The sequence below is a fragment of the Microplitis demolitor genome, chromosome 2 (genome assembly GCF_026212275.2).
Source record: "Microplitis demolitor isolate Queensland-Clemson2020A chromosome 2, iyMicDemo2.1a, whole genome shotgun sequence".
In the NCBI taxonomy this organism is placed as follows: domain Eukaryota; kingdom Metazoa; phylum Arthropoda; class Insecta; order Hymenoptera; family Braconidae; genus Microplitis; species Microplitis demolitor.
In genome coordinates, this window is record NC_068546.1 from 7,320,266 (window position 1) to 7,392,354 (window position 72,089).

At 33.0% G+C, this 72,089-nt stretch overlaps 3 protein-coding genes across 11 annotated transcripts; 1 reads left to right on the forward strand and 2 right to left on the reverse strand.

Moving 5' to 3' along the window:
* Nucleotides 1-1,244: 1,244 nt before the first annotated feature.
* Lef-8 (viral RNA polymerase subunit) lies at nt 1,245-26,275 on the reverse strand. Of its 3 annotated transcripts, none has more exons than XM_053736943.1 (2): nt 26,255-26,275; nt 1,245-3,763 (listed from the first exon to the last, which is right to left on the reverse strand). In XM_053736943.1, exon 2 carries the CDS (start codon nt 3,708-3,710, stop codon nt 2,238-2,240), a length of 1,473 nt encoding a protein of 490 aa, XP_053592918.1. In that variant the 5' UTR covers nt 3,711-3,763; nt 26,255-26,275; the 3' UTR covers nt 1,245-2,237. The 3 variants fall into 3 exon arrangements, with proteins under 3 accessions (XP_053592918.1, XP_008548020.2, XP_008548019.2); XM_008549798.3 differs by lacking the exon at nt 26,255-26,275 and adding an exon at nt 25,738-25,834; XM_008549797.3 differs by lacking the exon at nt 26,255-26,275 and adding an exon at nt 24,594-24,684.
* Nucleotides 11,328-12,836, reverse strand: LOC103571592 (E3 SUMO-protein ligase ZBED1). The gene is made up of 2 exons (XM_008549803.2): nt 12,065-12,836; nt 11,328-11,983 (listed from the first exon to the last, which is right to left on the reverse strand). The coding sequence occupies exons 1-2, from the start codon at nt 12,834-12,836 to the stop codon at nt 11,328-11,330; spliced, it is 1,428 nt and encodes a 475-aa protein (XP_008548025.2).
* Nucleotides 25,020-47,138, forward strand: LOC106693068 (uncharacterized). 7 transcript variants are annotated; one of them, XM_053742771.1, is made up of 4 exons: nt 25,025-25,114; nt 33,216-33,368; nt 40,447-40,608; nt 42,314-47,138. In XM_053742771.1, exon 4 carries the CDS (start codon nt 42,326-42,328, stop codon nt 45,719-45,721), a length of 3,396 nt encoding a protein of 1,131 aa, XP_053598746.1. In that variant the 5' UTR covers nt 25,025-25,114; nt 33,216-33,368; nt 40,447-40,608; nt 42,314-42,325; the 3' UTR covers nt 45,722-47,138. The 7 variants fall into 7 exon arrangements, with proteins under 7 accessions (XP_008548021.1, XP_053598745.1, XP_008548024.1 ...); XM_053742772.1 differs by having other exon boundaries at nt 25,026-25,110; nt 33,216-33,389; NM_001414821.1 differs by having other exon boundaries at nt 25,028-25,114; nt 33,216-33,389; nt 42,314-45,837.
* Nucleotides 47,139-72,089: the final 24,951 nt, after the last annotated feature.

Sequence of the window (72,089 nt, forward strand, 5' to 3'; positions counted from 1 at the left end):
GTGCATATTTTTTGTTTGAACAAAATCAATAATCATTTAAATACAAGTCATTGATTTTATCGTTTTATCAAACTATATTGGTTGATTGTGTGGCAAGAGATGACAAAGTTAGAACTGTCATTGAGGGAGATAACATCAATAGCCTGAAATCATTTTTGAACTAAACCCAAGAATCAAAGTTCAAATCACTAATTCCTAAACTTGAAGCTTTGATGCTGGTATCATGAAAAATAGTTTTATAATTTTTGTTGTCAGAGCTTTACTGCATATACATACTAGAAAACATATCCTCACACCGCAAGATTTATGCATCCAGGCTATTCAAAATTTTACCGGCGTTAATTTCACTTTTATAACCAACTCTTATTGAAAGAAACGATTTAAAACGATTGGAAAAAAATTTTTAATACTTTTTAATGCTTTTGAATACTTTGAATACTTTTTAATCACCCTTCTTATGAGCATTTAACATTACAAATCGTTTCGAATCGTTTCTTTTAATCAAGGAATAATGACTTTTTATAGAAAATAAATGTTTTAGACGTACGATACTTAGAGTCAAATACGGTGAAAGAAACACAAGCAGTACACCTTTTCTTACCTATTGTTAATAGCCGAGGATATATTTGTATTAAAAATGTATCAAGATCCTCAAAAAACCTAAGAATTAAAGTTTTTTAATCATTGGGAGTTTATATTTCATTTAATTTTGTTCAAATAAAAAATATGCACCTATTTTGTCGGAAAAGGTCTCAGCTTTCAGAAAAAAGTATCAAATTAGATGTATCAAGCGCCGCACAGTCATAAAAATCGTTTTTCCTATTTTAAACGACTTTTAAAGGGTCTTCTGTAACTTAAAATAAAAAATGGATATTTTCGTTGGAAAGCTGAGAATTTTTCCTATGAAAAACTATTATGTGATCATTTTTTTTTAAATTGTTTCCTTCAAAAAAAGTAATGAAAAAGTTGAAAACAACAATTTTTAAAAAATTCAAAAAATCTTAACCTTGAAACTGCTGCATATTAAAGGCTCAAATTTTCATAGAATTTTTTTTTAAATACATGGAAAAACTCCACAAAGTTTGAATCAAATCGTCGAGGGTCGCCCCGTAAAAGTAACTTTATTTGGTGGAATCACCCACATATATATATATATATATATATATATATATATATATATATTTATATATTTATATATATATATATATATATATATATAGATATAAATTTATACAATTGTTAAAACGAACATTTTCTCAATAACCTTAACACAACCATTTACTTGAACAATCCGGTTCTCTCTTCTGTTGTTCTCAGCAACAAGTCGATAGCATAGAGGCGTCTATGACTACTACATTTTATTTTTTTAAGGCCAAAATAAAAAAATAAAAAAAATATATTTATACCAGTGATTTCACTCGAGGGAATACCTATAATATTTATCATCAGGTTTTACTAATTATTTATATTTTTTGAATATTTTAATAATTGAATAAATATATAGTCAGCTGTCTTTTCTTTTACTACTAGCCTTTTTGGAGAGCAAAAATATGGTATTTATCAGTAATCAACAGTTTACAAAACATTTTATTAATACCGAAGAAAAAGTATACGCATTGATGATAATAATTAATGTTGAATATTATCTACTTCTTATAGCATTTAATATCATGAAAGAATAATTAAAATATCATCTTAATTATGATAAAATCATAATAGAATATTTAGTAAAATAATAAGTATAAATGTTTTTATACATGGCGCGTAGGTACGCTATCTTTAGGCGGGTGGTTGTAGTCATCACGGTGAGATAAGAGTGTGCACGTATTGGTGAAAATTCAAAATATAAAATTAGTTAAAACTACATAATTCATTGAAAAATGATTTAATAATTTATATCAATCTGCTACGTGAAAAATGTTTTCTTAACGACTTATGCTCAATAAAGTTACAAAGGCAAGAAGGAAAACTGTAGCGAAAAAATCATATTTTTTTCAATAGTTTTATGTACTGATAATTACTACCGATAGTTTTACATAATTTTATATAATCAAAGTACAAAGATCAATTATTAAGAGAAACAAGATGAATTGACTGAATCTTCTAACTATGAAATATCAATTTTGTTTGCTGATCATAGAAATATCATGAAAGGCTATGCAAAAATCAAAATAGAAATTAATTCTGTAACTTTTGATAAATTCGATAATCAAACATGATGATTGTTACATCAATCTTTATAATTGATCAATAATAGCGAATTTATTTTTTTTTATTTGTGATGTTGATGAAAGCATTGGTTTGATTGATGAATTTTGAAGCTTAGAAGATGAGTTATAACGTGGTAGTTCAGAAATGATGGATGTCCGTCGCCCTTTTCGTTCATATTTATGAAAATTTTCAAAAAATGTTCCTAGTCCAAATCCACATGTTTTAACGTAAATAAACGTGGGTCGTTTGATTAAAGAATCCAATTCTGACTCATGAATTTCGTTTACGGTAATAATATTTTCACATCGCTCTTTCAGAAATGGCTTATATAGTGTCAAGCGTTCAGCCCAACTTTTTTCTTCTAAATTCTCTCCAGGTAGTTCCAAAACATCAAATATAAATACGCACATTCCCCTTACAAAAACTATCATTGAAGCATTATCTCCCTTCTTCGACATTAGTTGAACAGCGTCTTCAGATTCATAATAATAAATATTCTTGGTGTTTCTTTTATACATATGATACTTAAGGATATGCAACGACTTTAAATTATTATTTAAATTAAATGGTAGAGGATACTTTCTGTAAATTACCCGCTCGATATCAATTTTAAGAATGTCAAAAAGCTGCATATAATCTTTATCAGTGATCATTTGTCGTAATCGCATTTCATAAACTAATTGTTCATGTCGCAAACGACTAAATTTAGTTATGTAAGGTATCAAATAGTCTCGTAATATCGAACAACATGATTTTGCATACTCATCATTTTGTATATACATGAATAATACAGAAACTAATGCACATGGAGAAATTTCGAAAATAAGTTTAAACAAAAAATTCATGGCTACTGTAGAATGACTCATGACTGAACGCATCTCTTTCGAAACTCTTTTTCTACGATTAATGAAAAAAAATTTATTGCCAAATGCATGGTATAAATTGAACAACTGATTAATCAAAGGAACCGATATCTTATTCAGCAATAAGTAATCAATATTTCCATTTTTCATGATGGTTTCAGAATCTTCGTAAGCCACATTTGGTGATCGATAAATGTAACTGACAAGTCTTAATGTACCAATAATTAGTTGCTTATAAGTGATCGTATTGGCCATAAGAAGTGAAGTATCATTACTGTTTTCATCTGTGACAATATCTCTATCATATATATCCGCAACATTAAAATTCGATGACGCTTTAGCACTGTCATCGTCTTTCTTGTTAATTTCGAGAAAAAAATTATTATTTTCAGAGTTGATGAAACTATCAAAATTAGTTTCAAATGTATTCTCTGTAGTTGTATTCTTCGGAATCATTTTTTTAAGCTCATTTGTACCAGAACTAACTATTTTTTCGGAATTATTTTTTCGTTTTCTTTTTCCTTTTTTCAATCGCTGAGCTACGATTTTAAGCTTTATTGCCAATGTATCTATTGATTTATGAATAGTTGGTAGTATATGTGAATTGAAACGCTCTTGATCAAAAAATTCATCCATGTTCACTTAACAGTAAAGCATTTACAGCAGCAGTCACTACTTCGAATGATAGTCTGCAAAAATATCAACGATTTCGGAATTAGTAAATGAAAGAAGTACGATTCAATAAATAAAAAAAAAACTAGAAAGCAGTTAGTCCTGAAGGTCAGACCCAAAAGTTTTTACTGTTATTATTATTATTAATTTTTTTATGCTTAGAGGAGTTTATCCCCAAATGTTTTGTTGTTGATGAATTTTTTTTTATTGAAAGATTGAAATATATATCTATATATTTAAAATAATTTATGGAAAAATCAAAATATAAAATTTAATTTTCTCAAATTTGAAATACCAATCTTTTGAAATAACCGGTTTAGCTTATTCTCAAACTTGACCAAATCATTGAACAAAAAAATTTGCGTATCAAATTTCATTCAGATCCGTCCAGAATTATTAGCACTATCGCAAGCACAAGGCTCAATGATGTATCGTCTTTAGGAAGTTTAATATGAAAATTAAGAACTTTTCTTAGTCCAATGTTTTTTTTTTTTCAGTTATTTTCGAAAATTTGAATACAATTGATGGAATTTTATATTCTGGGGTCTCTGATGAAGAAAATTGATTTTAAATGATTTAAAACAATTTGACTCGACTAATGTATAAATAGACAGTTAACATGGATTAAATCATTTTTCTTAATTAAAGCTATTACCCCGGAATGATGAAATATATTAATAAATTCTAATTATTAAATTCAATATTCAGGTTTGACATTCTTACGGCGTCTATAAATCCCAAGCGTTTCCGTCGTCGATTATTAGAGATTAAGAATTTCCTAGTATTTGATTAGGGTTATATTATAATTGGTACACCAAATTTGATAAATTTAGGTATGTTTCAAATTATAAAATTACGGATTAAGTCAGTCAGTCACCGGACCAAGGTCCGGTAACTTAGATGTTCGTCGGCTTACTGCCGTCTCCTGACTCTGGATTTCTCATGCAATACGACTTAAAAATACAAAGAAAAATTATAAAATTAAATCCTACAACGTTGCATCTCAGGTTCCAGATGAGAACGTCGAGGCAGTCCAACTCCCATACACGTAGACAATTATCATGTTTACACGTATGAACTGCGTCGACGTTCTTAAAATGCTTATCAGCAATATCTTCGTTGCAAACGGATTGAAATTTGATTTGTTTGAATAATAATTAAATGAGTTTTATTTATTTAATTAATAACTATTACAGGAACGTCACAGAAGATAACTTTGAATAATTTTTATCTATTTTTTTTCAAGAGCATATTTAAAAACAAAAATTTTGAAAAGAAAAGTCTGGATAGGTAAATTTTTGAAAGTCATAGTTTTTTTCAAAAAAAAAAAAAAAAAAAAAACCCTAACTTCTCGCTCAGAAAATTGAACATTTTCAAAAATTCGGAAGATAAATGATTTGGGTCCAATTTTCGAAAACCGAGTTTTCATTAGATATCGACATTTTGAGGTCCTAGAAAATACCGCATGAAAAAAGTGTATAGGTGAAAAGTATACCTCAAATTATATTTGTATCATATAAAATTATACTTCAATATTTAATCCTCAATATGTTACAACGAGTAGTCTGCTGGTATGATTGTCTCTATTGAAACGAATTTTTACTATGAGAAATAGTTGGTGTCCCGAAAAAGACCGATTTAGGCTTTAAAAAGAGTTTTGCGTTAGAGAGTTATAACGTTCTCCTCTATTTTACACGTCCCACGGCGGAGTGTGGTTGGTGCTTAATAGCCGTTATGGCTCTCCGTTGGTGAAAAATAAACTGAAAATAAAATAATAACAACCAAAAGTCCCACCTGGAGATATCCCGAATCTCCCTGGACCCGCAGCTCTGCTCAGGCTGGGTTAGGAAATCCTAGTTGGGCAATAACAAATTTAAAAAAAAATACTGCGGAGAAAATGCAAATAAAAATAACGATAAATGACAGGGTAGCAGTTTCAGATTTTAGGAGAAGGGAAGCAAGAAAAAGATAGCAGTACTTTAAATAAATAAATCTAAATAACAACCGGGTTGATGACCATTTGTTTTAAATATATTTTAAATTATAAATTAATTAATGGTATCGGATAACCAAATAAACAATATCAAAGATAAAATAATAATAGTTCAGTTACAAAAATAACACGGTATGCGTATACAAACTAAGAAAATAATAATACTAAATAAAGAATAAATATATTATCCACAAAATCGTTTATCGTATGTAAATAATATTATCACTCGCCCGTGATATTCAAAAACTAATACTATAATCTTAAGATAATCTTTAAATATTTTAAGTAAATATTTCGTACAATTAGACCACTGGTGAATGCTATACACTATTCACAAAATAATAATCGCAAAATAATAATATAATAATAATACTTAAAATTAGGAATAATTACGTAAAATAATATCTAGAAACTCTTGTATCACTCACACGTGATAATAAAAAAAATAATAACGCAGAAAGTAATAATTATAGCTGTAATATTTTACGTTAATACTAAATGATAATGAAAAATAACCAAATATTTATTACAATCAATATTTGGTAATGATAAAATAATACTGAATATATTTACTGATTGTATTAGTATTTACTGGGCACAATAGTCACGCATTCCATCATATGCTTATGACAAATTATTAATACTCAGAATTCACTACCTCTCTTACTCTTATGCTATAGACAAATGATCACCAACTTGGAAACCAAATTACACGCCAATGTATTAGCCAAAAAAGTACTTACAGTTTACGTATTATTCAACTCCCTTGGTTGCACGCTAATACGGTAAGTGTTTTTTCCTTTATGCGGTTTACCAAAATACTCAAATAATGCCAATGGGTATATATTATCTACTCAAAATACCAAATGGCAACAAATTTATAATTATCTAAATGTAATAGAGCATACACGCTACTCTTACAGAGACTTTCCCACGTCTGCCCATGGCAGCACGTGAATCTCACGCCGGCACCTAGGCCGACGCCATTTTGTCGTATATCTCACTTTGAACAATGGAGGTATACAACTGTCGCATGTTATTTCTTTACAGTACCACCAACGTAATACATAACTTTGGCCGAGTAATTTATCAAGTTTCCGACGCTAAACGACCAGTTGCCTCGTTCATAATTACTTATTAATATAATTTAAAGATAAATCAATCGATGATTTATTCACCAAACTAGTAGATTTATTTATAATAAATAAATTAACTGATGCCAACTATTGCATTGACGCGCATGCGCCAACCAATCAAAATAATCATAAGCACATAGTCGAAATGCGCAACTCTTTCTCCCAGCGCTATAAAAATCCAAATATATGCTCAAATTAATCAGTGAAATCTCCTGATTCAAATACAATTTATACCTAACAAATCAATAAAGTATTATTAACGCCATAATTAAAACAAAATCTTATAAATAAACAAAATAATCATATCAACAAACTATCGGATGAGACGTGTGAGCAGCGTGTGCTGCCCTTTGTTGCTCACCGACCTGATGCGAGACTGCCGCGATATTTAAATATCGTGACAGAGTTTTCGATGAAGCGGTGAGATGGCAAGTAGTCTTACGTTAGACCAGGAGGTTTGGTTGACAACTGTCAAGTAGCCCTGACAAGAGCTAATTGGTAGGTGAAACCTTTCTTACGAGACCTGAAGGTCTAGTTTACTAGCCCTGTAAAGAGCTAAGACAACTTGAAGGTTAGTTCTGAAAAGAACTATTGTTGAGAAGTAGTTGGAGAATATTCAAGCCTTGCTCGCTTGAATATTTACTAGTTAGTTACCGCTGATAGGCTTGCTCGATATCTGGAGAGTATTCTTTACAGTTGAACTGATCAAGAATGAATGCGCTGCCGCTCTCAGATTTTCTCCCTTTAAACCCAAAAGCCAGGTTCTAGGAAGTTCGGAGTGGAGTGGGAAAATTCGGTACCTGCATTCCAATGAGATGACTGGATGAAGAGTAGAGGGGCTTAAGTTAAGACTTGGCCATTGAGAATTCTAGATTGAGGCCAAAAAAAAAGTTTTGAGATTTTAATAAAAAAAAAAAATCTGGACGTCGGTTGCCCCTGCGAACCAGCCCCAAAACTTCCCGCTGTTTTCGAACTCAAGGAGCTCAAAAACATTAGTGCGGATGTATTTTCGAGCTCGAAAATGCTATTACATGCGCTTGATGTTCAATGATCTTTTCATGCTCTATCAAGCAGAGATGTTACGGAGCTTCGACTCCGGTTCCGTTAAGTCAGAACTTCCGATTATTATTACACCTTCGGTTCCGACTTCGGCTCCGATACTTTTAAATCGGAGGTTTCAATCGGAGGTCGAAGCATAACATAGTGGCGACGGCGGCGCGGCCTGTGTCGACTGTTATGAACAGGTTCATACATGTCGCGCGGGGAATCCCGCCGACCTCCGCTACGTGCACTCAATCGCCAATTATTTTTTCACTTGTTGTTAATTTGTTACGCACACGACACGTTCATAGGTTACCTATAGATATTTGTTTCGATTTTTACGGCTTATTATCAATAAAAGTGATCTGTTTTTGTGTTGGACAATGAAACCAAAATCAAGTTGTATTTGGAACTACTTCATTGAAGTTAATTCAGATTCCGCAAAGTGTAAACTGTGTATAAAGACGTATTCAAGAAAAGGAGGTACGACAACGTCGTTAAAAGGCCATTTGAAGTCTGTTCATGCCACTGAATATGAAGAACTAATAAAATTAGAAATCAAAAAAAAAATACCGTACAGCCTTCGACTTCGACGCCCCTCCAGGATGCTAAAAAACAAATAATTTTAAAAGACACTTTGCTGAAGAATACAAAATGGTGCACTTCTAATGCTAAATCTATGGAAATTGACTAATTGATTTCTGAAATGATTGCTTTGCAAGATCTACCCTTCAATTTTGTGGAAGGTATAGGATTTCGGCGACTTATGCAGTTCACCGTGCCGAATTATCACTTAAAGGGAAGACATTTTTTTACTGGAAATATTTGTGGTCATTTATATGAAACATTAGCAAAAAAAAATAAAGGATTTGCTCACACAATTTGAAAAGATCTTATTTACAACAGACATTTGGACCGAACCAAGTTCGAATGTGTCTTTATTGAGTCTGACAGTGCATGGCATAAATAGAGATTTTAAAAGGCTAAAAGTTACTTTAAAATGCCACACATTTGACGGAAGACATACAGGAGACCTAGTTCTAGAAAAAATTGAGAGTATGTTGATGGAATGGGGCATCATAAAAGAGAAAATTCATTGTTTTGTACGCGACTCTGGATCTAATATGATACGAGCAATGAAACTCGATGACATACCTGATGTCAGTTGCACTGTACATCAGTTGCAACTGTGTGTGCGAACATTGTTAGATTGTGATGAAGAAATTAAAGCCTTAATAACGAAATGCAAAAAAATTTCGACGCATTTTAATCATTCCCAAATAGCTCTGACTGAACTGTATAAAATACAAAAGGAACAACTCAACTAAGAATGTTTGAGTGTAATACAGGAGTGTAGTACGCGGTAAGTGGTATTAATTTGTGCATTTATTTTTACCTCCAGATTATTTCATTTCAATCAAAGATCTATCCACGCTAATACAATAAATTCAAATAAAACCACTAAATCGATTTGATTAAAACTTGCTGTAGTATATGCACGCTGATTATAATGACTGTATTTAGTGTTTATCATTCGTTTAATTTAAAGAATACTTTAAGTTACACTGTGAATTAGTGTGAATTATGACCGTTAATTAGTTTAATTAATTTGTTACAGGTGGAATAGTACATTTTATATGTTGGAAAGAATGATTAAAATACAGGATTCTCTATGCCTGTACGCATGTAAACACAACATCTCTCAGTTATCTCCTGAAGAATGGCTGCAGCTTAAAAAAATTGTGACTATACTTCAACCTTTTGAAGAAATCTGAGTGGCAATAACACCAGTATCTCATCAGTAATTCCACTTATACACACACTAAAGTATACATTACACACTGAAGGCAGTAAACAAGACACAAATGAAAAATTTAAAAGTATAATAAAATGTACCGTCGATCAATTGAATTCCAAATTTGGTGACCTTCCATCAAACAATTTCTTTGCAATAGCAACATATCTAGATCCTCGCTATAAAACAAGATTTTTAATGAAGTAGTTAAAGAGAAGATTGAAACAGAAATAATGTCACTATTTGATGCAGATACATCTAAAACCGAGGCTGATAATATTGCCGTTCCTGTAGAAAAACGGGCAAGAATGGAATTACCAACAGAAGCTAGCCATAGTAATGTCCAAACAGTTTTGTCGAATATATTGTTAAGTAGTGATGAAGACGATGACAATACCACATCTGAAAAATGTTTAGTTTTTGATCAATTTGTTGTAATGAAAAGTATACTAAATGAGTTCAATAAAGAAAAGCGTATAAGTATTAGTGATGATCCGTTATTGTGGTGGAAAGTAAATGGAAATACAAAATTTCAGCCCCTTTAATCAATTGCCCGCCAATATTTGTCGTGTCCACCAGGCTCGGTAGCGAGCGAACAACTTTTTAGTGGCGCTGGCTTAATCTACGACTCGTTAAGAAATAGATTGGACGGAGACAAAGCTTCAAAGCTTTTGTTCGTAAAGTATAATACACTACTTTTGGAGTCCATTCATTTGATTTAATTTGTTTTAAAGCTTTTGTTCATTTAATATAATGTGTGTTCTTGTTTATTCGGAAATAATATGCTAATTTTTTTTCATTGTTTGTGTTTTATTTTATAATTAAAAAAAATTGATTAAAGAATGTTTTATTTGTCCGTAAATAAAAATTCTTTCTCATGCTACCACTCCTGACCCTGGCTTAGGGATGGACATTTAAAATATACATCGATGTTTTTTTCGATGTAATGCATTGTTCGGTTACATCAATGGTAATACGATGTGTTCAGAAATACATCGATGATTCTTAAACATCGAGTGTTTTAGGTAAGGCAATTTAGGCATTAATTGAACCAAAAATATGTATTAAGAAAATCAAAAAAATTATGTATTAAAATTCAGAATCACATAGCCCACACATTTTTTTCTTTAGAAATTCCAATATTTTTTTTCTATGCTATGTAAAAACAAAAGCTTGCTTAATCTCTTCCCCTTCAATCGGTTTCTTTGTTCAGTCATAACTAGCCCTGCCTAAGAAAAAAGTCTTTCAAAAGGGACTGACGTGCCAACTATTGTGAAATACTTAAAAGCAATTTTATACAACTTTGGGAATTGTGTCTTATAATCATTCCAAATTTCTAAAGGATTTTCGTTCAGTCTTCCAACAGGAGTTCTGAGATAAACGGAAAGTTCGTCCGACAAAACATCTTCAGATTTGTTAATTTTCCAGTTTTTATGCACTAACTTATGGTGATCGGTCCACAATGAAAATGCTTCTTCAGTTTTATCAGACTTATCAGAATCGGACTCAGTTTCTTCATTGCTCTGCAAATTCTTCTTCATTAAATCCTTCATTTTAGTAACAGCATTTGAACAAGCTATTGCATCATTGAAATGCATTTTTTTAAATCGTGGATCTCAAATACATGCGATAGCCAGAGGAGTCACATGTTCTATTGAACCCATTCTTTTATTTAATTCATTAATAGCAAGCTTCTGCACCTCTTTCGCTATGGGATCTTCGATAATAGCTGAAGTTATTTTAGAGAGCATACAACGAACTAAGGGAATAATTTTACTGCTTGTGCAGTATTTATCACTCGAAATTTCTTTAGTAGCCGCTTCCAAGGGTCGCAATACCACGATGACAGACGTTACAGTAGATATTTCCGATGCACTCAGCATCGCAGGTACTCTAGGGTGGCGGAAGAGAATATCATTTAATACACTACGGAGTTCTAGAAATCTTTGTATCATATAATATGTATTGTTCCAACGAGTATCCACGCTTTGTATTAATTTTACCCCAGCTGCCCCAGTAGGAGACTCCATAGCCGCAGCAGTAGCTTTACGTAATTCGTCACAAGCAATGCAACTCTGTTTAAACCAAGTCACAATTGTTTTTACTTTTGAAACAATGTTTCTCCACTCAGTACACATCATTGTGCCTTCAGCCACCAAATTCAGAGTATGTGCAAAACATGGGATGTGTTTCCTTCTACCGTACGCTAATTCGATCGCCTTAACTATATTGGCTGCATTGTCAGTAACAACAGCTGTTACATTTTCTTGATCTATATTTCATTCTTGGCATATCTTTAAGAGAATTTCAGCAAGATAATCTGATGTATGTCTTTCATCCAATTCGTACACACCTAAAGTGACTGAATGTAGTTCAATGTCTATTCCGAAATGTGCTGTGATACCCAAAAAACTTTTCATATTTAAGGTATCTGACCAAATATCCGTTGTTAGGGTTATATCTTCTATAGAGGACAGCTGTTCCTTGCTAGTTTCAGAAATTACTTCATATTTTTCATCAAGCCAGCGTCTTAGAGTTGTTCTACTCGGGAGTTTATATTGAGGAGCAATTTTTTTCATCAGAGTTCTAAAGCCTTCGTTTTCAACGATTGAGAAAGGCTGATGGTCTTTGCAAATCATGAATAATAAACAGTTGTTCAGTTTCCTTGTCTTCGCTCCAGATTCTGAGTAAGAGGAAATATCTTTAAAGGCGGCCTGTATTGTTTTTTGGCGTTTTGAAGGGGTGACGTTTTCGTTCAAGTCTGAATCAATAGTTTCATTTAAGGTTTTCGGTAACGGTTCACCGGATCTTAGACTACCACTGCAATTTGTACTTGTACTAGGAATAGGTTCAAACTGAAGTACACCATCATCAATTTTATTATAAGGCGTAACCTTGGTATTCAGAGGATTCGATATTTCTTCTGTAGTATTTACTGCATTGGATGTATTTTGTTTTGGCATAATTTCCAGGTAAGCAGCCTTATGAACATTACGAATGTGTCCAATTAAATTCGTAGTATTTCCAGCAGACTTAATTTTCTTTTGACATAGTTTGCATTTCGTTTTCTTATCATCAATTTTGTTGAAGAATTGCCAAACGGAACTTTTTCTCTTAGGTCCCATTATAACTGAAAGTAAAAAACAAAACTTTATAGCACGGTTAACGGGGTATTTATATTATTATGACATATGTGACAATGTGACATATTATCATGACAAATATCAAATCCATTATCGCTATCGCTTGATGCATTATTAGTACACATACCTGTTCATAAATCAAATGTTCCTTTTAAGTTTCAAACAAGGCAAACACTCGTATCGTAACAAAAACACAATAAACATCTATACAGCAGAAAGTGCAGAAACTCGGTCGGCCATATTGTTGTTTTGGTTTAATTTAATATATTGGCATTTGGCATTTTGGCAGCACTGATTATAACGTTTCGTTTCAGTTATAGTTGGTATACTCACCGTTTAATTTAATATATTGGCAGCATTAATTATAACGTTCCGTTTCACATATTATAGTATACTCACCGTTTAATTTAATATATTAGCAGCACTGATTAAAACGTTTCGTTTCACTTATACTCACCTCAACCTCATAATTTGCGTACGTACTCATTCGATGCATCGAATGAAAAACATCGATATATATTCGATTTTGAAGTATTAACAATACATCGGTTCAATACGATGCATCGTTACTATACATCGACTGTTTTAAATACATCGATGTATATCGTCCATCTCTACCCTGGCTCCGACTCCGATTCCGATTTCCGGGTGGAAACAATAACTTTCCGAAATTTTCGAAAATCGTCGATTTTCTTAGCGGGAAGTTAAAAATAACAAATAAATGGTAATCATTGAAAAATTTTTGAATTTGCGAAAAAATGCAATGGAACTCATATAATAATCTGTTACAACGTTTGAGCAAGTCTGCTCTCAAGATTGATAGGTGCTAGTATTTTTTTCTACGAATGTGTCTTGCTGCAGATACTTAAGACCAGATTTAAAATATAAGCCTAGTGCAAGCCTTACACAAAAATTTATGCCAGATTATGAAGAAGCTTATAGTTGAAGGTAGTTGCGCGTGTCTTGCGTACGATACCATGAGCAAGACATACACAAATCTTGACATTGGTTTCTTTATATACGATCTTGCAAAAGACACATACGTACAAAAAGACACTAGCAGCAAAGGATCTTGCTCAAGATACTTAGTCCAGAATTTTGCTGAAACACGTGTTACTAGGGAAAAATAACTTTGAATAATTTTTTTTTTTTTTTTTTTTTTTTTTTTCATAAAGTACATTTGAAAACGTAACTTGCAGACACTCGGACATCATTTTAAAAATAGTCAGAATAGCTTCCTAGGACTTCAAAATGTTGACATCTGATGAAAACTCGATTTTCGAAAATCAGGGTGAAAACAATAACTTCCCGAAATTTTTGAAAATCATCGATTTTCTAAGCGAGAAGTTAAAAAAACCCTTTTTTTAAATTCATAATTTTTTTTGTTGTGTAAAAAAAAATTGAAAAAATTCGGAGAAATGGTTTTGATAAGGAATAAAACGAGGAAAATTTTTATTTTAATCAAAGGGGGTCGGGTTCTAAAGTGTTTGATTTGGCGTAGAGTACCTGATATATATATATATATATATATATATATATATATATATATATATATATATATATATATATACATATATATACATTAGAGTGCCCGTTATTTCCCAAATTATATTCTTTTACTTAGCAATGATATTAATTTTTCCATTGTGATAAAAAAATATCAGAAAAAAAAATTAAAGTTCGTTTCAGTGCCGTTTATCCCTGCCTAAGTAATGATACTTTCCCATTATCGTACAATGAGAATAAATTTATTACTCGCTTGAAAATGAGCGTATAGCTATAAATTATGCATTTATATTGAAGGAAATTTACCGCTCTTCAAGGAAGCTCTCTTACCATTTTTTCGTGAATCTAACCATTAAAGAGATATTAAAACTCAAAGTTTGATTTATGAAAGAAAATTGGTATTTTTTCTCGAAACTTGATTACTCTCTAGCATATAGACGTACAGTTAAGCACTGTGAATTCTTTTGTAGAAATTGTGTCACTCGTCAAAAAAGGTTTCTTACGTATTTATCGTGAATCCAATCATTTAGGGAATATCTTGGCGGACTCATAGCTTCACTCACGCCTCTACTGCTGAGTAAATCAACGAAAGCTATCAGAACACCACTTCACAGTTCGGAGGAACTAAAAATACACTTACCTTAACAAACTAGCGCCAAACTGTGTACATACACATACACCAACACACATACAGAGTCGTAAAAACTTTAGCACCAAGTAGACGATAAATGCACTTAAGTCAATCTAGTGATATACATGATTGAACAATATATTGTAAGTTGATAAGTAAAGATAATATATGTTTTGATAATCCTTAAGTTCATTACTAGTGTGTCTAACCCCCATAAAGACCACGATTGGTGACCATAACGTAATCTCAAGTGATTATCGATAACTCATTCGGTCTCAGAAAAAAAACTCACACCAGCAGCCATTTTTATACTACAACACAAGAATACCAATTCTGCTCAATGAATGTTTAGAACTCCAATACGAGGAAAATCAAATAAAAATAACATGGGAAACAACGAAAAAGATTCTTTTGATCTCAACAACCTGCTAGATATAGCGCTATTGGGTGACAACTCCACAAAGGACAACCAAACAGACCATCCTGGGCGGAAAAACTACACACTCATACCCCTCGGAATTTCTGAACAACACGAGACTACCTCTTCAGCTATCATTTACACTTCTTATGCAAAACCAAGCACCACAAGATAATTTTTACGCAGTCAATCTCAACATACCTCAGTTTGCATTCGACGCGCCAGAAATTTGGTTTGCCATTAATGAAGCAGTCTGCATTACCAATCGCAACACGTGACAACCAGAAATACAGCAAAACTCTTAAAGTACTTGTACTCAGCATCTCCAAGCAGCTGTGGGACATCATTGGAAACTCACCACAACAAAATAATTACCCAGCTTTATAAGACACTATCCTTGAACGCTTCTCTGAGTCGAGATAAAACCAGTTACAGAAACTGCTAAAAGAACTGACACTTGGCGATACGAACCCCTCGCAGCTTCTTCGCGAGATTCGTAACCTAGCGAAAACAGTAATAACAGAGAAATTAATGTATCAGCTGTGGAAAAAACGTCTTCCAGCATGGGTATGTCCATGCCTAGCTCTCTTAAGCAACCTTCAGGAACTCAACAGCCTTGCAGAAATGGCAGACCATATTGTGCTTTACGTTTGCAGCACTCACATCATGGCTATCCATCAACGTGACACAATACACAAAAATCACCATCGAGAACGAGATCAATCTTACTCTTAAAACCTGTTAGCAAATATAAACTGTCTGGAAGTAAACCAGCAGAAAATCCAGGCCCGCTTACATCAGTCATGACTGCAACAACAACAACACCAAAAAATTTATATCGGTTTTCAACAACAAGCCCAGCAATATCAGCAATGCGGATAGTACTTCTATGGACATCGAGCAAGATTCAGGTCAGTAATGCCAAGTAGCAATGGCTACTATTATTATCACGCTAAATGGCGAAATAATGCTCGTTAATGCACACAGCCGTGCAAGTTCCCATCCTCACCACCAGGTAACCGGGGAAATCACATCCACTGTCCTTAATTGGGTAAGTCGAGACTCACCACCTCAGTCTTAGTTGGGGATAAGATCTCCAGTCAACAATTTGGCTTTATGGCTAAAAGGTCGACTGAAGATGCAATCGTTGAGATGCACCGCTTGCTAGACTCGACAACAGAGAATCTGGCAATCGGACTCCCCTTCGATATTTCTGGCGCCTTTGACAACGTGTGGTGGCCGCGAGTACTCGAAGGACTGAAGAAAAGAGAATGCCTCAGAAATGAATATAGGGTAGTGCAGAGTTACTTTGAAGGTAGGACAGTCTCACTGTCATGGGGATTTAGGAAAGAAAACAAAAAGCCAACAAGGGGTTGCCCACAGGGATCAGTATTAGGGCCTTTATTTTGGAACATTATGTTCGATAATTTGCTTAAGGAATTAGAGTCAACAGAACACGGGAGTAAATTTGTAGCCTATGCTGACGACCTCCTCGTCATCATAGAAGGCACGTCACGTGCCGATATTGAGAGAAAAGGGCAAGGGACAGTAGACTCGATACTGGAATGGTGTCGTTCCGCGAAGCTTACATTGTCGGAGTCAAAGACCGAGACAATATTCCTCAAAAGAAAGTACACCCGACGCGGTCCACGCGAGGACAAAGGTCCGTACCCCTATAAAACGAAAAGACAGAAAAAGCCCAAGTATGATTCAAAGCCACCAAAAATCGTAAAAGGTAAAACAAAAATAGCATTCAAAAAGAGCGTTAGATACCTAGGGGTACACTTCAACCAGAACCTCAGACCAACAACACACATAAAGACAAGGCGCGCGAAATTAGATAAAACTTTTGGTCACCTACGCTGTCTCGCACGGACTGAATGGGGACTGCGCTTTCCGGCTATGTCCACTATCTGCAAGGGCTACTTCCTGCCTGTTGTCACTTATGCGGCAGCAGGCTGGAGTGACCTATGCGGGGTAGAGGAATTGAAGGCTCTTAGGGCCCTGCAACGTCGAGCCCTGATTACGATGACGTCTTCATACAAGACGGCATCGTATGAGGGACTTTGTGTAGTTGCGGGGGCAGTGCCCATTCAGCTTGTGATTGATGAACGTTGCGCCCGCTACAATCTTCGCACTAGCAAACAGGCAACCCTTGGAAACGTGCAGCCAGATGACGAAGAAGGCCTTGTTTCCTTTTGGAAAGAAACCATTCGCAGATGGCAAGAACAGCGGTCCACAGCGGAAACAGGACGAACAACATTCAACTTCTTCCCCGACGTTACTGAACGTCTAGCGAGCAACCACATCAGCCCTAATTTCTGGCTTACCCAGATTTTAACCGGTCACGGCTGTTTTAAGGATAGACTCTTCAAGTATGGACTCGCAAAAGATCGCGAATGTCCCCAATGCAACAAAGGGTGGGATACCGTTCAGCACTTACTGCTAAATTGCACAGAGTTCGAGCCTCAGCGTGAGGTGCTCCAAAGCACAGAAGGGTGGGTCGCGGAGTGGCCACAAATCGGGCGGGTTCTTGCCGCATCCCCAGACTCCTTTAAAATTTTTAATGGTTTCAGCAAAGATTGTCTCCACCACAAGCTCAGCAGCCAGTTCCAACACCGAGAGGAAGGAGGAGAAGACTACTAGATCACGGTTCAACTGGCATCCACTCAGTTGTTGTCGGAGCTTCTGAGCATGGGTGTACAGAACTCACGATTTGTGAAGACTCTGTACATCCCGGGTGTCAGTCCGAAGTTAGGTGTGTGTGTGAATGTGTTGAAGTATGGATGAATGAATGGTAAACAAACTGGGTGACTTCTTAGGAAAGCAGAGGAAGAAACCACGTCCCCTCTTGACCAATTGTGGTATGTCGACCAATACATGGAATTGGTACTATGGGGGGCCCATTCCAAGCCCCACTTCGAACAAGAGTCTCTTTATTTCCTGAGACGGTAGGAGTGCATGGGCCCATTTGAGGTCGGACTCGTAGTGGCTGTTGGTTCGGCACCCACATGCAAAGGATCTCTGATCCTAAGGGTTATAACATCCGCTAACATTGAGCTTGCTTAATGTTTCGCTTTTAGATGGAAGATAGGGGAATTGCGCAGCGCGAGTATGCCCAAAAGGGCGAGGTCTCGGCTTCCGGTTGGCGGAGGTGAACTTAGGTTCCGTTACATTAATTAATTAATTGTCCTTAATTGGGGCAGTTGGTGACAGCGGCTGCAAACTATCACTCAAAGAACTCCACCTGCACATTCATGACTTTACCACTAACCAAAAATTTGTGGTAGATTCCCAGTCCGTGGTGTCTGTAATCCCGGTAAAATATTTCAACAAACAACTGACAAAGGGCTCGCCCATACTGTATGCAGCAAACGTATCTACGATTTAAACTTACGGCTGCAAAACTCTCCAGATCGATCTCAACCTACGCAGAAGTTTCTATTGGTCATTTATCATCACAGATGTACAAACTGCGATAATCGGGGCATAGTTTTTTAAGCTACTCCTTGACCTGAAAAATTAACGGCCGATAGTTACTCTTACCTTACTCGTGACAAAACCAAAAACTTTGGCTATCTACACCTACAACATATCAACCATTGACTCCACTTTACCTCTGGCGTACGCAGAATTACTTAACCAATTTATTGAAATCATACAACCGAATTCCAGGCCAAATCTCACTATTTCATAATACGCTCACCTCATCATAACAAAAGGTCCACCAGTCTCTGCACGCTCTTGCAAACTCAATGGTGAAAATGTGACAGCAACAAAGGCTTAGATCAAAGAGATGTTAGAAAAAGGTATCATACGATCTTCCAGCAGTCCATACGCTAGGCCAATCCACATAACAAAGATGAAAAATGATGACTGGAGACTTTGTGATGACCACAGACACCTCAAGACCAACACAGAGGCAGACATAAGCACATCACCACTGGTTCAAGATCTTTTTCTATGTCTGGCCAATACTTGCATTTATACTAAGCTGGATATAGACAGAGCTTACTATCAAATACTTATGCATCCTGTTAACATGAAAAACTGCACTCTCCTCTCCCTGAGGATTGTTTAACTCAACTACAGAAAACCTGAGACGATAGAGCTCAGACACTTCCTCAGTTATAAATTACTACGGACACTGCATACCATAAGCAGCACACACTCAACTACCTCTCAATAACTACCTCCGACGTTCCATAAAAGAAAAAAATAAGTAAAAATTCATTCAGCCTGAAGACGTTGAAAAGCATCTAACGACTGCGAACAAAAACTTGCTGATGTCACTCTTTTGGCATGCCAGTCTTCCACAGCACTTCTGACTTTAATAACTGACGCGTCATCGACGGCAAATGAAGCAACTTATCGACAACACCTGGCAAACGCTGGGATTCTTCTCACGCAAACTCAGTTCGGGAGAACAACGCTACAGCGCTTATGACAGTGAGTTACTAGCCATTTTCGCTTCAATAATATTCTACTGTTATGTTCAGAATGACGAACACAAGTTATTCAGTCCCTCAATTTTGAGTCAAAGCACTTAAGCCATTTACTCGGATAGTGGGGACTTCGCTATTTAGTGTCGAGTATGTCAATAAACGAAAACATGATGTACGAGGTGAATTGATGTGTCTTATCAGTAGATTTATGAACAATAATTGAACTTAGAGTTGGTTTATTCAATAGAATAATTTGTCAGGATACAAGATTTGGCTGAGCTGGAGACCGGATTGTTGTTGGTTGAAATTTGATTTGAAATAAATTGTTGTCAAGTGGCTTGATAGTTATCTACGATTCTTGAATGTTGAGAAATGTTGATGTACATAAGCAAAGGGGTTTACTTATACTGGATAATTGACAATCTGTCTGAATATACTTCTTAAATGACGAAAATTATTTAAATGTGAATAATAAAATTTAAAACAGCAATAATTTTCAATGGAAATGATTTAATCATTTATATTATTTGTTACATTGAATAAAAGAATCAAAAATCGAAATAATTTTTATTTAATATAATTCTATTTAAATTGTATAAATTCTGAATTTAATTTTCAATGACTCGAACAAGGAATTTAAGATTTTAATACTTAAAATAATAAGATTATACGTAATTAAGAGCTTGATAATTAATGGGCATAGAAGGCCGATTTGAGGCCGTTTTTATAGGCGCCACTATAGGCGAGTGATAGCTTGCGTGACCTAGATTTGATTTTACTCGCGACCAAAAAATAGGATAGTAAATGAAGTCTTTAGCAATTAGAACGAAAAAGAAAAGGATGTTACTAAGCAGAGATGAATAGCCGAGCTACTTGCAGAGTGTGGTGTAAGAAAAAGCGTACGTGACGATTTCGAGTAGAAACTTCTAGAACAATGACAAAGACTCGAATAAAAGACGATGGTAGTTTCTACGGGTAGAAGAAGGAGATCCAACCCCATGTTATCAGATAGGAAATTTTTTAGTCTGTTAATTACGGGTTATTAATTAGATTTATGGTATAGGTGGTTATTGATTATTGATCCTTTTGTCATTATCTTTCGATGGATTATAGTCATTTCTTCCTATCAACAGTGGTTTCAATAATATACTTATTTTTAATTACAATATTCAATAAATTGCAATTGTTATTAGATTCATAGATAAAGGTGCATTAGAGAATTATTGTGATAATTTTAGTTTCTCGTTATTTTAATTATTTGACGAGTTATTCAAAGTAGAATTTAGCGATAAATTCGTATGTCTTAAAGAGAGTAGATAATCGCGATGAGTCATGCGGTACGCTTTAGAAAGAAGCTTCTAGATCCAGCTTAATGTTATGAGATGAGCCTTATTTTAGATTATTAATTACGGAATATAAATTAGGGTTAAGGTATAGGTGTTTGATTATTCATCCTTTTGTTATTATCTTTCGATTGATTATACGTATTACCTTCTACCGTTATTGGTTTGAATGTTATACTTATTTGTCATTTTTATGGGATAATTATTGCGTAATCTGGAATTATTATCGATTTGATTAGATAAGGTATGTTATCGGATTATAATGATATTTTTAGTTTGTCATTATTTCGATTATTTATCGAGTTATTCAAAGTAGAATTTAGCGGTATAGTCGTATGTGTAAAAGAGAGAAATGACGAAATACGTCAGGCGGTACGTCACAAGAAGAAATGTGACCAGACAGGGGATAGTAAATTCTATTAGTGGAAGAAGGAGATGAAGTCCCATGCTATTTGATGGGTTTATTTTAAATGGTTAGTTACAAGTTATGAATTAGATTTAAAGTATGTGTTCACTATTTTTTAATCTATTTTCCCTTATCTATCGATGGGTTATGGTTATTTATCTCTATCGTGAGTGGTTTAGAAGTTATACCTGTTTTTAATTTTAAATATTCAATAATTTGCAGGTATTATTATTCTCATCGGTAAAGGGGTGCCAGTGAATTATTAAGATTATATTGGTTAATCATGATTTTATTTATTTTTGAGATTGGGGGGTAGAAGTTATGCGCTTACGTAGGTTTTAGAGAGAGGCAATGGGTAAGAGAAATAGTTAGATTCCTTGGTTGACCTCTGATAGTTAGTTAGTTAATATATGAGTTTTTATCTAATCTCTAATTCTATTTTTCTTTATTTACTGATCGATTATAATTTTACTTTTATTGTTATAGGTAGGTTATAGGTGGCTATGAATTTAATTATTTTCTGTAAGATGTTAAGAAATTATTATTATAGTTATCTACTCCATCATGGTATGTTATGGTTGTCTCATGTAACGTAGCTAGTTAATTGTTATTTTATTTATTTTTTTATCAATACATTGGGATATTGCTTTTCAAATTGTTAATGTTTATTTTACTAATAAGCTGCTTGGGTTATGGTGTAATAGTTATTGTTATGTATGAAGCGTCATTTATGATTTTATTCACTGTCGACCCGGGGAAAAAAAATTATATATAATTAGATATTATCATAAATCATTATATAAAATTCGATATAATTTTGTACAATTGTATCTAATTATTTTTAAAAAAATTTATATTTCATTATATATATTTATACATAATTATATGTAAATATATATAATTATATAAATCTTTCTACTTTAATTATATAAAAATATACATAATCATATATTTATATATATAGTTTTATATAAATAAATATGTTCAGTCCCGAGCTCAATCATTTTGAAAAGCTTCATGTACTTTCGCTACGTTCGGAAGCTGCCGAACTCGCAACTGACTCCAAGGTCAGAATAGTGCCAGTCATTCGTTATTTGGGCCCGGTACATACAATTTCTAGCTCATGGCCGTGTCAAGTCGGCATGAGAGCCCCACTACCAGCCAACCAATCAGGAAAATTGGCAGCTGACTACATCCTGTTGGCGCGCTTTTAAGCCAATGGAAATATTCGCTGGGACAGCCATGCCGTCCACGTCATCACCGAGCGGCAACGAAGGAAGAAGCCGCCGTTTTATCATCTCAATCAACATCGTGGATTCAACAGTATGAATACAACCACCCGTCTAACCGTTTCGCTCAGTATAAATTATTCTTGTGTGATTATTCCGCTTAACGGTAAAATATACTCAATAAGTAGCTAGTATATCAAGGTAGCAGGCGTTTTGATCCCCGGCAAAATATCCCCAGACAAAATATCCCCAGAACAAAATATCCCCGGACAAAATATCTCCGGACAAAATATCTCGATGACAAAATATCATTAAGACAAAATAAACTTCTGATAAAATATTCCCTTGATTATTAATTAATTTTTTACGCTACTAGTAATTTGCACATATTCACTCATGCCATAAATTAAAGAAACAGAAAAATTTTAGACATTTCTTATTGATTTTTTGTAAGACTGTAACTTCGTGAAAAATAATCGTATCACGATTTTAAAAAAGCGTTTTATAGCTTGAAATTTCTAGTTTTGGCGAATTGTCATCAAAATTCTTTTGGAGCTTTAGCTATTGCACGAACATGAAAAATACAGTGAGACAAAAATTTTCTAAATTTTTTCTTTTCTTTGAGAATTAGCCACGGGCTGCGAAAAAATTTTTTTAACTAAAGCAATGCATAAGTCGTTTAGCAAATTTATTCAGCTTCAGTTTGGCCTTCTCATTACCTCGTGGAACGATTTGTTGCAGAGATATCAGCCTTCAAACAAAAAATCATTTTTTTGGCTTTGATTATCGATATTTCTAGTACCAATGATCGCAGAGTGAATTTGAGGGCGGCGTTAAAGACTTGAAGAAATTCCCTAGAAAATTACCATCATTTTTTAAAAAAAAAATTATTTTTTTTATTTTCAACATCCATCAGAGTAAATACAAAAAAAAATGATTTTCTTTGGTTTCTTAGTTAATCAACCGCTACTCTGTAAATACTGATGAAAAGACTAATGTTGCCAGGGACTTTTTTTAGCTTAGTGTACCTCCAATAACCCTGTAAATTTTCATATTGATCTATCGAACTGTTTTTGGGGGTGATTAATCAAAGTTTTGGTAAACAATTAGAGGAAAAAGTTTTTTCCTTTAATTGTGTAATGATCATAACAATGAAAAAAATAATTTTTTTCGACTTTTCTTTCATTTTTGTATCGGTACTCAGTAAATGTGAGGAAGAGAAAAAAACGAGAAATTTCCAAAAAATGCCAAAAAAAACTCAAAGAAAAAAAAATTGAAACTTGTTTTTTGTCGTCGAAAATTTTTTTTTGACATTTTTTGGAAATTTTTCGTTTTTTTTTCTCTTTCCCTCTGTTATGTCCGACTATTATTTATCTATCATATTTACTGAGTAACCGTCAGAAAAATCAAATAAAAGTAGAAAAAACGCTTTTTTCAAATCCTGATACGATTGTTTTTTACGGAGTTACAGTATTATCAATAATAAAGAAATAAAAAATTTTTTAAATTTTTCCGTTCCTTTAATTTATGGCGTGAGTGTATATTTTGAAAAAACTCATAAATATATATATATATGTGTGTGTGTGTGTGTGTGTGTGTGTTGAGTCAATCATAAAATGAAATCTTGTGATAAAAAGTGATACAAATTTTTTCGCTCTTAATATAACCCCTAAACTAATATTGCGGTACAACTCTTATATGAAGCGAATTTCTTTATTTGAATGATAATGAAATTTAAAAAAACTTATTGATTTTCTATACCTTTTAATTACAGAAATCGAACCGTTTTTCAAAAAACGTCATATTTTCAGAACTTGAGTTATATACACATGTTTTAGAAAAAATACTGACTATTGCACTTTGGGCGTATTCACCACATAGAAATATGAGTATTTATTATAATTGGAAATTTCTGTAAATCTATGCACAAAAAAACACGTGTAAACGATCGATTACCGATGCAATATTAAATTAGAGTTGTCTGTGCAATGTGATATCTATTACAAGATAACGTGCGTCTTTTCTTTCATTGTTAATATAATGTCAAACCGATAATATGACAATTAACAGTGCTGAAATAATTATATACTACATATGATAAGACAATAGAGAAAGTACCTATGTTCTCTAGGAATGTTTATGAATTTATTTGATTAGCAATATTACTAAGTTAATTTGCTTGATTCATGAGAGTATTAACATAAAATTTTTATTTTAATCAGTGCATTTCAACTACAACTTATAACTATTATGAATTGTTACAACTGAATTAATTCAAGTAGGTATGATAATTTATCGAATTTTAGTTTTTTTAAAAGTTTCTATCATTGTCAGCAACGTACAATAACCACGCAATTGCCAAAACTCTGATTTTCCCCAAATAATTGCTGAATTTTAATTTTTAACAAAGAATGTGATTATTTATCGTTAATATCATATGTTAATAAACTAACACCAACTCAAAGACAGTACTTCTACGGCAAAAAGTCGGTACAGTTTATCACACCTACTACTAGAGTACTCAATTGATGATAACATATTTTACAATTAAAAGATAAACAATCACTAAACAAATTACAGTTAAGTCAGAGCTCAAAATTTTCAAGTAAATTCTCTCGTTTCATCGCGAAAGCCTAATCAGTCAATCGTAAATTCGAGAAGCTCAAAAATATTATTGTCAATACATGTTCAAACGCTTTGTGCTCTACACTACCTTTAACTGTATTGGTATTTTCGAGCTCTTTGAGCTCGAAAAAAGTCACGCTTCGTAGTCGTCTCCGAGAATTCACAAAATAAAAAATCATCAATAAGCATAGCTTCTTAGAGTTGTTCTTGTCACGATTGGGAATCGTGATGGGCGTAGGTACGATATTCGTATAAAATGTAGTAAATTAAGGGTACTTACATTGATCAAGGACCGATCCTATGACCTGGGCTCACACTGACCAAATGCTCAGTTTATTTTATTTTATATTTAAATCGCGCCTGCACAATATTGTTGAAGACAATATTGATAAAACCCTAGACGATTTCCAATTTATTATGTGACTGATTAAATTTCACAATCAAACGTCGAGCGCTAAACGTAAGATTGCGTACCCCCTACTGTGAACTATCGGTCTGAGCAGCTAGACAGGTAGAAAAATAAGGGTTAAAGGAAGGTGGGTTGCCGAAAAGCCTCGTGAAGCTAGTATCTCACTGCTAAAGTTAAATTGTCTGAGAAATAATGATTTTCAAATGTTTATGTTAACGAGTATTTATTTATCAAGGTCTAAATATTCTCAAAATACAGAAGAGTTACAAATGTAAATATTTATAATAGTAAATATAAAAGTATATGTTACATACATATGGTTTACAAATATTTCAGAATATATTAAAATAAAAATACCAAACAATGGTTACAATGTTTAAAAACTTACCCTAAACAGGTTTTGGTGAGGTGTCAGGACTGTCAGCAGTAACACAGGACACTTATTCACAACGCGTTCTTGCGATTAATTAATGTGATTCTAATTTATCGAATTATTTATTTATTTAGTATGCTTTGTTGTATCAGTTTCGATGTTTATACGTTTTTAAATCTTCGTAGGTTAAAGTAAAATGAAATTCTTCGTGCGTCTCGCGGTAAAATAATTTCAATGTATTCAAATTCTTCGCGTCTCCGCGGTAATATAAAATATAAATTTGTTATAAAATCTTCGTGTATTTTCACGGTAAAACGAGTTTCAAAATATTCGAATTCTTCGCTTTTTTGCGGTAAAATATGATTCAAAATCTTCGCATTTATCGCGGTAAAATATTCTTTGATTCTTCACGTTTTTCGTGGTATAATTCAATATTAGAATAAAAATGAAATTAAATGGATTAAAATAAGATGAAGATAATCGATGCTGTACCAGTGCTAAACGGTTGATATTAGTTCACGATTTACAACGATCAAGGACCAATCGTACGATCTTGGCTCACGTGATGAGATGCTATATGCTAATATCGCGTTGATTATGCTTCTGAAGCTAGAAGAAAATAATATACCGATTATACGAGTGCTTACGACGATCAAGGACCGATCCAATGATCTGGGCTCACGTGACCGAATGCTCAATCGGGATATCATTCCTCTAGCCATGAACACCGTCAAGTGTCTGGAGTTCGGTAAAGTTTCGAGTTTGATTCCCAAGAAAACTGATGAGCTAAAGTCCATGGTTTTTTTAAATGGTCTTCACATATGAAAAGTGGTGGTAACTTATTTCCCATACGAAAAGACTCGAACTCGCCCGAAAGTTCTAGGCCCTTGCACACGTGTAATCCCTGGGAAATAGATTTGACTATGAAGTAGGCCGATAACTCTGGCGTCATTTTGTCGCCAAGCAACGCTCGTGCAGGAAACCATAAATTTGATGGATTCTATTAATTTTCTTCAAATTCCAAGAATCACATCCAGGTGCACATGAGTTGGGTGGTCTATGATTTAAGATGAAAAATCAAAGAAAAGATTACAGCGCTTATAGTTAGAGTCTTAAATGGAAACGGATACATAAATTTTAAAAAACCGTTAAGTAAAAATGATGAAATTTTAAGAAAAGAGAAATTTATAATCCAAGTGGTCCATTAGTACAATTCGACTTAATTGTAAAGCGTTGACAACGCTCAGGTAGGCATGTTTGTCCGGTACGACTGCTGGCGTCAATAAGTCGACGTAATATATAAAAAGGTCAACGAATAAAAGGTCTTAATCAGTACTTATTTCGGAAGGAAAAAAAATAAAATTTTTGAATGTAGCAGCCGTGACATTCTCATGATTATGCTTGATAAGTTCAATTTTTTTAGAGAGAAATAAATAGAAATGACCAAGATGAAGAGTTACAAGAACTTGAAATAGAACCAGCGAGTTAATATAAATACACTGATCAGAGAAATTGAAGGATATTAAACAAATTCTAAAGTTCTAAGTGATTTTCAACATACTGTAACTCGAAGGGAAATGGCCATACAGCAAAAACAACAAAAAGCAAATAGTAACTTCAGGCTTCTAGTTTTCAGATCTGGACTTCAAAATTTTTTATCATGCAGGGTTCCGGAATAATCCTAAAAGAACCACCACAATAGTAGTTTATCTATCGAGTGCGATCGTGTTTAAGACGCGAGTGTGAAGATTGGTGGCCGAGCCGAAGGCGAGGGTACCAACACACGAGCGTCTTAATCTCGATTGTACTAGATTACATTAGTTTTTGTGACAGATATTTGAAATTTACTACATTTAGTGCCTATAAATGGCAGGTTATAAATCCGCGTTTGTTTATTTGGTAAGATTGTTTTGAGTATTTATTGAAAATTAAAGAGAGGTCGGTAAGTGGACAAATTAAAACGATGATAAATTTTGTCACAAGATGGCTCGTTAAGTTACTTCGATATTGTTTGGTCGTTTGCTATTGCACATGTAACCAAAAAATATTTTTTGATCCGATGATGACGTCACTATTAGAACGATTAGGTATCTTTTTTACCAGCTGTATCTTATCTAATATTTTTAGCTGCCAGCTATAGGTGCTAAATGTCGTATATTTCAAGTGCCTGCTACAAAAAAAAAAATTTTCCAAATTTTTGCTCGTGGTAAAAAAAGTCTATAGGCTTTAAGGGCGTATTCTGGTCTAAAAGCTTAAATTTTAGGCATTTGTCAAACTAGGATAAAAAAAAAATGAAGAACATTTTTGCCATCCATTTTTTTATATGATTTTTATTGGTATTTGAGGAATATAAAAAAAAATTTGAAAAATTCAGAAATCCTCGAATTACAGGCCAGTGAAGTGGGGGCCCAAAAAAAAAACAATGCTCCCTGGTTGATATGATTCAAACTTTTGTAGTGATCTAAAACAAACAAATTTAGAAAATTTTTCATTAGTAATGATGTCGCTATTGTATGGACCTTTGCCAAGAGAAAAAAAAAAACTTTTTTCACAAAATGGCGTCTATTTAAAAAAAAAATTTTTTTTTACCCCCTATTTTTGACCTTTACGAATTTTTTAAAAATACTTTAAATTAAAATTTTCCAAAATCCAAAGCAGGTGCGATAGAAAGATATATAAAAAAGATTTTCACCAAATTTCAAAGGAATCGGTACGGTAGAACTTGAGATATCATGTCAACCACCTCAAAAAAGTAGTTTTGAGAAAAATCCGTTTGAAGTTTGAGAAATAATTTCAGTAAAATAACTCAGATAATAATATTTAATACTCACTTTGGATTAATCGACGATCCCAGATCCATATATTGAGCCTTCTTCTTGAAAAGAACGAGTCCTCAAGTGGTCCGGCAACATCTGCTGTTCATTGTGTGATTTGCTCCACTTGGCTGGCTTAGATGCTGCGTCAAAATCCTATGTATCTCCGAAAATAATTTGAATTTTGAAAAATCCGTTTAAGGGCGTATTTTTGAGGATCTAAACTTTGAAAATATACAAAAAAAAAAAAAAATAAAATCGATTTTTTCAAATTTCTAGACCAGAATACCCCCTTACTAAATTTTTTTTTATAATCTTACCTTGTGAGTCTTTTAGGCAATTTTATGCCTTTTAATTTGCCGCCCTTAAAAAGTCTTGAAGATAATTTTACGCGGAGTAATCATCGATCAAAGGAAAAAAGTCCATGTTGACTTTGACAATCAATAACTTGGGGCATATTGATCGTACAAGGAATAGAAGTAGGTTTTTGAAAATTTCAAAACATCCTCTAGAAGACACAAATAGTCGCTTTTAATGAAAAAAATGTTTTCAAAGCGACAATGTTGATTAAAATAAATAGTAAAAATTCGAATATTCAAGGATATTTGTAAATCTTGGTGTAACTTTGGATACAACGAATGAACGAAGGATGCCGTTGATTTTTTTTTCAACCTCAAAGAGTTCCGAAAAAACCCTAAAAATTTCAAAGCGCTGCGATTTTGCTTTCTTAGTGTTCTGAAACCTTGAACTTATCGTTTTCGCTAAAAATCACATATAAAAAATTTTTAAAAAATCGATTTTTTTTTTCAATTATTTCCAATAATTAATGCTTTTCAGTGGAGAAATAAGGTTTGTCGCTAAAAAAAACTTTTTGAAATTGACGAAATAAGTAGAATCCGAAGAAACGCTCATTATGCGATTTCTGGCGAAAAAGATCAATTCAGGGCTTCGGAACACTAAGAAAAAAAATCGCAGTGCTTTAAAATTTTCAGGGTTTTTTCGGGATTATTTTGAATTTGGAAAAAAACGACGCCATCCTTTGTCCATTCATTATATCTAAAGTTATACCAAGATTTGCAAATATCACTAAATCTGCAAAATTTCACCTTTTTTTTAATCAACATTGTCGCTTTGAAAATTTTTTTTTCATCGAAAGCCACTATTTGTGTTTTTTAGGGGATGGTATGAAATTTTCGAAACCTTACTTCTATTTCCTGTACGATCAATATACTCCGAGTAATTGAATTGAATGTCAAAGTCAAAATAAACTTTTATGACAGAGAGACTAATCTTGCCAAGTCTGGTCGCACCTAGTATTATAGTCGAATATTAGGGCGCCACTGGAAGATGGACTCGGCCTTCCAGAACCGGATGTTATATGATTTTATTTTAATTAAATTAATTTTATTTATTACTCAGGGTCGTTTGTAATATTTTGTGAGTGAGAAGAGGAATCGTAGAGTAGGCTGAAATAATGTTAATTCAAATTTTATTTAATTTAAGCACCTTGCTTTATTTTCTTACCCTGTGACAATATTTATTTCTTATGGCAAACTAATTTTACTTATGACAAACTAGGATTCTTATGACAAACTAATTTCTTATGACAAACTATGATTCCTTATGACAAACTAATTTCTTATGGCAAACTAAATTCCTCGTCCCCTGGACGGTTACTTATGACAAACTAAATTTTCCTCGTCCCCTGGACGGTTACTACACCCACACACCCACTTAAATTATCTCGTCCCCTGGACGGTAAGCCTTAACTTCAATTTAAAAACATCCCCTGGATGTATAATTATTTAAAATAACCTTATCATGTCCACCGGACCTAAATCACAGACACAGTTTTTCTTTACTTAAAATTATTGACTCTACTTTACTTTATTTAATTCATGACTTCATTTTCTTTTACTCAATTTCTAAACTCGACATAAAAATTTCACCAATAAAATTTCCAGTATAAAAATTTCACAACTATTTAATTCTTATTTATTTTCCCTGATTTATTTAATTCATTTATTAATTTTCACTGTCTTATTTAATTCAATTATATTTATTAATTAATTAATTTTGGTTTTATTTTAATTATTAACTAATGAATTTTCAGTGACAATTTTCCTTCAATATCCAATTACAAAATTTATATATTTTATTTTCTCAATTTACTAATAATTATTTTAATTATGTATTTTAACACTCAACTTAATTTACTGACAAAATAATCCATCCTTAACTTTATTCGAGACAATTTTATCGTAATTTTCTAGCGTCTTACTTTTGATTTTATAATTTTAATTAGAATTATTTTAACATTATTTTATAAATATTTTATGACTAAATTTTACGACTAGAATTACGGTTAAAATTGACTAGAACATTCGGCCGGTGAATTGGCGTCGCAAGGCCTTAATTTACGATCTTACACGCGGACAATTATTGTCTAGAGCGGCCGACAGGCCTGAATACTTTTATTAAGTTATTGAATTTAATTGAATTTAATTATCAAATAATTTACACGGAAAAATTTATTTTATTCCAGCCGAGAGGCCTCGAATAGAATAAATTTAGAGTTACGACAGAACAACGAGTACCCAGCAAAGATTTTACGGAAATTTCGAGGGCGTATTCAACTGGCCGACGGGCCTTGAGATACCGATCTAATTTACGTAACCAGTAGAAAGATGTTAAGTAATTAATTTATAATTAATTCGGCCCTCTAATAATCAAATTAGAGGCCTTAATCAATTATAAATTTTACCTTGCGAACTCCAGACGCGCTGAGTATTTTCCTGTTGCTGCTGTCTTGGTTCTGCTGGTGATGTCTGGGGACCTCTCAAGTTTACCGCCTCTCTCTCTCTCCAAATCAATTTTTCAATTTATAACCTGAGGGTTTTCTTCCTGGTGTACTCGTCGTCTCGACAACTCTCTTTCTGCTTCTTTCTCGTTCCACAGTCCATTATATCATTTTACTCCCGTTCACTATTCCGGAAACCTATTCCCACTACCTTAGACTAAGGAAATGACGAACGGACGGGCCTTAGTGATTCATGCGACGCCCGGTGACTAGTCGCAATACTACTCGTAACTTACGAGGTCATCGGCCGGTCATTGGTGGGAACGAAATTCAAATTCAAATTAATTTAATTATTCATGTTTATTAAATTTACCCTGTTACACTTTGTCGCTTTAATCGATGATAACCCCGCGCCTAATTGTCGTAAAGACTTATTAAGGGCATCAAATTGAAGGGAATAAAATTGACTGAAAGATTTACTAGACAAGATTATCAAAGAAAAATTTTCGAAGCCCATGGACCTTTTTTAAGACGAGCAAAAATTTGGAAAATTTTTTTTGCGGTGGTTTTCTTAGGATTACTCAGGAACCGTGCATGATAAAAAAATTTTGAAGTCTAGACCTGAAAATTAGAAAGTTGAAGCAACAATTTGTCTTTTCTATTTTTGTAGGACGACCATTTTCATCCGAGTTACAGTATGTTGAAAATCACTTACATATTTACAATTTTTTTATATCCTTTAATTCCTGTGACCAGTGTATAATGTACGGAACAAAATGTCAACGTTAGTGATTTTTTAAAATTTTCGATAATAATATTATTTAAACTTATGAACCGATTGCAATAATTTATGTGGCAATTATCAAACACAATTTAGGCAATAGGTCAGTATAAATTTTAAGACATATGATGAATAACATTATACCCCATCCTGAAAAAATGAAGTAAATTGTTATTCTTTTAATTTTTTATTGCTAATATCTTACGAACTTATCAATCGGTTTTCAAATTTGAGGCGGCATTTGATGTAGTTTTCAATCTCTCACACCGAAAAACATTTGAAAGCTATGAATTTAATCTTTATAAATATATTCGAAAAAAAGCCTTTTTCACCATTTCTTTCGTCAACAATCTCTCCAACAAATAAACCGATTATGATGGTTCTTGCGGCAATCAACACGCTTCTTTAAGTTCTAAAGTTGATTTAATTTTGACATTGATCGATACAATGGTTTTAGAAATATTTGAAAAAAAAAAAAAAAAAAAACTTTTTCACCATTTTTTTGTCTAATGACATCTCTTGAACAAATTAACCGATTGAAAGTTTTTACAGTGATTGACGCATTTTTTTTAATCTTCGCAGTTTTGTACTTTTGGGATTGATCGGCTCAGTATTTCCGAAGATATTTGAAAAAAAACTATAACAGAGCTATGCTGTTACTCTGATCGTCCTTTTATCAAAGGGCGCCACTGGAAGTGATAACAGCCTCCCAGAGCCGGATCTTAGATCCTCAGGGTCGGTGTAATTTATTTAATTGTAAGAGAAGGATGAGAAAGGATAATTTATAAATAATTCAATTATTAGTTTTACAATTTTAACCTTTTTTATTAATTAATACTTTTTAACCTTATGACCTTTATCAACCTTATAAACCTATATAAACCTTATGACTTTATTACCTTATGAACCTTATAACCTTATAACTTTATAAACCTTAATCATTTATAAACCTTTTATAAACCTTTTTGTACCTTTATAACTTTTTTCACTTATAAGCCTTATTTTTATTTACCCGCAATAATTCACTTAAATCTAATTTATTTATTACCTGCAATAATTTCCTTATTAAATTTAGCCAACTACCTTTGGCATTTTCACACACTCACACATAAAATTATTTAAAAAGTTGTTTAACCTTCGCGATACTTAATAACTGCAATTTTTAATTAAAATTCTTTTAATTCACTCACACATTCACTCAGTCCCCTGGACTTTATTTCACACATACGCTGGGTTAAAATAATTTTCCTGCAAAATAAATAAATTAATTTGAAGAATTTAAATAATTATCAATTAATTTATTATTTAATTTCCATTTTCCTAAATTATTATTATTTCCTTTGTCACTTTTATTCCCAATTATTTTCACTTCAAAATTTCGAAACTTATTACTCAATGATTTTCATTGACACGTTTACCAAAAACTCAACTTATGTTCGGCCATTACTATTCACGCGTTTCTCACGTGTTTTTTTCACGTACTTTCTTATATCACAATAATTATCCTTAATTCAATTAATTTCTTTAATTATTTATTTAATTTAACTAATTATTGTTTTATCCAGTAACTTAAATTTTGCTTCATTTAATTATTTTACTATCAGTGACTCAGACCGAGGACCTTTTTACAACTTTGACCAAGACAATTTTTGATTAATTTTATTTATAATTATTATATTTATTTTATTATTTAATTTAGTTATAATTAATTAATTTTAACGACTATCTAGTCACGAGTTGCTACTCGTGACTAGATTCGACAGTTTCCGGTGCGTAAATTCCACGATCCACCTGAAAACTTCTAGAATATTTCCGGCTACCTGCCTGGAAATATTTTACTTGAGACTCGACGACACCCGATGTACGACTATGTATTAAATAAAATTTTCCGGCTTCCTGCCTAAAATAATTTTAAATAAATACCTTTACAATTGTTACTTCAACTCTTTCTCGTCGTGGTGTTCATTCAGAATTTTCCTTGTCTCGTCCTGATTTCGTTCTGGTCTCGTCCTGTAGTTATTCTAGTCTCGTTTAGGTAGTTTTGTCTCGTCTCGTTCCAACTCCTGCTTCCTCGCTCTTACTCTAGCTTTTACTGAATCCCACACTCTCCTTTAACCTGCTATTCAGGCGCAATCAGTATTGTTACCAAAAGATACCGGCTACTTGCCTGGTATCTTGTAATAATTTTGGAAATTTTATAGCTTGGTTCCACAATAAAAACTCAAGCTCTCAATTAATTAATTACCTGATATTAATTATAGCGTCTAATAATGACGTCTTATGGTAGCGGCTCTTCAGCTGTTGAACTTCTACTCTCGACTGGACTAGGGCCGTTCGGTTCGGTCGTTCCGGTCACTAATATCGTTTTACACTCCGGTCCCAGTTTATAATTACTCGCTTCCCACTCGACTTCGGGCGAATTCGGACTACTACTTAGTTCAAATTGGGGAATGACGTCCGAGCATTGGGAATTTTCACTTCCGGACGACTAATCGTATCATATATTTTATTTTGACTCAACTTGTATGCGGTAAATTCAAATTTACCCCGTTACAAAACCATTGAGACAAATCGCTTTTTCTCTTTGCGATTTCCACCAGCAGCCACCAGAGTTCGCGGGTTAAACCCTGGCTACTTCATTTTTTAGTGTACTGATTCCTACATTGACTACTGCTTTAGCTGGTCTGACAGTGAATCAATTTCTATTACCTCAACGCACACAATATAATTGTAATGTAAAAAAAAAATACACAATTTTAAACAGTTTTAGATTCATATGAGTTTTGATATAGATATTTTAGAAGTGTTTATTGTCATCTACCTATCCACTTATGCTACTATTACACTCAATAGCTTCGAAATAAAATACAGTTAATTATTTTACTAAGAACAATAATTTATACATTATAACTGAATTTTTGGCCACATAATCGGTAGTGGACTGAATATGGGGCAAAAATAAAATTTGATGCCTAAATTGGGCGCTAGGTATTTAAAGAAACACTAATAAACAAATCCTGTATTTTACAACCTAGGGTGTAGGATCAGGGAAAGGTTAGGCACTAACAAGATTACAATCAAAATGATGAATAAAAAAAAACTGATAAACGGTGGACACTGTGGGCCAACTCCAAAACTTCCTACTGTTGTAAATCTCAATGAGCTCGGAAACGTAAATTATTAGTAAACTTTCGGGCTCAAAAAACGGTTGGACCTATAATAGATATATTGTACTGAAAGATAAAAAAAAAAATTTTGTCTGACGATATTTTTGAAGCGAATCAACCGATTCGCACGTGCTTTGCAGCAATCGAAAAATCTTGATGAGACTTACATTCGTTCAAACCTAGAAACAAATCAGTCTAGCCATTTATGTGTTATGCAGCAAAAACTTAAAAACATTTTTTTTTATTTTTATTTTTCGTATAAGTTGTTAAGTACTCGGCTGATGGACTTCAAAATCTTATCAGTTCTTAGTCTTGGTGAGCCCATTCGATTGCAGCTAAGAACATTCAAATTGGTTGATTCGTTTCAAAGATATCGATGGCCAAAATATTTCCTCCGGAAATAGTCGGAATAGATTTACCGTGTCTCAGCATTAAGATCTGATGAAAAATCGATTTTCGAAAATTGGACCAAAACTAATAACTTCCATTTTTTGAAAATTTTCAATTTTTATGGTAGAGGTTAAAAAAATGAATCATCGTATATTGAAAAAAAAAACATTGAATCAGAATTTATCGATATCACAATCATGAAATAGGCTTATTAAAAAAAAAATGCTTGCTAAAACTCGGTTTATAAGTTTTGTAAACGAAAGGAAGCTTACAAAAAAAAAATGCCACCCGACAAGCAGAATGAAAGGTAGATTTCTCAAAAATTTCCAGCGCCTCCCTGATTTTCTAGTAGCTCGCGCTTAGTTTAAAACGAAGGCGGCCCTTGTTCATTTTTAGTAAGGTTGAGGCCAATTTTTGATTCAGTTTTTTAATTCGAGATTCTTAATCTACGATTTAAATATTGTTAGTATTCTCATATATTTATATATAAATGTACAAGTAATACGAATTTAATCGCATAGTACTAAAATTTCGAATTGACAAACTAGCTTTGAGTAAACGGGCTTAGAAACGAAAATATACATACATAACGAAATATGTATAAATTGTATAAGTATTCATAAATACATATTCATGAATACTTATACAATTTATCAAAAATTCGAGACTTATAAATTCTACCTAATTAGAAAAAACTTACCTAAAAAAACTCAGTTCATAATACGATGCATATTTCATTTATCGTACAAATTGATCATATATATCCGTAACAATCGGTTCCTCGCAAATTTCGGTCATTATTTAATAAGAATGTTCGAAAAAGTAATAATTGTAAGTTATCTCATTAAATGGATCAAATGCACATCTTCGATACAATAGTTTGTAATGAATTCAAATAGAATATTAATTTCTTTTCATAACAACACACACAAAACAGTAAATCTCAACTAAATACTTTACGAACACGTCAGAGTAGAATACACGGCAAGGATCCACTACCTTAGTGAGAGAGATACGAATTATCTATGATTCTCTGAATTTCATCGAATGAAATTCAAAAAATAACGATACAATATTTTCTTTCCGTACCGGTTTAAATTAAGTTAATGTTCACTTATCATATATAATTAAGTAATATTTTAATTATCAATAAAGCACATTAATGCACTTCGCTTGTTCAACACATACAAAAAACCCACTCAGTACTTTATGTATACCACTCCAAGTCACATTGATTGTTGAGAAACCCTGAATTTCTTCACACAAACATACTCACACACTTGGGTCCCTGGACTTTATTAACCTAACTCCACGCGGTCACCCGGACCCTCTATGTGGCTCAAAATTAATATCTTATTCACGCAGTAGCTCGGACCCCGTACGCAATTAAAACTTATTATCTACTATTTTGCCCCTGGTTTCATCACTAAACTTTCTAATTACATTTTTAATAGTACACAAACTTTGACACATTTTTCTTAATTTTAATTTTACGACATTCTCTCCAAAATTTAATTAATTTTCCGATTTTTTGTTATCAAATTAATTTCTTCAATTAATAATTAACAATTAAATTTAATTTATTCCGTTTTGTTTATTATTTAATTAATCCAAGATTAAAATTTATTTTAACTCAGGCTAGGCATGACGATCACTTAACGGACATGATGTATAATTGAGTATAATTATTAATTTTGAATTCTGGCCTAGGCCTAGAACCAAAATTGATAAATACCTTAGATTATAATTACAGTGATGAAACTCTCCGTCGCTGAAGTTTGTCTAGTAATTTTTCTGTATGCGTTGTCTCAGTTCCTGTCCTTTTTCGTTTCTCTCGAGCTTACTCTCAGGAATCTGTCACACGGCTCTGTCCGTCTAGACAGATACCCGGTTGTTCTTGTTTTCCCTGTCTCGGCTTTTGTCTTACGTTTATCTAAAATTAGGCTTGATTATTTTCGGCCATATTCGGAAAATTTCACCCCGTCGTAATTATCTTTCGGAATAACCTGCTAGCCTCTTCAATTAGCGTATCCAGCGACAAGTCAAAAAACTCATTTGAATGCTCATTAGGGGTTACGTCTTGGGTAAGTGACCAGCCATGAAAAATACGATGTCGATCGATAATGTAACCAATTTTACCCAACTACAAATTTTCGAATAAATTTGAGGCGTGTCGCTCAATCTATCTGGTAGATATTAAATTTTTACACAATTAAATTGAGTTAAATCAATTGGTTGGATTAAAAAAGTTGTACAATTTGCAAAAAACAAAAAATTTGATAACATCTTGAACGTCACTTTTTAACTTTCCGCTAAAAATCGATTTTCCAAAAATTCGGAAAGTTATTGTTTTCAACTCGATTTTCGAAAATCGAAATTTCATCAGATTTTGACGATTTGAAGTCCAAGAAAGCTCTACTCTGATTATTTTCAGAATGTATACGAGTGTCTATATGTATGTGTATGCGCACACGCCTGTATGTGTGTGTGCGTGTGTGTGTGAGCGTGTGTTTGTGAGCGTGTAAGCTTTTCATAACTTTCTAATGAATGAACCAATTTCAACAGTTATTACGTCAATCGAAGTAGCTTGTCAGCTGTCAACTTTCTTGAGAACGTCAGATCATTCGATGGAATACTCTAAGAAAAATAGAAAATACGAGAAAAAAATTTTTTTTTTCAATTTCCTTCAAGTTTGTTGAAATCGACTCGATGAATCGATTCTAGAATCTGATCAGTTCTAAAACAATAAAATAAGACGATTACCGTAAGAACAATTTAAATTGATTCATTTGTTCAAGAGATATCACTGGAGAAAAAAATAGTAAGCAACTGTTTTTTGGAAATCTCTCAGATACAACTTAATGGATCGATTCTAAAACCTAATCAGCTCTGGAACCTCAACATAATGCATCACTTACCGAAAAAACCATCTTAATTGGTTCATTCGTTCAAGATAGATCATTTACGGAAGAGTTTTAATAATAAAAGTTCTCTTTATATTTCGTGGATAGCAAATAATCTAATTGACTAATTATTTTAAAAATAACAATAAATTTTCGTCTTCAAAAGTTTTTTGTAATCACCGCATAATTAATCAATATCGGTTAAATGGTTTAGGGAAAATTGTCTACAAAACGATAAAATCATTGTCGTTTTCTGTCTTTTCCTTGGATATTTTATATTTCGACGTGATGATTCAACTCAAAACTTCTTTTATTCTCTATTTTAATGACTTTAATTCATGTCCGCCAGAACATATGCGTCCCATCAACAGTAATTGTAAACGAAAACTGAAGAGTTGCTTGTTTTTTTTAATTTTTTTAATTTTATGAATTTTCATAGTGCGTGGGAAGACATGCCTTTTTTGACTTCAAATAGCTCGAAAAACCCGATGCATTGAGAGGTCTTTTTTACCTCTTATATATATATATATATATATATATATATATATATATATATATATATATATATATGGCTCAGAAGTGTATTTACAATAATGTTTTAGCTCCTCGAACTCGAAAACAATGGGAAGTTTTCACGTTTTGGGGCTGGTCTGCAGTGCCAACCATTTTCCAAATTTTTTAACTTCCCGCTAAGAGAATTGAAAATTTTCAAAAATTCGGGAAGTTATTGGTTTTGTTCCGATTTTCAAAAATCGAATTTCTAACAGATTTTGACGATTTGAGGTTCGAGGAAGTTATTCTGACTAATTTCAAGTTGATGTCCAAGTGTGTGTATGTATGTATGTAAATAACTGTAACTTTTGAACGGATGAACCGATTTGGATTGTAACGGGGTAAATTCGTATTTACCGCGTTCAAGTAAATTCAATTAGAATCTATTATGCGCACTGTCGGTCATATGACATTACCACTCCGGGTATTCCGGGTAGGTAGCGACTAGTCGTCCGGAAATGGAAATTTCACTTGCTCGACCGTCGACCCCACCTAGAGTTAAGTAGGAGAGAAAAAAGGACAACTATAGTCAAGAGTGAGCGAGCAATTATAAACGGGGACCGGAACGAGAATCGGGCATTAACTATCGGGACGTCCGAATAGTAGAGGTGGAGAGAACAAAGTGACGAGACAACCGACGAAAAATTGACGCCGTAATTTAATTATAACAGGTAATTAATTAATTAGTAGCTCGAGTTTATTGTGGAACCAAGCGATGAAAATTTAAATTATTTATAGCAAATACCAGGCAGGTAACCGGTATTTTCTATAAACATTACTGATTGCGTCTGATTGTAACAGGTTGAAGGAGAGTAAGGAGAGAGAGAGAGAGGAGAGTATAGAGAGAGAGAGAGAGAGACGAAACCATAATTAAGACCAAAACTTTCACAAGGACAAAATAATCAGACGGAACCCGGACAAAAACACGACGACGAAAAAGATCTGGAGACTTTAACTAGAGAGGTATTTATGAAATTTATTCCAGGCGGGAAGCCGGAAAATTTTATTGAATACTTAGTAAACGTTTGATATCGTCGCGACTAAACAAAATTCTCGCGAATTTAATAATTTCGTAAAGAAAATTAATAATTTAAACTCGGACATAATTATAAAATTTAAGTAATTAATTAACTCCAGGCAGGTAGCCGGAGCCATTGCGTTAATAAAATAATTCCAGGCTGGTTACCGGAATTATTCTAGAAGTTTCCAGGTAGGTCGAGTGACTCGCGCACCGGAACTGTCGCATCTAGTCATAGTCACTAGTCAATTATTAATTAATTATAAGTAAAATTTAATAAAATTAATAAAACAAATAAAATCAATTAAAATTGTCTCGGAAATATCAGAAAGGTCTCCGATCAAAGTCGTCGGTAAATTAAATAGGAAAATTAAGTAATTAAAGAAATTATAATTAATTAAGTAAAAGGCATAAATAAAATAAGAATAATTATCGCGGTGATAAAAGTACCTGAAGTAACGCGTTATTAAATTACTGAGTAAAGGCCGTGATATTAAAATAAGTGTTAAGAAATTAATGAAAAGGAATAATGATCAATAAAGTAGAAAAGGGAAAATAAATTAATAAATCAATTAATAATTATTTAAACTCCAAATTAATTAATTTATTTCGTGGAAAAATTATGTTAAAAGAATTCAGTGTGTAAAATAAGTCCAGGGGACAGAGTAAGTGTGTGAGTGAAATACGTAAGAATTTAAGGGAAAATATTAGTAGTTAAGTGTCGCGAAGGTTAAGCGATTTTTAATCAGAGTGCGTGTGAGTGTGTGGAAACGCCAAAGGTAGTTGGCTGATTTTATTAAAGATATTATTGCGGGTAAATAAATAAAAGGTTATGAAGTCAATTAAGGTTATAAGGTTTAAGGTTTAAAAGATTTAATGTTATAAAGTTTATATAAGAAGTTATAAGGTTTATAAAAGGTATAAAATATAAGGTTTATAAAAGGACATAGGTGAAGTTAAATTATAAAGGTTAAATAGGTCATTGGAAAATAAAAGGTTTAATTTGTGAATTGGAGAAGTAAATTATTTATAAGTTATCCTTCCTCATCCTTCTCTTACAATTAAATAAAATTACACCGACCCTGAAGATTTAAGATCCGGTTCTGGGAGGCCGTTATCACTTCCAGTGGCGCCCTTAAAAAGGTAATTTAAGGACGATCAGAGTAACAGCATAGCCCTGATATAGGATCGTCAAGTTGTCATTCGACGCGGCTGTTAATATCCAAAAGCTAAAAAAATTGAGTTTGATCGGTAGGGCTCGTTCAGAGATATTCCAAAAATAAACTTTTTTCAAAAATGTTTTTTTCCAATAACTTTTAATGTGCTCGATGGATTGATTCCAAAATTAACTGGGCTTTTAAGCTTCATAAGCCGCGTCGAATGCCACCTTAACCGTCTCAATCGATTGATTCGTTCGAAAGATATCGTTGGAGAAAAATTGTTAAAAAGGTTTTTTTTCGAAAAAAAAGTCATCTAAAAGTATTTTCGAGCTCGAAGAACTTAAAAATGTATTGACAACGATTTTTCCGAGCTCAAAGGGCTCGAAAACAGCGGGAAGTTTTGAGGATATACAAATACATAGAGTGATTAGGCACTAGGTACCGATCCAAAATTATGTCTTTAACATTAATGATTATTCTTTTTGTTTAGAAACAATCATCTATGGATACTTCAACTTATGATCACAACCCTGTTGAACTAATGCCGGGGAAAAAAAAAAAGTTACTACAAATTGATGATTTTTGGCTGATATCTACATTACATTCGTACAATTATCTTAATAATCGTTTTATAATTTTTAACTGTCAATGTTATCATAGACATTATGATCCAATTGATTTCTACGAGAATATTTTCATCAGAAAACAATCATATTTTGCTTGTATTATTTCTAATGATGACAGTCGCATACGTCACATGTGCTTTCCAATCATGCTTGGTTCTATGATTGATTTACATTTACGTCCTCAACATGAATTAGATCCTGATGTATTTGGGTGTTTCATTATCAATGGGTCATTAAAAATTTTGCCAAACTTTCAAACGAATAACTTAAATTCTTTACACATTTATAGCTATAAAGATGAACGGTGTGTCAGGTGGGTCGTAAAAACTAACAGCAATACATGCCGCCTATATTATTCTAAAGTGAAATCGGAACAAGTTCTGTGTGAATTCACCGAAACTCCGAACTCGGCAAATACTTCAACTGATGATGATTGTTTCTTTTCATTCCTAGAGTTTGATAAAAACGATCACAGTGATACTAATCGTAAAAAAAATTTGAATGGATTACAAAAAGACAATGATAATTGGATTAACTTTATCAATCGTGTAAATCCATATAAGTGTAATGATATAACTGTAGATAAGTACATTGATGTATTTCAGTTATTATTGCAAGATTATCCACAAATCGATGATTTAGCAAACAAAACTATTATTACTGCACCTATGATTCTTTATCGCGTAGTGACTATGACCAAACATACAAAATTAAAACAAATTTTTGAGAGTGGCAATCTTTTTTACGTTTTGTCAAAAAAAAAACATATGACATTAATTAAAGATTTTGCTAATATGTATTTAAATATCGAGGGACAAAAACATGATAAAATTCGATACATGTTAGATCTGACAAAACGTTCGATCAACCGGCAGACAAGAAATAGCAAAGCTTTGTTATATCCACGTGATGCTGACTATTTTATATGCTATTTAACATGTAAAGAAATGAAAGATGCAGGTGAGACAATTAGTTTTGCACACTATGTCACTATCACCCTTCCAATTAATGATAGGTTGATTCAACAAGAAATATTTCAGTCGCATGACTATGATACTCCACATGGTCTCCGTATAATTATTAACGGGTTTTTAACTAACTGTTATGTTTACAATTCTCTAGATTCTCTAATTAACTTCAAACGTCGACTTCCAATGATTACATTTTTTCGCTTAGGTAATCGATATCTATTTACATATACAAAAGGATATGTTTTAGTCAAATACAGCAGTAAATATAATATATTTGTAACACCATATGAAGCACAAAATTTATTTCCGGATTGCTTCGATAATTATTCCCAGTTCAGCCGTTTTGGTTGTTTTGCCCGGCAATTGTCATCATCTATACTAAAGACACCACCACCAAAATGTACAGTTACTATCAATAATATAAGAGGTGCATGTAATGTTCTAAATAGTCGATTTAAAGCTCAAGCTTTCCTTACATCGATTGGTTATAATAGCGCTATAATCTATCAACGTCATGGTGAGAATGAATTACTCTCATCACATAAAAAATACTCAAGAATATCATTATGTAAAAAAGATGATACTGGTGGTGGAGATAAATTACTACCGATTGCTCGAGAAACTCATATCGCCTTTGCGTGGTTGAAATACGCTGAAAGATTCGACATAAAACCAAAAAATCAATCAATAATTGACAGTTATTTTGAAGAATTAGATGCAACAATTTTGAAATCAAAGCAGTCAGCTATACCCCGCGATGGTAGTGAATTTTATGGTGTCATTACTGACATGATAGATCCGAACGCTGATGTCAGTAATGAGTTTTACTTGCAATTTTTGAAAAATGTCTTGCCAATTAAATACATATTTATTGACAATCGTTTTTCTCTTATTATGAATAATGATGAAAATGAAGTTAATTTGTTACATCGAGCAACAGTAAAAACTATTACTAATATACCTGAATACAAGCAATATCTTTGGAATTTAATTAGTAACGATAACATGGTAATACCTCTGTATAATTATACACCAATTACATTGATTAGTAATGATAACGTTCTCAGTAATTCTCCAGAAATACCATCAGTTTCACAAAAGGAACCACCACAAAAACGAAAATATAATCGTAATAGTTACACTATAACAGCACCTCAAAAACGATGCAGTAAATCTTCAAAAACAAAAAGGATTCAAAATTCTTCGATGTTCAAATCGATGGAAATTATGACAGATTGCAAAGATTATTATAATTTATACACCACTAAATTATTCAATGTATTATGTTGCAACGATTATACAGATCGTAATACGAACCAACTAGTGTTGTACTGTGCTTTTGGTGATGTTGGTGGTGGCTGTATTGAAGATGGTATTATATTAGATGAAACTTTTGTTTCTAATGCTCCAAATAAATTAATTTCAGTAACATTAGCAGTAAAATTTATGACTCATGATAGTGGTTATAATGGTAATGATAACAAGTCCAATAATTTTCCTAAAAATCAATTAGAAAAACCAAATCCATCCGAAGAAAATGAAATCAATTTAAATGCACCTCAAAAAAATAGAAGAACTTCGAGTAAATCATCACAATCTCTCAGTATAAAGTATTCACCTATAAATCGTGAAATTGATAAATGCCTTATTTTTGGAGTGATATCAAGCAATCAAAGATTACTCACCTTCAAAAGCAAAAATGTCAACATTGTAGAAACTAATTTGAAAACACATAATTTTTACGTCATTTACTGTGTTGAATTCACTCACTATAAAAAAACTATAGAATCATACTACAATGAAAGTACTAACACCTTAATAATTCATTATCGATACATGAGACCTATTGGAATCGATATGAAATTTTGCAATAAACATGGTCAGAAAGCAATTGTTTCATGTGTTCGTGATTTGAGTTATTATCGTGCTTGGACAAAGAGTGGTAAATGTATACATCCACAAGTATTATACAGTATGCAAAGTGTCATCGGACGGATGGCTGCTGGACAAGTGCATGAAATGTTATCTAACGAAGAATGTGGATTTAGCGAAAATGGTGAAGTAGTAGCACCTATGTCATTTGTCATTCATTCTGTGGAATCTTCAGTTAAAAGTAAAATAACAGCAGCATTGAGAATAGATTTAATGACTCAACAAAATGGTTTTGATGCAAATATGTGTACTGGGTTAGCATTACTAGCAACCACACAGCATGCTGGAAATTTTACAGATAGCTATGCAAGATTGCATTATCTAAAAGAATTATTCAAATTGAATGGTATTAATTTTGAATTTTTGTAAGAATCACGCATTGAAATGAGTTCTGCGAATCAAATTCCTGCTAAAATTAATTTTTTACAAATGTAAAAAAAAATTTGAATGATTAAAAATTTAATCATCAGTAATCGTCAAAAGTCGATTTATTATTTTACGGTTAAAAACGATTCTGGACGATTAAAAATTTCAAATTGTCATGAATCGTAGAATAATATTGCAATTTTTGGTTCCACATGAAAATTAAAAACAATTTATGACGATTTGAAACGATTAAAAATTTAATCGTTTTTAATCCTCTTTATCGTCAATTGATGATTCATGACGATTGAAAACGCTTATGACATTTTTAATCGTCAGTGATTGTATTTTCTAATCAGAGGAGTTATTATCTGAAATTTTTTACTTTGAAAAACCTTTGGAATACTTTCGAGACGAATGTTTTTGAACTTCTAGACTTACATTTGTATGTACTTCTTAGTGAGTATCATTATTAAATAGGGAACCAATTAATAAATATTAATGAACAGTAAAATAATATTTCCAGCCAATGAAATGAATCAAGCATGTTACAGACTGTAATATAAATTAAAGTTCTAATATTTTTAAATAACAGTTTTAATGTTTCATTTTTTTGAATCTTGTGCATTGTTATTACTTTGAAACTTCAACCTTTTTTCAGATCTTCCTTTAATTGTTATTTTTTGTTTACCAATCATTCAAGTACCTATATTTTAGTAGATTTTATAGAAATTCAGTTTTTCAAATTGTGCATACTTGTGTTACGTCCCAGCCTGCTCATCAGATGTCTCTGACTATTTTTAAATACTAATTATTAAGAGACCGATCTGGGACCTAACTAATTAACTAAGATGTATATTGATAATTTAGCAAGTTGCATAATTAATAAGTTACTCTATATTATAGGATATAATATAATATAATAATATAGCATAACATAATAATATAAAATAATAGAACATAAAATAATATGATATTATTTAGAATATTTGAAACATATTGATAAAGTTATTTTTCTCTTAATATTTGTTATGTATAAATAAACGCTGACGCCTCGAGTAAATCCTCGAGACGTGCAGCTGCACAAACATCTATTTTGTTCTAAGATAACTTTTGTTCATAGATAAGTGACTCATTTGTTAATAACAAAAACGGAAAAAGCGTGAGAACGGAGAATGGATCATTCGAGAATATTGCTTATCACGATCCACCCCTCTATATCGAACGATGCGCGGGCCTGATGCCCAAGCGCCTCGTATTGATAAGAGACTTACTCTAGTTTTTCTCGATCAAGAGAAGTCAGTCTGAAATATAGAATCATAGAGAGCAGTCAGGCTCAATACTAAATACTGAACTTCTTTCTCACCCTTTCGAAGTTATTGTTAGACGAACTTTAACAATTTATAAATTGATTCAATTGTATATTTTCACATTATTGAAATTATTCTTTTACAATTGAATAAATCGGATTGAGATATAAAATAATAATCAGTTTATTTCAACCACCGAATGGTGGCTGTTCAACCCCTACTAAATAATTATTTATAATTATATGTAAGTTCTCATTACGTCCAATTCAAATCGACCGCTCAACCACGCCAGCGCCAAAACATCAACCAGGACGTAACACTTGCTTGATTTTCCACAGAATATTGACATCATATGATATAATTCGTCGGATGGGTTCCAAAAATACTATTCCTCTAAAACTTTATGTGTATACTAAAATGATAAAACTTACTCTCCACGGAGGAATGATGCAGAACAAAATACGCCTTCAAAACTTATTGAATTACTGAAATCTTGACACCATCAATTTACTTAGAATTACTAGTTATTTAATAATAACTTAGCTATTTGATTTTTAACTAACTTACATCTGAAGTAGCCTCAATTGAGGGCTACTGAGGATCCAATGATTGATTCTAGCGTTGACATTTGTATCACAGCAATAATACTTACGGAATAATGAAAATATTTTATAGTAATAAGTTATTATTAGCATATCGTTAAAGAATTTCATTATTTTAACTGTTAGGAATTTCGGTTATTATTTTAATTATTCTATAGAAACTATAATTTTTCAATATTTGTTACCTATGAGTATTAATGCGTTTGTTTGAAATCAATAATCATTTTTATTGCTTGGGAGTCATCAGAGATATTATTTAGTAAATCATGCCAACAAAATTTTAGTTAGCGTCGTAAATACAATGTAGAAAACCTCGCTTTAATCGTTAGCTATCAACTTTAGCAAAATTATTTGGGCTTATAATTTTTTCATATATAAATTTTGTGTTTGAAAAAAAAATCATTAAATTCAGATTAGTTATGTTTACTTCTCGCGACAGTAAGAAAAAGAAACGAAAGTTTTCGCAAAAAATGAAATAAAATGAAAGAAAGTTTAAACTTTCAATCGAAATTTAGATTGCATTTATATAGAATACTACCCAGTTGTTTTTTTTTGTTCTTTAGTAATAAAAAAAAATTACAAAACATTCTAATGAATTGCAATAAAATATAAAATAATTGATTATTTCTATGCATTCATATTTTTATTGTCGCAATAACGATTTCAATTATGATAAAAGCGAAAAAGCCGACGTCGTGATAGAATAAAATAATAATTTTTTTTTTTGGCATTAGGAATTCGAACATAATAATCAATAATACACGAATAAAATCAAAGTATTTTTTTCGGTTTTATCAAAATTTATTTTACGCTAATGAAAGCAAAAGATGTTAATTTTTGTTTTTAAAATCCTCCTAAAAAAATCGAAAATTAAAAAAAAAGATGGTATTAGCTTCTGTTTGATTTTCTAATACTGAGTTTTGAATAGATTTCGACGTTTTTAGGTCCGAGGACATTATTCACAATATTTTCAATATGATATCCGTGTGTATGTGCATAAGTACGTGCGTACGTACGTTTGAATGTAAATGCTTTCTAATATGTAATAGATTGACTATTTCGGATCATTGAAGCGGTATTCAAAGCAATTTAGTTATTCTTAGACTATGTGGGCAATCGATCTTGATTGGTAAAAAGTATGTTTTAAGTAATTCCAAGTACAAAACTTTTGGAAAAATGATTTATTTTTTCGGATAACGTTCATCATACTTTTTGGAATGATTTTCAAATCCAATCAGCTCTTAGACTCTAAGACCCACATCAGATGCCACCTTAACTAACGAAATGGGACCATTTGTTCGACAGATATCATTAACGAAAAATTTTCAAAAAAGGGTTGTTTTCAAATAACTTTAAAATTGTTAAAATGATTGAGTTTATAATTTCATACATGTTAGAGATTGGAAATTGCATTGAAGGCAGTATGAGTCATCTTAATCGGTCGATTAGTTCTATCGATATCAATGACGAAAAGTCTAGAAAATAACAATTTACTTAACTTTTCGGATTTTTTTTTAGTTCGTTGAATTTCTGTTAGTCAAAGCACAACATGATTTTGTAAAGCTCTTTTGTATTCACGATACTTTTCCGTGTTTAAGATTTTTTTAACTTCCCGCGAAAAAAATCGATGATTTTGAAGAATTTCGGGAAGTTATTGTTTTTACCCCGATCAGCGAAAATCGAAATTCCAACAGATGTCGACGTTTTGAGGTTCCAGGAAGCTATTCTGATTAAATTCGAGATGATGTCCGAGTGTACGTATGTATGTAGTGACTACGTCACAACTTATATTATTTGATATTCATAATTTCGGATAAGTCCGTTAACCATCGATCGTCATCAATCGCCGAATATTTGCCCCCACGCGGATACGATATTCGGTAGCAACAGTACACACAAGTACACAGTACAGTACACGCGTACAATTAGAGAGTTACATGGCTACCAGCTAACACGTATCTAATGCAACCAGCATTATTTTGTATTATATAATTAATTAAATAAAACTAATTATTTATTATTTTGTTAACACTAATAATTGGAGTCAGATAATTTGCTTATTGTAGTGATTTAGATCCTATAAACCACATCCCAGTCACTACATTGGTGACTGCCCGACGTGATTCTCAAGAGGACACCATTTCGTGCACACATTCCACGTGGCAAATAGCACGTTGAGTGTAAAACATCGCGTCTACGATGATAGCTAATCCCGACATATTAATTCCGCAAGTTCTTTGTAACAGTGAAGTGTGTGAATCAAGTGTTGTGCAAGCCTTCTATCACGGCTGGTGCATTACGGGGCATTTTGGACATATGTCGCACTGGTTTATAATTTAAGGGACACCATCGGAGTGCAAATTAAATTGTGACAAAAGTGATCAGTGAATTCCTCTGTAAAAACAGTGAATAAAAATTATCGTTCGCGTTCAATTTTCGCCCAGTGATAATTTTCATGTGACTCGAAGCGTCTCGAACATTCCTAAACGGTGAGTCAGCTTCGACGGACACTAATCCGCTTACAATGGTATTATTATTGTTATTAAGTTCTGTGTTAGTTTTATTGTGTTAGCGTTTCTCATATGTTTACTATGTTTGATCCAAAGAATCCAGACGACAAGAAAGACGATGTCTTTTTGGACGCCAAGCCAGTGATTATCAACTCTTTCAAGGCACCTCACTTCAACTTGAAGCGAGTGAGTTTATGGTTTGCGCAGCTCGAGGCTCAGTTTGCGATCTACAGCGTAGCAACTAAGAGAGAGAAATTCAGCCATGCGGTTTCTCTCATCGACACAGAATATGCGTGTGAGGTTGAGACCCCCTCATCATCAACCCACCAACGACGACGCCATACAATGAGTTGAAAGCCACGTTCATAGCGTGTTATTCAAAGTCTGAAGAAGCCAAACTACGCCAGCTTCTAGATGACGAAGCGATCGGTGACCGATCACCATCACAATTTCTCCGCCATCTTAAATCGCTCGCGCCGACCGTTGACGACGCAGTCTTGAAGGCAAGATGGTTGGCAAATCTACCCAAGAAGACACAAGAGCTTCTAGCTATTTCTCCGACTACGGCTACCATCGATGAGTTAGCCAAAACAGCCGACAAGCTACATGAGATGTTCCCGGTGACTCACACCGCTGCCGTAGCTTCATCATCATCTTCACAGGAGACGATGGCACTGCAGAAACAAGTGAGTGAACTATCTCGACTAGTAGCAGCACTGACGACAGCGTTCAACTAGAACCGCGGTAGATCTCCAGCTGGATAACAAAACAATCGCTCCCGAAGCAAATCAAAACCGTGCAAGCTCGATAAAACAGGCATCTGTTATAACCACACCAAGCTTGGTAAAACTGCATACAAATATACACCAGACTGCAAGGTTTTGGGAAACGTGAACAAGAGTCACTAGCGGCGGAAAGCGACTCTCTCGCTTCTTCAAACCGCCTTTTCGTCATCGATCTAACCACGAAACATACGGGTGTATCACTCTGTCACTAAACCTCGATTTACGTCGAGTATTTACGTGGAGATTTATCATGGCTGACGTCACGAAATCAATTATTGGTGCCGATTTTCTAAGTTATTTTAACTTGTTAATCGACCTCAAACAATTACATGATGGCTTCACCGGTCTCCAAACACGCGTAGATTCAATACGCTTGGATGCAAAGTGCATCAAATTAATTGAAGGTGATACAGTTTACCATAAACTGTTATCAAACTACCCGGCTATAACTCGACCTGAAGGAATAAATTCAGCAAAGAAGCATTCCATTGTACATCACATTAAGACAACATCAGTACCTCCAGTACCGTGCAAAGTGCGACGTCTTGCGCCAAATAAATTAAAGATCGCGCAAGAAGAATTTCGCAAGATTGTTCAACTGGGTATTGTACGTCCATCGACCAGTCCTTGGGCATCTCAACTCCATCTTGTACCCTAGAAATCTGGAGATTAGCGACCATGTGGCGACTATCGACCACTCAATGCGTGCACGATACACAATAACTACACGGTCAGACGACTCGACGATTTTACCACAACGCTGCACGGTAAAAATATACTTTCAGTGCTAGATTTGGTTAGAGCCTTCAACCAAATTCCCGTCGCCGAAGAAGACATCAAAAAGATAAACATCATCACTCCTTTTGGCTAGTTCGAATTCCCATACATGACGTTTGGACTTCGAAATGCCGCGCAAACTTTCCAAAGTTTCATCGATGAGGCCACACGAGACCTACCGTTGGTCTTCTCATACATCGACGACGTACTAGTAGCTTCAGAGAACGAGGAGCAACACCTCGAGCACTTAAAGATTTTATTTCAGCGCTTACAAGACTACGGACTTGTCATCAACGCAGCCAAATAGGTGTTGGGCCAGCATGAGGTAAAATTTTAGGTCATCACGTCAGCGACAAAGGTATCAAGCCGTTGCCCGACAGGGTAGACGCAATTATTAACCTAAAATTTCCTAGTACGATTTCTGTATTACGCGGTTTTCTAGGTACCATACATTTCTACAGGAAATTTATCAGAAATGCTGCAGAAATCCTTGCACCGCTGAATAAACTTCTCGAGGGGCCGAAAGTCAAAGGATCAACGCTGATCGTTGAGATACCAGAACTCCGACAAGCTTATGACAACGCAAAGCAGGCATTAGCCAACGCTGCAATGCTTGTGCACCCGAATGACGACGCAACGGGCTATTTTCTCGGACGCATCAAACACAGCCATTGGGCAGTTCTGCAACAACTAGTTGACAGAGAATGGCAACCACTTGCTTTCTATGGCAGAAAACTACAGCCATCCATTCAAAAATTATCGACCTACGATCGTGAACTTCACGCCATCTACGAAGCTGTCCTACACTTCCATCATATTTTTGAAGGTAAGCAAGTTGCGATTTATACTGATGATAAGCCGTAGCTTTTTGCTTTTCAGCAACGTACTGAACGAGCATCACCGTAGTAATTTCGTCGCCTAGATTTTATTGGCCAATTCATAAGTGATTTTAGACACATTTCTGGACATGAGAACATCGTTGCAGAAACGTTGTCGCGCGTTAAAGCCATTTCGACGCCGATTACCACGCACGAGCTAGTTAACGCTCAAAAGAACAATCCTGAATTACGAGATCTTCTTGGCAACGCAGCAACGTCACTACATTGACAACAAATTGTCTTTAATGACCATCCGGCCGCAGTTTATTGTGATGTTTCATCAGGTAAACCACGTCCATATGCTCCCGAACAACTTCGAAAGAAAGTTTTCGATGCGCTGCACTCTCTCTGGCACACCCTGGTACCAGAGCATCTCAGAAACTGATGAGCAAACGCTACGTTTAGCCATTAATCCAGAAAGATTGTCGAGAATCGGCCATAGCTTGCATAAATTGTCAACGAAACAAGATCCATCGTCATGTGTCATAATCTCTCACACGTTTTGAATTGCTTACGCAACGTTTTGAGCATATTCTCATCGATTTGGTCTCTTTACCACTATCTCGCGGCTACAACAAGTGCCTGACGATTGTCGGCAGATTTACCCGCTTTCCAGAAGCCATCGCACTTAAAAATGGAGACACAGATACTGTCACACTCGCGCTGTTTAGAGAATAGATCTCAAAATACGATGTACCAACCATAATAACGTCCGACCAAGAAGGTCAATTTAGATCACCGTTGTTTAAATCACTGAGCAAATTATTTGGCATAACACATTTGGTAACGACGCCATATCATGCTCAATCTAATGGACTGGTGGAACGCTTACACCGACAACTTAAAGCCGCACTGCTGTGTCACGAGAACACTTGGTATGACGCGCTACCCGTTGTCTTACTTGGTCTACGAGCTGCCTGAATAGAGGACATACAAGCTACTCCAGCTGAGCTTTTATACGGTGAACCGATCTGTTTACCAGGTAAATTACTAGTCCCGTCAAATAAACACGCAAATGCCGAAAACGTTTTACATTTTATATACACTACTTATATTATTTGATATTCATAATTTCGGATAAGTCCGTCAACTATCAATTGTCATCGATTGCCGATTATTTTGTATTATATAATTAATTAAATAAAACTAATTATTTATTATTTTGTTAACACTAATAATTGAAGTCAGATAATTTACTTATCGTAGTGATTAAGATCCTATAAACCACATCCCAGTCACTACATGTATGTACATACTTACGTATGTATGTAAATATTCTGTAACTTTTGAACGGATGAACCGATTTTAATCGTCAAAGCGTCATTCGACGCGGCTTGTTAAATACTATAAGCCCTAAAAAGTTGAGCTTAATCGGTAGGGTACCTTCGGAGATATTTTGAAAATAAAATTTTTCCAAAAATGTTATTTTAAATAACTTTTAATTCACTCGATGGATTGATTCCAAAATCTAATCAGCTCTAACACTTTGTAAGCCACGTCAAATGCCACCTCAATTATCGAAATCGATTCACTCGTTCAAGAGAAACCGTTAACGAAGGAATTAAAAAAAAATTTTTTTTTAGTTTTTTTTTTTGAAATTTCTCAAAAACGTGTTGAAAAATCAATTTGAAAATTTGATTAGCTCTAGAACTCAATAAAACGCGTCAATTTCCACCTCAACTGTCTCAATCGAAGAATTCGTTCGAGAGATATAATTGTAGAAAAAATGTTAAAAAACGTTATTTTTCGAAAACAATGGCATACTAAAGTATTTTCGAGCTCGAAAATGTATTCTCAACAATGATTTCGAGCTCAAGGAGCTTGAAAGTAGCGGGAAGTTCTGGGGCTGGCCCGTAGGGTCAACCGACAGACCGATTTTTTAATAATTAAATCAAATCATTTTTCGTCAATAATTGATTCATTTATTAAGTTATTCATTTATTTGGTCAATACGAAAATTTCGTGAGCCGGTTTCATGGAAAATATTTTCTACTTCTTAGTTGTTTTACGTCATCATTGTCATCAACATACCACGTTGCTTTATGTATAGATTTTTGTCATCTTTGAATTAAGTAAGCTGGGTTATTGTCCGTATCATCAATTCTTTCTGTCTTCTCTTCAACGTATATGCCATTACGATGGGGAACTTCTCCTGGAAAATGAATTCTTTACTGATATCGTCCCTCAAAATTTATTCTGCCACTGGAAGTATCTAATTTCATCTTCTAGTACCAGTTGAGACTAGACTCAGAGCTAGTTAAAATAATTATTGATCAAGTGTTAACTCCGGCTAAGTAGTAATAAGTAAATAGTTAGTCATACATAATCGAATTAAAGTGAGCTTTATTAATAACCAATCAACTGGCGTACAAGTCCCTTGGGCTCTTGAAACGCTTGCTCTACTTTCTTACACAAATCTATACTGATAATTAATTTCTTTCATCACCTAATTTCTGAATGTCAATTAATCAATAGAATTAAATAATTGGTGTGAAAATCACCTGGACCCTCAACGTTTATTATATGACTCTGTAGCTGACTCGTCAATTATAGTCCTGATTTAAACCAATATGTCATTAATTTAGCAACTAATTAATACATAGCTTAGTTATTGACTAAAACTCAAGTATGGAATTTATATGGCAAATTTGCCGCAATTTACAGCTATTTACAATGAGATATATTAATATACGGTATTGTACGGCGGATCGCGGTCAAATACGGCAGTTTACCGTAATTCGTAGCCTTTTTTCCATAGGCACGGTATGTTTTTTTTTTTATTTTTACAGTTTTTATAGTGCAATACCTCATTTTACGGTAAAATACTGCACGCTTGCCGCAATTTCGCGGTAAGTTACCGTTTTTTCACTATACAATTTTATGGTAAAAATACCGCGCCTTTGTTGTGAAATACTGTAATTTTGCCGTATAATACTGTACTTTTACCGTATAATACCGTATTTTATTATAAATTACGGAATTTTAGCGTAAAATACCGTAATTCTTTCGAATACCGTAAATTACGCTTGTTACCGCAATTTACCATAATCTGGACCCACAGGGTTATTACTAATCCTAATACGGCATAGACTGACTCTGGCGTACTTGCCTCCACTTCAGCTATTTTAACTCCTGACTTGGATGGTCCTCCCGACAACGCTTTGAAAGAGTATCTTTATTTATTATTTTTAGTATACAGATTTTTGTGTTGAAAGTTTTAGATTATGTTCCCATTTTACATAAAAAACTTACCAACTATGTTTGTATAAAATGTTATGTTTATCGTTTATTGGTGCCCAAATAAATTATTAGTTACTTATCGAGTTGCTTAATCGAGTTTGTTTTATTTTAACGCACGCTTCACATATTTAAGTATTACAAATGATTTATATTATTTACCTTAAGTCTACAATCATAATATGATTCTTTGATTTAACAAATTTATGCTTACTTATATGGCTTAGTCTTTCATGCTAAGTATCATAATTTATTTTATTATTTCTGAGGACTTGAGCGACATAATTAAGTTCATGTATTTAAACTGTGGAGTCTATCTGAATAAAATTATTAGAGGGCTTACCTTCCATGATGGGTATACCACATTTATTAATTTTTACCCCTTTTTTATCTGAAATAACCACCATGCCTGACTTCTACAGCTTTGCTACCGCTGTATAGAACTGTATAGGGCCCCTTCTTTTACTCCTAGAATGCCCACGTCTGGATGAAACCTCTTTTATTTCTAAAATCAACTCTTTGTGCTTACTCAGGAAAAACAAATTATATGTGACCATAAATTGCAAATTTACATACATGGCCATATATAACGATATATAATGCTGTATTTTCAAAAAAAAATTGATAAAATTATAAAAAAAAACTCATGACAATCAGATGTTCCATGTATTCCAATGGTTCTATGTCAACGTATCCGAGGGCACTATATCCGCGACAATATTTCCGCGACATCATATCCGAGCGAAATTATATCCACGACATTATATTCGAGCGTCAATATATCCACGACACGAATTCTGCGATATTAATTCCGCAAATATTATTCGTTAGCATTGATAACAACGCAATACATGTGCACATGAAGTCAAGTATATTAATCCTCTTATTATAATTGAATATTATCATATTCTTATCATTTAATAAATAATAACAAAATAGCAGTAACAACTAAGCGACACAAAATAACATCCCTGTATACATAAAATATATTTTTTATATATATTTATATATATTTATATATGACATAATATTCATAAAATATCGACAGCTGACATAATAATTTTTACAGTTTTCAAAAAATTCTCTCGAAAATATCAAATTAATCAGCACTAAAATTAACCAAAATACAACACGCAAGATACATTTGTTAAGTATTAAAGTTTATTATCTTTGGAATAATCCAAAGCGATTATTCGAGCTGCTTTCAATCGAGCTGTTTTCTTCCGATACTCATGTCACTGCTTTACAGCAATATTGGTGCCCGTATTTATTTGAGCCATAGTCACTTCCGTTAAATTTTCTTGCATTTGTTATACATTAATAAAAGGACCAATACGTGCGTAACTAGTACCAACGCTCTTATTAAACCCATGATGCCAACCTTCTATGTTGTTATTCGTTTGTATACAATCCTCTAATATTGATACGTAACAATTCCACATTGCTATAGGAAACTTCGGTATACTATGGCGACGTCCGCATCTAGATACGGCCCTAATCCAGGTTTCTTCTAAATACTCCACAATAGGCGATAATTCCTACTCATGACTGTCGTAATAGTCAGACTTGATTAACGCATTCTAAACATCGACAACATCCTCCTTAGGAACGAAACCTAAAGCCATCAACTTCCGTACATTCAGGGGAAATTCGACATCGGTATTATATCGTACTTGCGTGTGACAACTTTAAAACTTTTGCCATAAACACTGACCTAAATGAAATAAACAACCAGAAATATTCATTTTCGGAAAATTTACCTTGAATGCATTGACATATGCAATCTCAAAATCAACCATCAGCCACTTCGACTTCAAAGACTTTTCTAACTTTTTCAGCTCCTTCAAAAATATACTATAAGTTTTTTCAGTTTTATTAAGTGCTAATATGTATACAAGTGGCAGTGACTTATGATTTTTATACCCTCGCACAATGTATAATTATGAAAATATTGATGGCACAGAACGGAATGTGCCATCAGATAACCATTGCTCACAAGACGCCAAGTAACGTAGACATTCAGCGGTGGAAAAAATGAGGATATGGTATCCGTAAAAAAATGCTATACTCTGTTATAAACAACATTTTTAGTGTAGATGACTTCTTAGAGACGATGGCTATACTTCTCAACCCCTCTCACGGTAAGATTTCAATTGCTTACATTTACAAACATCCTACTTTTCAACTTACAGAACTGCACATTAAAGAAATGGTAAATAAAGCAAAAGAACACGATAGTTCCATACTAATAGGAGTGTTACGTCCAGAATAATGAACACAAGTTACTCAGTCCCTTAATTTTGAGTCAAAGGACTTAAGCCATTTACTTGGGTAGCGGGGACCTCGCTATTTAGTGTCGAGTATGTCAATATACGGATATCTACATATATATATATATATATATATATATATATATATATATATATATATATATATATTACTAGATGGATGGGTGTGTCTTATCACTAAATGAAAGAACAAATAATTGAACTTACAGTTGATTTATTCAAACATAATAGATATCAGGATACAAGATCTTTGGCTGAGCTGGAGACCAGGTTGTTGGTTATTAATTTGCTTAAAACGAGTTTAAATCAGATGGCTTGATTGTTAACTATGATTCTTGACTTTTGATAATTGCGGATTTAAAATGAGCTAGGGTGTAACAGTGCGTTTCGACTTGAAAATCGAGCGCAAAAGTCTAGTTGACCTTACGGCCATCTATTAGGACAATTTTATGCTAATTAACACTCATCGGTCACTCGGGGCCCCTAGATCGAATTCTGTTGAGACAATAGTGGGGTAGTTTCACGCCCTCTAATCTTAGTCGCAGTAATTATTTTACAAATTATTTATTTGAAGAACGTTTTAATCGACCACATTTCGAGTTAAATTTCTGCACGTGGCCAATTAGTAAAGTTAAAATAAAAATTGAATTGTGCTGATAAAATTTGCGAGTGTCACTGCATCATTGCTGTTCATCTCCTGGGGTTTTCTACCATCGAGGATTGGGCCTACACCATTGCTGCCACGGTTGCTGCCTACGCTTATTGAGGGTCATCTTCCATCTACAACTATAGGAATGGAGCATGCAGTAAGGTACAGCGTAAGTGGGATTGTGTCTTCCCCAAATTAAAATTATACTTGGTCTCCTCCCGCGAAAATTAAAATATCAAAAGTTATATACTAAATTTTATCCTAATTAATTCTATTAGGGAAATTTTTTTATTGTAAATGGGTATTTGATTAAATAAATATAATATTTTCTCTTTGATAATGCAAAACCAAATATTTCACTGAATAAACCACCAGGTATTCCTTTCCTTTACTAAGTAATAAACGCAAATTTTAGGGAACGAGGCGAGCCCCCCCCCCACCCCCAGCTCATAAGATTAAATTAATTAAGTTAATTATAAGTAACCGTGGCCTGGACAAGAGCTAGCCAAACCAGGCCCACCTAGGGATTTTTACTTATACTAGATGATTGACAATCTGTATGAGTATACTACTCAAAAATTCTTTTAGTACGAATAATTAAGTTAGAATTTAATTATTTTAACCTAAACTAATTTAGTTGTTGATTTATTGTAATAGTAAATAAAAGAAGAAAGAAAACCGGAACTATGTGTTTAAAATTTCTTTTCTTCTGACTATTCGAACAAAGAATTAAATATTTTTGAAGAACAAGAATGTGCTGATTCAAGAGCTTGATAATAATGGGCACAGAAGAGTCTGAAATAATGATTAAGGCAAAAAAAAGTAAAGCACATAAAAAAAAAAACACTATGAACGAGGATTTATTTATTTATCTATTTCCTTGTGAATTTTTAATAACTTACATTTATCTACTTAATAATAGTTTGCATAAGAATTTTTATGGGTTGCTAGTCGATTTATTTACTGGGTATGTTACAATACGTACTGAGTCACAATTCTTTTAAGAGAGAAAGAGAGTTAATAGTTGGAACATGGCAATGCAAGAGAGAAGGAAATGAACTTCTTTAGATAATTTTGGATTGTTTATTAGTGGCAGGATGAAATTAATTGCATGTTATCATTTAAATTTTATTGTTTATTAATAGGTTATGACCTATTCTTGCTGTCATTATAAGTTAGATTGTTATTTTCCTTCAAATGAGAGTCGTTATTTATGAGAAAGAGAATAAGAGTGACTAGCCGAAACATGATAGTATAAGAGATAACTTATTTAGTCAGTAGTTATAATTAGAGTTCTTGAAAAAGAGAGAAAGAAGTAGATGGTGCAAGTGTGGTGGTATAAGAAAGAAAGTAATTTAACTTGGTTTATTAATTATAAGTTGCTGATTATGATTAAGATTATTATTTTCTTATTGTTATTTAACTATTATTTCTTGCGACAAATTGTTTTTATTATTTGTTGAAAGATTTTTTGAATAATGGTGGTTCAGTGTAATATGAATGAACACCAGTTGTTATTTTTAGCTGAGTTATTTGTCTCGAAAATATTTAGTATGAAATAAAGAGAGTAATGACTAATTCAAGCGCAAGCCTCTTGTTTATTATGTATATATAGTCTTACGCCCTGATTAAAAACACTCATTGAAAAGGATTGAAAATTATTTCAATTCTTTTCAATCCATATGGAGGTTTTGGAAAGTATTGAATGGAATTGAAATTTTGATCATTTAAACACTTTGTTATTCTTAAAATGGAATTCAAAAGTATTGAAAGGAGCTCAATCTTTCATCATTTCAATACCTTCCAATATGGAATTATTTTGATATTGAGAAAGATTCAGAAAGATTCAAAAATTTCAATTTATTTAAATTCTTTTCAATCCTACACGTGACTCGAGATGTGATATATTTTGGTATTGAAAAGTATTCAGAAAGATTAAAAATATCAATTCTTTTGAATCTTTTTCAATTCCTCGGAAATTTAGAAATTCTCATATTATTTTTGGATTCAATAGAATTGAAAAGTATTAATTTTATGCCCAGATGAAAATCTGGTGGTATAGAAAGTATTCAAAAGTATTCAATTCTCATCTTTTTCAATCCTTTTCAATGAGTTTTTTTAATCAGGGCGGAGTTAAATAAATTTTTTTGTGGTTGCCTTTATTACTTTTTTTATCTTACTCCTGATTAAACATTATGAGCATCAGATTCTTTTATGAGTGTTTAGCTATTTCTACTATTGTTTTTAACTAATTATTGTCTAGCGGTTATTTCTTTATTTTCGGTTAGTTTTTAGTTGTTATTCATTCTTGATTGTTGAGCTTGAAGAAATTGTCATAACCATAAGTTTTTTTAGTCATTCCTTAAAAGAGTTATAAAAAGAAATCTTTTATCTCAGTATGGTTAGTATTCCATTTTTATGCGATCGAAATAGAGGATCGCGGAGAGGATTCATGATTCGTACAACCTAACATAAGAAGGCTGTTGTCGTCCAAGAAGTAGGAATATCGCGCGGCATCATATGAGGTCAGTGCTACAGGACCACAGGGTATTTATTATCTTCCTCAATGGTAGCCCTGCTGAATAACTGATTTACATTATTTCATTAGAGTCATAATATTTAAAAATATTTCTCCTTCATATCAACAATTCGAACAACTTACTCGACTTTTAAGTCATAATGTTAAAAATTTTTTTATTACTTAATGATACATCATTTTTTTTTTATTTTGGGATGTTACGCTGTAGCAGGAGGTTGTTTCAACTCTCACCATACATCTTAGGGCTGCAGAAAAACTTATCGAAGTTGCCTCAACCTTTTTGGAGCAGCCTTTGCAAATGATCTAATAATCTTGAATGATGGCTCTTCTATACACATCAATAATCCAGACTATCAAAACTCAGCAATCGACTTAACTCTAACATCTGCTAATCTTGCTATCATTTACGGTAGCAGGCGTTTTGATCCCCGGACAAAATATCTCCGACAATATATCCCCAGACAGAATATCCCCAAAACAAAATATCCCCGAGACAAAATATCCCCGGACAAAATATCTCCGGACAAAATATCTCGATGACAAAATATCATTAAGACAAAATGAACTTCTGATAAAATATTCTCTTGATTATTAATTAATTTTTTACGCTACTAGTAATTTGCACATATTCACTCATGCCATAAATTAAAGGAACAGAAAAATTTTAGACATTTCTTATTGATTTTTTGTAAGACTGTAACTTCGTGAAAAATAATCGTATCACGATTTTAAAAAAGCGTTTTATAGCTTGAAATTTCTAGTTTTGGCGAATTGTCATCAAAATTCTTTTGGAGCTTTAGCTATTGCACGAACATGAAAAATACAGTGAGACAAAAATTTTCTAAATTTTTTCTTTTCTTTGAGAGTTAGCCATAGGCTGCGAAAAAATTTTTTTAACTAAAGCAACGCCCAGACCACTACAACTTGAACTACAGTGCCTATAGGAACTTTGCTTCTGTTTAATCATCCATCATCAAGTGATATAATAAATTATATTTTTACATTACAAACTTTATGAAGTTTTACAGTAATCTATTAATTTTATGTCGTAAAATTCTATAAAAACATATAGAATATTACATAATTTCAAAGAATTTACTTAAACTTTATAAAATTATATAAAATTTTTTTCCTGGGCGTGACACGAGCCCAAACAATTATAAAAATATTAATCACATATGAAAAATATCGCGACTAGTTTTCCGCAGTCGTTACAGAAAAAATTTTAAATAATTTTTTCCGCTTGCAAATTATTAATGAAACTCAAAAAATTACAATAAATTAATTAAATTTATTTTATACAATAAAACGAAAAAGAAGCTCTGAGGCAGACTGAGCTGACAGAGTTGTACAAGGTGTGTATTACAAAAATACTGTTGCATTTTCAAGCTTGGTCTAATAACTACATGGGTCTTAGCTTACAGATTGTATCTAACTACAAGCAGGAGGGAGAAAACTATTGGTTTAGTGGGAGTAATGAGCAAGAGGAGTAGGATAGATAAGGGTGGTATGGACACCTAGCCGTGAGTGGAGGAAAACGAGAGGTCTGCCGAGGGTTGGAAACCTGGGCTGAGACTAAAAGGCCGTAGGTAGGAAAATTCCGGGAACATTTGGCAATTGAACTACAAAAGGGATCATAAATTAAGGCCTAGACGAGAGACATTTTGAAAGGCATAAGAATGGTTAAGAATTCCAATTAAAATCCGATTTGGATCCGATGGAGTTTAATTCGAATGAATCAGCTTCAAGACATCATTGTACCCCAGGATGGGTCTTAAGTTATAGAAGTAAAATACATTTCTAAAATAAGATTACGGGAAAACCCCATGATTGAATAGTAACATGAATAAAGAATATAGAATGAGGTGTACCAAACAATATATATTTAAGCACAAGTTATTAGCAATTATTTTTAAGCTGTTTAAGAAAGTAACAAAACACTTGTAGCCAATTGAATGTTGCTAATATAGTTTCCAAAATTCCATCAAATCGTATATTTAATTTAAACAATACCCTCAAAAAAATAGTTCCAATTTCTAGGATAATGATAATTGCATGAATAAATAACCATTGCATGTGTAACATTGGGACTTCCTAGTTTACAAAAATGTAATACATTTATTTTTTTGAAAATAATTTTTATCTATTCAATAAAATCGTACCACTATAGTTCCTAGTACGAGTAAAATATAATGTTCAATCCCGAGAATCGATATCATCAGTTTGAGGTCTCGTGCAAACATTGAAGAACCTAGAAATAAACAGAAAAATGCAGTATGATACAGAATAGAGAATACTGACTATTCCTCATCTTGGCAATATTCAAAATAAATATTAGACGATAATGAAAATTAAATAGTAAGAATTTTTAGTTCTTACCTATACAATTATTGTGTTGATCTGATGAGTCGTTGTCAATTCTTGTACAGTTCATCATACGAAAAACATCCACTGTAGTAATCATCTAATCAATCAGACAAAATATAGACAATTTATTATTAGCAAAATTAATGTTATACGATGATGAAGGTAAGAGAACCTGGGTGCAAAATGAGCTCCCTAAAATTTAGTATTAACTTAAATTCAAAAAGAAAAAAAAAGTACCCTAAAATCACTTTGTCAAGAAACTGAAATCTTACTGCTAAAACAAATTGATTTCAAATTGAGAGTAGTCATTCTGAATAGTCAATGTTCTTGAATGACTCCTTCTTTCATCCACCCAAATGACCATTTTCCTATGTCTTCCCTGTTACTATTTTACCATCGATTCTTTATCTATAAGAAAAATCAACTTTTTTTTTGCACGACAATTTGTTGCTGACATATCAGCTTTCAAATAAAAAAGGGTCCTTTTGTCTTTGATTATCGGTATCTCAGTAACTCATGGCTTACGGTAACTTTAAGGGCAACTTTAAAAACTTGGATAAAACCTCTACAATCCTGCTTTCCGATGTATAGAAAAAAAAAAAAAAAAAAAAAAAAAAAAATTTTTATCCTTAATATCGATTCGAAGAACGTACAAAAAATTGACTTTTTATGGTTTTTAAATTTGTGACAGGGTAATTTTAATGAACATAAATAAATAAATAAATTTGAATTTGAATTTCGTTCCCGCCATAACCGGCCGATGACCTCGTAAGTTACGAGTAGTGTTGCGACTAGTCACCGGGTGTCGCATAGATCACTAAGGCCCGTCCGTTCGTCATTTCCTTTAGTTTAAGAAAGTGGGAATAGGTTTCCGGAGAAGTGGACGGGAGTGAAAAGATATAATGGACTGCGGAACAAAAAGAAGTGAAGAGTTGTCCAGACGACGAGAACCAACGGACGCAAACTTAGCATCGTCAAGATTACCAATTGAAAAATTTGATTTGGGAGACAGAGAGGGAGGCGGAAAAACTCGAGAGGCCCAGACATCACCAGCAGAACAAAGACAGGAGTACCAGAAAATTACTCAGCGCGTCTGGACTTTGTAAGGTAAAATTTATAATTGATTAAGGCCTCTAATTTGATTATTAGAGGGCCGAATTAATTATAAATTGATTACTTAGCATCTTTCTACTGGTTACATAATTCAGATCGGTATCTCAAGGCCCGTCGGCCAGTTTGAATTCGCCCTCGAAATTTCCGTAAAATCTTGCCGGGTACTCGTTGTTCTGTCGTAACTCGAAATTTATTTCATTCGAGGCCTCTCGGCTGGAATAAAATAAATTTTTCCGTATAAATTATTCAATAAATAAATTCAATAATTTCAATAAAAGTATTCAGGCCTGTCGGCCGCTCTAGACAAAGTTTTCCCGCGTTGTAAAATTGTAATTTCAGGCCTTGCGACGTCAATTTACCGGCCGAATGTTCTAGTCAATTTTAACGTAATTCTAGTCGTAAAATTAGTCATAAAATAATTATAAAATAATGTTAAAATAATTCTAATTAAAATTATAAAATCAAAATTAAGACGCTAGAAAAATTACGATAAAATTGTGTCGAGTAAAACTTAAGAATGGATTATTTTGTCAGTAAATTAAGTTGAGTAAGAATAATTATCAGAAAATTTCGAGTAAATTAAATATATATATTGGAAGCAATTGTTAAGGGAAAATTATCAGTGGAAAATTAATTAATTAATAATTAAATTAAAACCAAAATTAATTAATTAATAAATATAATTGAATTAAATAAGACAGTGAAAATTAATAAATGAATTAAATGAATCAGTGAGAATTAAGTAGTTGTGAAATGTTTATACTGGAAATTTTATTAGTGCAATTTTATATTAAAATATCAAGTTTAATAATTGAGTAAAAGAAAGTGATGTCATTGAGTACGAATTAAATAAAATAAAGTAGAGTTCAAAGTCGAGTCAGTAAATTTAGTAAAGAAAACTGTGTCTGTGATTTAGGTCCGGTGGACATGTTAAGTTATTTTAAATAATTATACATCCAGGGGATGATTTTTTAAATTCATATTAAGGTTTACCGTCCAGGGGACGAGGTATAAATTGTGGGGGTGTGGGTGTGGAAAACCGTCCAGGGGACGAGAAAATTTAGTTTGTCATAAGTTACCGTCCAGGGGACGAGAAAATATTAGTTTGTCATAAGGAAATTTAGTTTGTCATAAGGAAAATATTAGTTTGTCATAAGTAATGTCCAGGGGACTCAGTAGTTTGTCATAAGAATATTAGTTTGCCATAAGTAATAGTTATTGTCACAAGGTCAATGAAATAAAGCAAGGTGCTTAAAATAAAATAATTTGGATTAACATTATTTCAGCCTATTCTATAGTTCCTCTTCTCACTCACAAAATATTACAAACGATCCTGAATAAATAATTAGTCTCAATTAATTAAAATAAAATCCTACAACATCCGGTTCTGGAAGGCCGAGTCCATCTTCCAGTGGCGCCCTAATATTCGACCATAATACTAGGTGCGACCAGACTTGGCAAGATTAGTCTCTCTGTCATAAATTAATCAACCGCTACTCAATAAATATTAATGAAGAGGTTAATGTTGCCAGGAGCTTTTACAGCTTGATGCAGCTCCATAAGCTCTGGAATTTTAGAATCGATCCATTGAACCGTTTGTCCAGACCGATTGCTCAAAGTTTTACAAGACAATTAAAGGAACAAGTTTTGTTTCTTCAATGGTGTAATCATCATGAAATTGAAAAAATTGATTTTTTGTCAGGTTTTCTTATATTTTTGCATTAATTACCCAGTAAATGTAAGGTAAAGACAAAAAAAAATTTCGACAAATAAAAATAAAAATTTTTTTGACTTTTCTTTTCTGAATTTATTCGAAATTAATTTTTTTCCATTTTTCGGAAATTACATTTTTTTTTTCTTGGCCTTACATCCACAGAGTAAGTAACGTAAAAATGGTAAAAAACTCGACAAAAAATTAATTTTGTTTATTTTGATGATGATTGCACAATTAAAGGAACAAAACTTGTTCCTTGAATTGTTCTGTAAGACTTTGAGCAGTTGGTCCAGACCAACGGTTCAATGGATTAATATATTTTATGGTAGAATTTGATAACAAGCCAATACATTACCTATTTTAGTGATAACAACGAATGAGAAAGAGGCATATTCTTAGTTTGTTTTATTCTGCTGAAGAAAAATGTTTGATTTTCTGCAAAAAGTATAGTGTTGATGAATAACTCGGACATTTTAAGTCGGAGAGATACTTGTCGGAGGATATTTAGTCCAGGGATCGAAAGTCACGAAATCAATAAAATAGGAAAAAACATTTTTTGTACTCGCCGCTACGAAAGATTTTTGAACGTGATATAGCGATAGTAGAATGGTAATGCAATAAATTTGTGAATTAGAAAACAACTTAACAAACAACCTTATTCTCAGGAAACGTTTTGTTACTGTATTTTGAGTATTTTTTTGAAATCTATGAAAAATTAAATTTCATGGTCTATATATTCGATGTTTCAGTCTACATTCATTACTAACAATTGTGTCAATATTGAGAAAAATACGAAATTGATTGATTTCTTTATAAAAAAAAAAAAAAAAAAAAAAAAAACAGCGAACGGTTATAAACTAAAAAAACTAAAAAAAAAAAAAAAAAAAACAAGTATAAACGCATGATCAAGTACAAAAGTTTTTCAATGAAAGACGATTTGAATATTTAAATTTTTAGTATTGTTATTATTTGTTTGTGATATATACTCTGAGGCAAATAGATGTCTATCACCCACGATCCAGGAATGTTGTCGATTGTACAGATCCCAATCACCCAGAATCCCTAAAACCTAGAATCTCAACTATCCAGAATCCCCACTATTCGGAATATAATTTTTGTCTGCCCCTTCAATAAGTAGTGAATTTTACGCCATTCTTAGTTCGTACATTCCACTATGAATGTCTCCAATGGCGACTTCAACTTGTAGATGAAAAAGTCTTATTATGCCGTGTTGTACTGAAACATTATATCTATTCTTGTCTAGCGTGCTGATAAAATTAGACAGCTGTCAAAATTCAGAACAAACAGATCAATATCTAGCTCTGAAGATATTGTTGAGCCTTTGTTATCTAAACATTTTAATTTTTCGGAACCTATGCCGTAAACTACTAGTTTGTTTCTTAGCTACTCGTACATTCGACCTATAGTCTGTGTTTAGTATGCGATAAAAGTTGACATCATTTGTCATTTGTTTACTAGCGCCAGAATCAAAATACCAGGTGTTTTATCGTTTGCTATTATGAGCAACATATGCATTATCCAAAAATAACGTCAGCTCACAGTCACCCAAGTCGTCAGTATCGGTCTGTACTGCGTGGGCCTTTAATTTAATTAAGTTATTTTTCCATTTCAGATACCTTGAACAATTGGCTTTGATTTATCCTTTCCTATGACAAAAGTAACATTCGATTTCATTATTATTAATTCTTGTTTCTATTTACCCTTAAAGCCAGATTACCACTTTCGTTTGCTTTCACTTGTCCTTGACGCCTTTTATACTCGCCAAAAATAGCGTTCTTAACTAAACTGTATGTTAGCTCAATGATGGATTTTGCACCAAAAGATGTGATTAATGTTGAATAAGACTCGGATAAGCTGCAAAACATAAATGCTATTTTATTTCGTTCTGACCAATGGGAACCCAAAGCTGACATTTATTCCAGACAATTATCTATTTCACTCAAATGGCTTTCCATACACTGCCCTTTTAAAAAAATTTTCTGGCACAATTGTTTCAATAATATGACTTTACTGGTAAGTGTGACCTTCTCATGGTATTGTATTAGCGCCTCCCATGCTTCCTTTGCAAACTTGGCCTTATGTATTAAACTTACTCGACTATCCTCTACAAAGATCCCAATGATTGCCAACGTCTTACAATCTTTTTTCTTCCAAGCTTGTATGTCCTTTTTCAGGGTCAGTGCTAGATTCACGATTGTTTGCCACATATCCTCTTTCATTAGTAGTCTTTCATATGGATCTTGAATTTTCAATTTGAATAATTGTCATCATTCAAATTTGTAATTGAAGTGCCTTCTGCCATTTTTACTACACGAAATTCTTTAATGCAACAAAAAAATTCTTAATACCACCATAACCTCACCATCCACTTAAGCCCATAACCTGTTCACCGATAAATATGAAAGGTGATGCGTAAAAAATAAATGTGTACAACTGAGCTAAGACTTTCCTTTACACTTTGTTCAGAGGAACTGAAACTAATATGAGAGAGTATGACAATATATATTTCCAGGGCCGGATTTAAACTTAATGCCACCCCTGGGCACTGGAAAAAAATTCACCCCAGTACTGGAATTTTACTTAAGAACGTTTTTCAGATAATTTTGTCCCAGCTTTTGTCTGAAATAAAAGCTCTAAACGCAAAATAAAGACACAGACCCGATGCTTTACTCTATGAACTAGCGAAGTGCACTTGAATTTTTTGATAACTTCCATTTGTTTACGAGAAAAGCTTGGACAAAGTTCCTATTTAATGTACAAGTGCAACAGAGATAGTACCGTTTATCCAGTTGAGTGCGAGTAGAGAAACAAATGAAAACGCGTCTTAAGCTTATAGTTTAAATACTTTATTTTTTTAAATTAAAATAACTAATTTATGGCAGTAACTTTATTATAAGTTATACATTCCAAAAATAAATAAATATTTGTTTTTTTTCTAACAATTATAAATTTGGCACTAAGGGAAACTCATAATTTTAGTACATCAATTTTTTTACAGGCAAACACGTCTGACTTTTTAGATAGCGAATTGGTCGATTAAATCTTCGCAATCTAAACGTTGAAGTACGTTAGATTCGATGCATAGAATACCCAGAAAAAATAATTTTGATCTCCGTACATCTCCGTTGATCAATGGAGATTAAAAAAAATGGCGAGCCAGATGTACATAAATGTATGGAGATATAAGATAATCACAATTGTGATGGCCGTATATCTACTTAGATGTACGTTGATCTCATAACCCATGTAACTTCCGAATTTCTGTCGATCAACGTACATCTCAGTAGATCTACTTAGATCAACAAAAATTTTTAGGTTATATGGGTTATGAGATCAACGTGCATCTAAGTAGATATACGGCCATCACAATTGTGATCATCTTATATCTCTGTACATCTGGCTCGCCATTTTTTTGATCTCCATTGATCAACGGAGATGTACGGAGATCAAAATTATTTTTTTCCGGGATAGCTAACCTATTGAGTCTATTAGCAGTCATTGTAAAACGTAAGAAGTTTTTAACTCTCTTCAAACATGAAAACGATCGTTCTGCGCTACAGTTTGTTACAGCTAATGTCATAAATATTCGATAAGTGATTTTCACGTTTGGAAACTCAGTGTACAAGTCGTTTGCATGCAACAATTTCAAAAGATCGGAAAGCAAACTATGTTCCATCATTTTTTGCAATAAGCATGAAAGTGTACAAATTCGTCATATAATGAGGATTCGAGATTTGAAGAATAAATATTTCTTAAATGTTTAGCTCGTTTACGAATTTCTCTATTATCTAAGTTGCCAAATTCAGTGATAACTGAGAATTTCCTGAATTTTTTCATATGATACACATCTTTTGCGCAATCCATAATCCAGATTGTTAAGAATGACATTAAAAGTATTAACTCTAAAATGGTCCCGACCTGACAGTTGTACATCTCCATCCCGTGATTCATCAGCATGTAATTTTCTTTTTGTTTTTCTAGAAACTGTTGTTTTATATTCTTAAATTTCCGAAATTTTTAAAGCCGTTTTTTCATAGATTTCAAATTAATTTCAAGTATCAGCAACAACTTTGATCAAACCTTGATAATCATCGATCACTTCAGCAATGTTACAATTAACTTTTTGCAATTTTTGGCTAACAGCATTAAATCTTGAGAGTAAAAAATACCAAAGTATCTGAATAAATGTTGTCTCAAATTGATCTAATTGAATTCGAATCCCTTTAGGTTCTTGTATTGTAATCGCATATTGTTCAGTATCTTCTTCAAGAATAATCAAAGTCTCTATTATTACGTTGAAACGTTGATTGAGTACTTGGACTGCTTCATATTGAGCTGACCATCTAGTTGCAGATAACGATTTTAACGTAATCTTTTTTTAAGTATGAAATTGTAAAACTTCCCAGCGGTGCGCCGATGCAGTAAAGAAGTTGTATGAAGCTTGTACTATATGAAAGAACGATGCAGCTTCTGGCAAACATGCGACTGCGTGAACTCCAACTAAATTCATAGAATGAGTAGCACAAGGAGCGTGTTCTGCAAGATCATTCATTCCATGAATTCTCGCCTGTAAACGTGAATAAATTCCTGATGCATTGTTTGCGTTGTCATGGGACTGACTTGAACAGTCTGCAAGATTAAGATGAAAAAACTCAAGAGCAGAAAATACAGTAACTAGTAAGTCTTCAGCTTTATGTTCGGAGTTTTCAATAAACATCAGAAAACGTTCAACAGGCGTTTTATCTTTTTTTACATATCTGAGAAAAAACGAAAGTTGGTCGAAGTGAGATATATCAGGTGTGGAATCTACTATAATAGAATACACGGAAAAATAATATTGCGCTTATCGCTCACCAACGGAGAGCGACAATTGTATTGTGATTAGTACTAAATTGTTACTTGATTTTCACGATATATATATTGATATGAATGAAACTCTAGATACTTACTATAATGATCCTACGGATTGTGAATATACTTAAATGTATAGTGATCGTCAGTTAACGTATCCATATCGTACCAAAACAGATCGTAATTATCGCGAGCTACTTCTCAAGCGCCACCACTCATAACCAAGTTATTAAACTTTTTAATGCATATATTCTATTAGTTTACATTTCTTGATATTAAATAATAATTTTTTATTGCGCTTATTAAAATTATCAACAATTACTAATTCCAACTAAAAATGAAATTGTAATGAAGTAAAAGTTAAAAATTCATCTATTTCAACTTCAAATTTTTTATGGGCATTTGCCATTATTATAACAGAACGGATCGTAACTATAGCAAAACGATCTTATGATTTTGGGATCCGCCTGGATCGTGATAATCACGATCCGATAGACCAACACTTTCCGAATCCAAAGTATAATCAACCGAGGAAAGTGAATATCACGATACCGTTGAGTGGTGAGCAGAATATTTCCTTCTCCGTGCAATATTTCGCTGATTAGACTTCTTGAACAATAATAGAAGATACTTTTCGTGTCAAAAGCTGGATTACTTCTTCGTAAATAGTTTTCGATAGGTAACTTGTACTGCCAGATCCTTTATTTCCAAATTTTCTAATATGTTCTTCGAG

Bases quoted from the DNA above. Each gene is read 5' to 3' on its own strand.
- LOC103571592 (XM_008549803.2), bottom strand. From the start codon at position 12,836: ATGGGACCTAAGAGAAAAAGTTCCGTTTGGCAATTCTTCAACAAAATT. The intron at 11,984-12,064 runs GTGTGTACGAAT...AATGAAATATAG, and splicing joins ACTACATTCAGTCACTTTAG to ATCAAGAAAATGTAACAGCT.
- LOC106693068 (XM_008549799.3), top strand. From the start codon at position 42,326: ATGGATACTTCAACTTATGATCACAACCCTGTTGAACTAATGCCGGGG.
- Lef-8 (XM_053736943.1), bottom strand. From the start codon at position 3,710: ATGGATGAATTTTTTGATCAAGAGCGTTTCAATTCACATATACTACCA.